This window comes from Coenobita brevimanus, chromosome 77, assembly GCF_032717465.1.
Source record: "Coenobita brevimanus isolate Jiangsu-jjx chromosome 77, ASM3271746v2, whole genome shotgun sequence".
In the NCBI taxonomy this organism is placed as follows: domain Eukaryota; kingdom Metazoa; phylum Arthropoda; class Malacostraca; order Decapoda; family Coenobitidae; genus Coenobita; species Coenobita brevimanus.
This window is the reverse complement of record NC_137030.1, coordinates 9,825,869-9,897,957: the sequence shown is the minus strand read 5'-3', so window position 1 is coordinate 9,897,957 and position 72,089 is coordinate 9,825,869.

Here is a 72,089-nt window from a genome sequence, read left to right as displayed (position 1 = left end):
ACTCCATACCAGTTTATACTGATGGATCCAAGTCTGAAGCGGGTGTGGGCTTTGGTGTGGTGTTTCCACCTTCTGTCGAGTGGAGCCTCCCCTATGACTGCTTCTGTTTTTACGGCTGAGCTGACTGCTATTTTATTTGCCCTTCAGATTCTCTTCACTCTCCCCCACACTGCTTTTACTGTTTTTAGTGACTCACAAGTGCCCTTTCTGCAATAGAGTCTTTTAATCCCTCTCATCCTTTGGTTTTATCCATTTTAGAGTGGCTTTTCCTTTTAGGGCGTCGTGGACGTCGTGTAGATTTCTGTTGGGTTCCAGCTCATGTAGGAGTGGCAGGGAATGAACAGAGCTGATCAGCTGGCCAAGGCGGCAGCGACTCGTCCCCCTCTTGCACAGTCTCCTCTGTATCGTCTGCCTGCTGCAGATATGCGCTCCTGTATTGCCTCCAGAGTTTGGTGCTGTTGGCAGGAGCATTGGGATGCTGTAGGTGCCAATAAGTTGCGCTCGATTTGCCAGAAGGTGGGCTCATTCAGTTACCAGGGCTTCCCTCGTCAATGGGAGACTGCTTTGTGCCGCCTCCGCATTGGCCACACCCGTTTCTCTCATGGCTTTTTAATGGAAAGGGCTCCTCCTCCATTCTGTGATGACTGTCTGGTTCCCTTGACTGTTCGGCACCTGTTGGTGGAGTGCCCTAGTCTTGAGGATTTGCGTCGTCGATTCCTCTCTGACCACCAAACGGATGGTGGTGTGTATCATCTTTCCTCTGTGCTTGGGGAGGATGCCTGTGCCTTGGGAGGGGCAACCCTCTCCTTTGTGAAGGAGGCAGGACTTTTTAAGGATATTTAGAATTTCTCCTTTTTGATTGTGTGGTTTATCCTCTGTTTTTTGTTTTTACTTTTTACTTCTTTGTTATATGGCGGCATATGACCCTGGCAGTTGCGCCGCCATGATTATTAGGAAAAAAAAAAAAAAAAAAATTTTGTGTGTGAAAGAATGGGTGAACCGGATCCACGTAATTGTCAGTGTGATTAATGACGTCGTGAGTGTACCCTTGCAGTGGTAGACGTGTGTACCCCCTCCAACTGTCACTGATGATTGTTGAGCCCTCCTTTATATAATTTTTAATGTAGTATGTAAGAGTAGCAGCACTGCGATCTTGAAAACCCTCACCAACCGGGGGAACAATGAAGAAATTCTTACTATCCCGCTCGTTACCCCAAACAGCCAAACTTCTCTGAGCGGGCGTCCACGTTCGTACCTAGCACGGACAAAAAATGTCTCGTCCACCTCCACAATGATGTCCTGGCCACCTATTTGTTGTTGGTTATCCAACCACGACAACGTTACCTCCGAACAAAAAGACCAGTCCACGCTTGTACAGGAACTCGAAGCACTCGAACACGGTTTCGTGAACCTACTTTTTTCTAAGCCAGTGATTAATAATGAGCACTACTTGCCACGGAGGTATGTGTGAATTGTCTAAATATGTGCCTTTATAATCGGAAACAGTGAATTAGCACTGGATCTTCCCATTATATTTCCGACTTTTCTTCCACCGCCCGCAGTAGCCTACCACTGATGTCTATCTTCCCGATATTTGCATGGCAAATAACACTCTTTACACTGTACTTCACTTGACAAAACCCCGTGTTTTCTTAGAAGTTCAATAGATTCTTCGTTAACTGTGGTAGTCCTTGATAATCTGCCAGCAATCTGTGCTACACCCTATACAAGCTTGGGACTCGGGAACATGTTCCTTACCAGCAGAAGCCTTGACCATGACTGACTTTCAAATCTTGAGCGTCCCTGCATCACCCACAAATACTTTAAGGTGATTACTGTAGCTACTGTAGTTTGACTTACGACTGTTGTGATTGGCTGGTTTCAAAAGTGCCTGTTGGTTGGGAACTCCTGATTGGCTGCTTTTAAAACTCACATACATACTAAAGTATACGCCAAGTACACTCGAGTCCAGCCGACATAGACCGAGTCCCCACGCCTGCACCAGCCAGTAATTATGGAGCGACATTTATCCACTACTACTCGATAGCCTAACCTATGCCACTTCATGACTACCCCTACCAAATTCGCTCTCCCAACTCAAACCAGGCTTAAAAGGTAAGTCTTAGACTAGTTCAGGGACGTAATATAATGAAAATCGGTAACGTTGGTTACTTATATATATATATATATATATATATATATATATATATATATATATATATATATATATATATATATATATATATATATATATATATATATATATATATATATATATATATATATATATATATATATATATTCCCAACGGCCATACCACTGAGTGCACCGCTTCTCGTCCAATAAGCGACGTTAGGCAACGTTGGGTATGGTTAGTACTTGGTTGACTGCCTGGGAACACCAGATGCTGTTGGATCTCCTTAGTGTAGTGGTACTCTGTTTTTAGGGTAGCTCTACACTGAGTGGCAAGCCAAATGATTTCCTGTAAACCAGGCAATCATTTACAACGCTGGGTGGTAACCTTATAACCAACACGTGTTCCCTACGTGACAGCAAGTGGGTTGGCAGAGGGTTAGTGCCCCTCCACGAACAAGAAGCCTCGGACCAGGACTGACCAACAGGTGACGAGTAAGGACAGAAAATAGGACATGGTACGGATTGCGATATGGAATGTATGGGGTGCAAATGATGAGGTGAAAGAGACTGTCCAGGTGCTTGAGGGTGCAGAAGTGGATGTATGTGGATTAACTGAAACTAAATTGAGAGGTGAGAAAGAATGGGAGTATGGATGGGGTATATGCCCGGGGGTAGGTGAGAATGAGTGGGCAAAAGGATTGTGTATTATTGTATGAGATGGAAGGAGAATATGAGAGTATGGCTCAGTTGGCTCAAGGGGTGTGTGGGTAGGTTCGACTACAAAATGTGGGCGATTGTGTGTGTGTGTGTATGCGCCAACGCAAAATCGTGCAAACAGAGTGAGAGAAGAGTTCTGGACAACTGTGGAAGCGTGCATGGAAAAGTGTGAAAGGAATGAGTGTTATTTATTGGAGATATGAAGGTTGATGGAGTAGGTGGAGGGTGGGGTGTGCCTGCAGAGATGGATGAGAATGACAGTGTTTTAGTGAACATTTGTGCCAGGAGGAGGTTTGTGATAGTCAATATCCTTTTCATGTACAAGATGATCCACTGGTATAGATAGTGAGTGATGAGAAGGCTGGGTGATGAACTGAAAGAATGGAAGGCAATTTGTGGATGATAAGATAAGGTGTGTAATGGATACAAGAGCATATAGAGGTTGGGGGAGTGGACTTTCTGACAACCACTTGGCGGTGGACAGAATCAATGTCCAAACGAAATGGAAGAAAAAAGGGAAGGACTGGAGGAAGTAGTTCATACAAGGAGGGTGGAAAGGTTACAAGAGGATGATAAAAAGGCAGAATATAAGACAGAAGTGGAGGAGCGACTGGGTAAATATGAATTGAAGCAGATGGGGGACCTGGAAGGTGTGTGCAAGATATTCACAGAGGAAATCTGTGCAGCATGTGAGGTGGTGTGTGGGGTGAAGACAAGACGAAAGGGGGTGCAAGGTACAGCATGGTGGAATGAAGAGGTAAGACAGGCTGTGGCACAAAAGAAAAAAGCATATAGTGAGTGGATGAGAAACATGGGTGTGGAAGAAGTTGAGAGACGGAAGACATATGTAGAGGAAGAGAGGTGAAAAGATTAGTAAGAGAGAGAATACGAAGAGTGGATGAGGAATTTGGAAGGGATTTGAGTGTAAAATGCATGGAATGTAGGAAAATGTCCTGGGAAAAGGTAAATAGAGTTAGACAGGGTGTCAAAGGAGTTAGTTGGGGAGTGAAAGATAAAAATGGTAGATTACTAGTAGACAAGGGAGAAAAGGTGAGCAGATGGAGAGAACACTTTAAGGAATTGTTGAACATTGAGAAAGTAATGCGAGTATAAGTGGCTGGGAAATGGCCGGGAGGAGGGATGTGAGAAGAGAGGAAGAAATCAGTAGGATGGAAGTTGTGGAAGCAATGAAAAAATCAAAATGGGGAAAGCCCCAAGAATTCATGAAGTGTGTGGTGAAATGCTGAAGCATCGGGGTGAGAAAGTATACTGTAGAATGGATGTGGAAGATGTGCAGATTGGCCTGGGAGGAAGATAGAATATTGGACGATTGGTATAATTATTCCCCTGTACAAAGGAAAAGGGGAAACAGAAGTGTGTGATAATCATAGGGGCATTTGTCTTCTTAGTGCAATAGAAAAAGTGGGCCTGTCACTCAAGCTCGTGCTTCTCACGTGCCTCACTTTCGGCACATTCATGCTCAGGCTCCATCTCATGTTCCTCATGCTGTTCACGCTCGTGTTTTGAATGAAGTTTATGCTCCTCAAGGACATCACTCTCACGCTGTAGGACGTATTGTCTAACACTTTCGTGGTCTTTGGACGCGGATCCACGTCCAACCTGAAAGTGTCCAACCAGCTCTTTGGACACGGATCTGCGTCCAAACGAAGAAATATTCACCATAAATCAGGAATTGCGTCTAGCGACCTGAAAGTTGGTCTGATATTAGTCTGATAGAATTTCCAGTTCAATGATACTATTTTTATTCATGGGAAAAACAGAAAACATGACCAAAAAACACTTAGAAAAAAAAGTGTCATCAACATTCTTACTGTATGTACTCTTTCAACTTACTGTATACTCGTCATAACTATTTTACTTTATGGAGTATCTTCTTCTTTTTCCCCCATCTTATTCTAAAACGTCTCAGCTTTCTAACTGTATAAAAACAAATCTGCTAATCCAAAAATTTCCGGGTGAAATAATGATCGGAAAAGTAAAAACTCAAGCTCATGGCAGGGAAGGAGGGAGAGAGGAAGTGCAGGAGGTGGGGAAAGCGGGAGGGTTCCGCTGGCTGCAGGGGAGTCGAACCAGGAAAGGTTTAATATCCTGGACATCAGTAAGCCCGATATCCTTGGCTTCCTGTATAAACAGGTTAGAAGCCATGGTGATAATTCAGACTGAATGAAGTTAAGAAAAGACTGAAGAAAAAATCGGGAAGCATAGCTAAAAAAAAAAAAAAAAAACGAAAAAAAAATCGTCGTGCGAACTGTGCTGTTTTTCAGGCGAATGCTAATACCTCAGAATTAAAAATATAGGCACAGGCTGGTAGTGGCCAGTTTAATCTAGTTACAGTAACAAACAAGAAAAAGAAATCCACAAAATAACTGGGGAAAGACTGTCACAATAATAATTAATGATGAGGAATAATGATCTGCTAAACAGTAACCACCAGTAAGTTAGTACCTATAAACCTTAATGGTTATGACTAGTAAGTAGCAAGGACGAGTGAGTTTGTTGCTATTTCGTTAATAACTTGTCAAAGCTAGGAGTTAATATCCTGGAAAGAAGTCGCCACTTGTCAAGGAGGAAAAGAGAATCACGGCTTGTCATAGGTGAAAATTGCCACTTCATCACAAGGGGGAATTTATGTAATTTTTTATTTATAAAATTAAAGCCTTAAATTTTAACTTTATTCCATCTTACGTTGCCGATTCACTGAAAGTGAGAGATTTATAAGCTTTCTCTTCCAACAGTACACAGCGAGAGATAATCACTCATGGGCACTGTCAGCCTCTAAGTGAAGGAATGAACCTTGCCCCATGACAATTAAAAATTTATCTTGAAACACAAATAGCTTTATTAAGAATTAATGTGAAGGAAGTGGCTTAACTACCAGTCGTGATTATCAAGGAAAGTTTGTGCAAGCTGGGAGCAATTAAATTAGGAACATTTTGGAAGAAAGAAAAGTGATATTACATTTGATCGAGCTCAAAAGAAGAGCTGTGAATTTATTAAATACAATAAAATGAATGCTTACGTTACAAAGAAACTTAATCAAGTAAATTCATTCATTCAGGCAATCAAGCTACCTAACACTCTTAAATGTAGAAAACAGAAAGAAAATACTGGTAAATGATGAGCTACGGAGTCTCGAGGATGCCGGCTGGAGAGATATGGAGTTGCGGAGCTGCAAAAAGTCTTGGTAATCTAGCTGTTAAGACGCGAGTAGTCTTTGGTGGTTTCTGCTGTCTTGCACTGCTCTTGGATGCATCCATCTCACGCAACTGCTCATCGACAACTGACTCCTTTTTTTTTTTTTTTTTTTTTAATGCACTGCAGAACTGAGCGTGAGAAATGGGTGGAGCTTCCTCTGTCCGCGGTTACGAGGAGATGTGAATGGTATATACATACTAATTTTGCTCAATGATACACTAATGTTTATGCATAAGGACAGTCACTCGTGAAACAATGTCAAGTATTTTGAAAATCTTTTCCAGTCGGAGTGCTGACAGAGGCAGTAAGAGCTGAGTGAAGTTTTCTGGGATATCACTAACGTTTGTAGACTCGCAAAATTATACAATGTCGCGAGTTCCCCTAATAATAAAACGTCGCAAATTCGTGACACTGATCATTTCAGCAGTCTTTTTATAATTATATCCTCGACGGCTAGATCTGAACCCAGACTCAAGCAAGGCACAGTTTGAAAGGAGAACTTGGTAACTACTCAGCAGCCTTGATTTATTCACTCCAAGGACATCTTGTGTGCTACGTTCTTGCCCCCTACAGTTTGTTCTTTTTGAGCATTGTTGAGACATTTGATGCAGTGCAGTAGCAGTAGTAGTAGCAACAGTAGTAGTAGTAATAGTAATTCCAAGTCCATGTTCATTTGAACGCGAAGCCACTGTGAAGCTTCCCTTTTCCCTGCAGAACATCCTCCTTCTTTCGGGGGACAGGGAGAGTTGATGGACATTTGTACAACCAGGCTATTGAGCTGCTCCAAAGTACACCTTGTGTGCCATACTCTCCAGGGCATGAGCAAGCTGCTGAAGGGATTCGTTTCGAGCCTGTACATGGGTCCGCAGTCTTGCTCTGTAAACCTCAGACTGGTACATAGTCCTGTATCTGCACTCCACCACTTCTACTAGGGACTGATACGTTCCTCCCCTCCACTGACATCTAGCTAAGAATCTCCATTACGGCACCCTTGAGGCTAGTAACAAGTTGCACTACCCTTTTCCTATCATCCCAACCATTCTGATCAGCCAGGAACTCAAACTGAACACGATAAGCTTCTCAAGATACTTTACCATCAAATTCCTGAGGTTTCTTTTTAATTGGACACCCATTATAGCCATGCACTTCACAGATTTGGGACCTAAAAACTGGGGCGTCATAATTAAGCCCAGGGCTCAACATTCCTACATTCTGATTATTCTACCCTGTAAAGCTGCCTTTAGATGCTTGGGATTCTTCAGGATTCACCATACACTGTCCATTTTTTTTTCATATGCTTCTTGTACATTAACCTGAGGCTCAGCAGCACAAGATTTTTCTACAGCCTCAGTTCTCTCACTTATCTTCAGCTGGTTGTCTACATGCTGTCTGCAGTCCACCACAATTCCCTTACTAATTATCTTCAACTGGCCATCCACATGCTGTCTGAATTCCATCACATTATTGCTCACCTCACGCTTCAGCTGCTGTAGCTTGGCGTATGATTTCTCCTTCAGCTGTTGCAATTCTTCCTTCCCCATGAAAGCGTCCAGCTGTCCCTGCATCCTCAGTTGCAACTCCTTCTCTTGCCCCTGTAAGGCCTCTTGAGGCCGTTTATATAGTTCATTCTGTTATTCACTTTGTGCTTGTAGTTGTTCATTTTGTGCTTGTTGTTCTCTAAATTCTTTCCATCCTTTGTGCTTGTTGTTCTCTAAATTCTTTCCATCCTTTGTGCTTGTTGTTCTCTAAATTCTTTCCATCCTTTGTGCTTGTAGTTGTTCACTGACTTCTTTCTGTCCAATTTGTGCTTGTAGTTCTTTCTGTCCTTCACTTTGTGCTTGCCATTGTTCACTGGGTTCTACCTCGTGCTCTTTCTGTCCTTCACTTTGTGCTTTTAGTAACTGCATGACTGCAACCAGAGACGCCTCCTCCTGCCTAGCTTGGCTTCTTGTCTGTACATCTTCTGGCTCCATGTCAGAGATTTGATTCACTGCAGCACTTTTCGATCCCACTCCAGACACCACTTGTTACATCCTCATCGCACATTGCCACAGGCTCCAACAGCAGTAGTTTAGTATAGGAAGGACGTCGCCCAGTGAATCGTTCTTTGTAGGGTCAGCCTTTCAATGCACACAAGATCAACTCAGGTGTCGTAATAACACAGGCTTCTCATATTCGTTGTCTTTATTTTCCAAGTAACTACACTGTTTGTTTCACTACTCCAGGGCTACATTAACTTCATAAGGCCACAAGTAAAACTGACTGAAACTCCTCTATTCTCTCCCACATCCTTTTATAACCTTGCTCGATACTTGAATGTTCTAGCATGTACTCCTAGCAACAACAGTTTTCTATGTTGGATATATCCAAAATAGTCCAGAGCTTTCTTAAATTACATAACAATTTAAATGCTTTATCATACAAACTGATATCAAATTATATAATTCAACAATCACCCAAATAAAACATTATAGAGATAAAGAGAATAAAAATTAATGCATAACTTTTCAAGTAAGATCGAGGAATAGAAGGGAAAGACGAGAGGAAGGAGTAGTTGCAAGGAGAGTGGAACGGTTACAAGAGGATGAGAAAAAGGCAGAGTATAAGAGAGAAGTGGAGGAACGATTGGGCAAATATGAATTGGAGCAGATGGGAGACGTGGAAGGTGTGTGTAGGATATTTACAAAAGAAATATGTGCAGCATGTGATGTGGTGTGTGGAAGGAAGAGAAGACGGAGGGGGGTGCAAGGAACAGTGTGGTGGACTGAAGAGGTGAGACAGGCTGTGGCACGAAAGAAGAAAGCATACAATGAATGGATGAGAAATATGGGCGTGGAAGAAGTTGAGAGGCAGAAGAGAGAGTTATATGTAGAAAGAAAGAGAGAGGTGAAAAGATTAGTAGTAAGAGTAAGAGGAGAGTGGATGAGGAATATGGAAGGAAATTGAGTGTATAGTGGAGACTGTAAGAAAATATTCTGGAAAGAGGTGAAAAGAGTAAGAAAGGGTGGAAGTGAAGTTAGCAGGGGAGTGAAAGATAAATATGGTAGATTACTGTGGAGAAGGGAGAAAAAGTGAGCAGGTGGAGAGAACACTTTAAGGAATTGTTGAACATAGAGGATGGAAGTAATGCGAGTATAAGTGGCTGGGGAATGGCTGGGAGAAGGAGGGAGGTGAGAAGACAGGAAGAAATCAGTAGGATAGAAGTTGTGGAAGCAATGAAGAAAGTTAAATCGGGGAAAGCCCCAGGAATTGATGGAGTGTGTGGTGAAATGCTGAACCATGGGGGAGAGATAGTAGTAGAATGGATGTGGAAGATGTGCAGATTGGCCTGGGAGGAAGGTAGAGTCCCGGAGGATTGGAAGTCAGGTATAATTATTCCCTTGTACAAAGGAAAAGGGGAAAAAGGAGTGTGTGGTAATCATAGGGGCATTTGTCTTCTTAGTATAATAGGAAAAGTGTATGGTAGGATACTTATTGACAGAGTTAGAGAAAGAACAGAGAAATTAGTGGGAGAAGAACAGGGACGCTTTAGGAAGGGAAGAGGTAGTGTAGATCAGATATTCATTCTTAGATCTTTAGTTGAAAAGTTTCTAGAGAAGGGAAAGAAGTTGTATGCGGCTTTCATGGATTTGGAGAAAGCATATGACAGGGTGGATAGACAAGGATTGTGGAAAGTATTAAGAATATATGGAGTAGATGGGAAATTGTTGAATGCTGTGAAGAGTATGTACGATGGTGCGAAGGCTGCAGTGCGTGTGGATGGTGAACTAAGTGAATTTTTCTCTTTGAAAGTCGGGTTGAAACAGGGATGTGTCATGTCGCCATGGTTATTCAATCCGTACGTGGATGGGGTAATAAAAGGGGTACAAGGTAGGGTAGTGGATGCTGGAGTGGCCCTGGTGAGAGAGGATAGTGTTTGGAAACTCCCTGTACTGTGGTTTGCAGATGATACTGTCTTGTTGAATGAAGACGAAGGGGAGCTGCATGGCTTGGTGGATGAGTTTGGGAGAGTGTGTAAGAAACGGAATCTAAAGGTGAATGTAGGGAAGAGTAAAGTGATGGTCTTTGAGAGAGGTGAAGTCAGTGAATGTACAGCGAGGTTGGATGGTGAGGCATTGGAAAATGTGAGTACGTTTAAGTACTTGGGTAGTGTGATGAGTAAGGATGGAGGTTTGGAGGGTGAAGTGATTGAAAGGGTACAGCAGGGAAGAAAGGTTCCTGGTTCTTTGAAAGCAGTGATAAGAAACAGGGAAGTGAGCGTGGAAGTGAAAAAGTTACTACATGGCAGTATTGTGATACCAACTGTAACGTATGGAAGTGAAGCTTGGACGTTGTTGGAAGGACACAAGTCAAGAGCGAGAGCAGTGGAAACGAGTTATTTAAGAGGAGCCTGTGGAGTCACATGGAGAGACAGAGAGGATATAAAGGAGCATTGTGGTGTGGATGTGGATGTGATAGGAAGCGTTATGAGGAACACACTAAGGTGGTTTGGCCATGTGGAGAGGATGGAGGGTGAAAGACTGACGAAGAAAGAGTATGTGAGTGAGGTGGGGGGGGGGAAGAGGGAGGGAGAGGCCGAGGATGAGATGGAGGGATGGGGTGGAGAGGTATATGAGAGAGAGGGGTGTGAGTTGGGAGCATTAAGCATTAAGAGTAATTATCTCGAAAAATAAAGACAGTGACCTTAAGAAGTCAGTGTTTATTTACGATGCTTGGGGTGATCTTGTGTACTGTACACTGAAAAGCTGCCTCTAGGAAGAACAACTCACCGGTCAACGTCCTTCCTATACTGTAACACAGCTGTTGGAGCCTGTGGGAGTGTGGGATGGGGATGTAACAGTGGAGCCAGGAGTGTGGATCATTAACTGCTGCATTGAGTCTCACCTTCAACATGGAGGCAGAAGGCGTACAGACACAAGGCCAAGCAAAGCAAAAGGAGGCATCGCTGGCTGCAATTATGAAGCTTTTGCAAGCACAAAGTGTGCAACTACAGGCACGAAATGAAGAAATCAAAGAACAATTACAGGCACAAAGTGAAGAACTGAAAGACTAATATGAACAGCTTCAAGAGGCATTACAGGAGCAACAGAGGGAATTACAAATGAGGATGCAAGGGGGAAATGCTTTCAAGGGGGAAATGAAGAACAGGAACAGTTTAAGGAGGAAGTATATAGATGCCAAGCTAGAGCAGCAGAAATATGAGGTAAGCAATGATGCGATGGAGTGTAGACAGCATGTAGAATTCCAGCTGAAGCATGTAGACGACCATTTGAAAATAATTTGTGAGAAACCGAGACTGTTGAGAAATACTGCACTGCCGAGCTTCAGGTTAGTGTACAGGGAGCATATATAAAAGAAAAATAGACAGTGTATGGTGGATCTTGATGAATCCCAAGCATCTAGAGGTAGCATTACAGGGTTGAATAGTCAGAATGCAGAAGTTTTAAGTCCTGGACTTAATTACGATGCCCCAGTTTTTAGGTCCCAAGCCAGTGAAGTGCATGGCTATAATGGGGGTCCAATTAAAATGAAACTTCAGTTTGGTGGTAGAGTATCTTGGGAAGCTTACCGTTTGCAGTCTGAGTTACTTGCTTATCAGACTGGTTGGGATGATAGGCAGAAGGCAGTGCAGCTTGCTACTGGCCTTCAGGATGCTGCAATGGAAGTTCTGGGCCAAATGTCAGTAGAGGAGATGAGCAGTTATCATTCCTTAGTGGAAGTACTGGAGTGCACATATGGAACCATGTATCAGACTGAAGTTTACAGAGCAAGATTCCAGACCCGTGTACGGGCTCGAATAGAATTCCTGCAGCAGCTTGCTTACGACCTGGAGAGTATGGCACACAAGGTGTACCCTGGAGCAGCACCTAACCTGTTGGCTATTCTTCTGAGGGACCAGTTCGTCAATGCTCTTGATTGTGCAGAGTTGAAAGTGCAAGCGAAGCAGCCGCAACCCAGAAGCATGCAAGAAGGGCTAGCCAGGGCTCTTGAATTTGAGTCAGGTCCAGTTCACTTTTCAGGCAGGTCGTAGTGCAAGATTCAAGGCAAGAAAGAGGCAGGTACGTGAAGTGTAAAAATTCGAAGGAAGTTGCTGGTACTTTGAAAAGCCAGGACTTAGGAGAGGAGACTGCTATAAGTGGAAGGGGGAACAGAAGACTGGAGGATGTTGCTGTTTCTGTGGGAAGCTGGGACACAAGAAGGAAGATTGTTACAAATGGAAGGAGGAGCAAGAACGGAACAGTGCAAGGAAACCCACGATTGCAACAAACAGGTGTTGGATATGTTGTGAGGTGGGACACTTCAGCTACCATTGTTCAAGTGAGAAGGACAGCAAGAAGAAGACTGCAGAAGACAAGAAGGATGAGGGTAAATTAGTAAAGGCTGGTGACAAGAGGCAACAACCAGCCAGTTTTTTCCCAATAAACCCCACCACTGAGGAAATGCAGGAGAACTTTAATTAATAATGCGCGAGAAGACGGAAGAACAGACGGCAAGCAGTGTAGTAGGAATGGGAATCGTAGAAAGAAATGCTGCCGTACTGCAGTGATAGTGCAGGCGTCAGATGCAGAAGACCTGAAGAGGATGCAGATGGAGGATGCAGATTTACAACCAGTGCTAGAGTGGCTGCAGCAGAGTACAGTACAACCATCTTGGGAAGAGGTTTCCAGGTTCAGCTCTGTGACTAAGGGCTATTGGAGTCAGTGGGACCTTCTTCGTCTGAACAATGGACTTCAGGAGCATCAGTGGGACACCCGATGGCCTCAGAAAGTACTGGCAACTGCTGATCTTGAAGAAAATTAGGTCAGGGATCTTGGATGAGTCACATAACCAGATCACTAGTAAGCAATTGGGAGTGAAAAAAAAAAAAATCTAAGTCGGCTGCAACAGAGGTTCTACTGTACTGGCATGTATCAGGACGTTGAAGAGTCGTGTCGGGCCTGTGATGTATGTTGCGTCAAGAAGGGACCCAAGAAACGTGGTTGCATCCCTCTTCAAATGTGTAGTCAGCCAAAAAAGTCGTGTCTTCTTTCCGAACCCAGCAAATATTCGAACAGATAAGTCGAAGCAGCAAGGATAGCTTCACAAGTCTGGCAACTGTGTCAGACCAGACGGTGGTGGGGGTGAGTGGTTTGGGAGTGGAGGTTGGGTAATGAAGGATGTGTGTACTGTAGTTGTTGTTGGCAGTGTACTGTAGTCTAGCATTACACCGCATAATAAAGGTGCTAAATGTGATATTACAAATGATTTAATACCTGTAAATAATGAAATGTATCGTCAACCAGAAATAATGCCTAGATCGTGTAGCCAACCAAACGTTAAATGAAACGACAAGGTGCAACCCCGCCCCCTTCCCACATTCCTGCCACACCCCCTCCGTCGGGTATCAACAAGCCACATGACATCGGAATAAAGGACAGAAAGCTCTGTTTTTACAGTATGTTTACCTTCTGAACATGGCAGGATATATTGTATATATACCATGTGTGGTGTGGCAGACGTATGCGGTGCCTTCACAGTAATAACTAGAAAAGCATTCCACAAGTGGTTAGTGTTTTGGTAAAGGGGTGAGGGAAACCCATAGATATAAATAAGTCTAGATGCCGCATGCGTCTGCCCGGCCGCCATCTTGGAACGGTCGAGGCAGACGATGTCGTGTTCCTGACAATGGGCAAAGTTGACCACCATTTACTTAGAAATGCTGCAACACTGCTGCTTTTGGGTGTAGAAAGCGTCAGAATATATCAAGAGTGACACCGATAGCATGAGCGGCTCAACTGTCTGGTTATGCAAACGTCCCTCAGCTGCTTCCCTATCCCCCGAAAGGAGGATGGGGGGGGTGCAGAAAGGAAGTTTAAACCTGCAGTTCACCGACTTCACGTTTCAGATGAGGTGGGGACCACAACCATTACTACCACAACAACAACAACCACCACCACCACCACCACAACAACAACAACAACGACAACCACCACCACCACCATAACAACAACCACCACCACCATCATCACAACAACAACAACTATCACCATCACCAACACCACCACAACAACAGCAACCACCATCACCACCACAACAACACATTACTACCACCACCACAACAACAAAAACCACCACCACCACAACAACAACCACCATAACAACCACCACCACTACAACCACAACAACAACCACCACCACCACAACAATCACCACCAACACAACAATCAACACCATCACAATTACCACCACCACCACAACAACAACAAAACCACCATCACCACCACCACCACAACAACAAAAATCACCATCATCACCACCACCGCAACAACAACAAAAACCACTATCACCACCACTACCAATACACCAGTCCTGTATGAGAAAGCCCTAGCATGTATTCATTATGGATGGTGGGTGTTAGCGCCGAAGTGGTGACATGTAGAGGTGTAGGATATGTAGGAAGACTACTGAGCCTTGGAAGCAGGCTGTGAAGCCTATGGCCAGAGTCGGACACTTAAAAAAAAACAAAAAACTACAATACAATAACCACCATCACCACCACCACAACAAAAACCACCAACACTACCACCACAACAATAACCACCATCACCACCACCACAACAAAAACCACCATCACCACCACCACAACAATAACCACCATCACCACCACCACAACAATAACCACCATCACCACCACCACAACAATAACCACCATCACCACCACCACAAAATAACCACCATCACCACCACCACAACAATAACCACCATCACCACCACCACGGCAGTAACCACCATCACCACCTCCACCACAACAACATTCATTCTCATAGTCTGAATTCACTCTAAAACAAGCCCCACTATTACATGCTTGACCGCTCCAAGATGGCGGCCGCACAGACGCACCGCTGCTGTACTGAAGAATGGGCGATGCGGCATCTAGTCTTATTTATGTCTATGGGGAAACCCAGTCACAGGTGTTACGCAAGGTGATGAAACCAAGATATACACCCACCGGCATATAGTCATATCTTCACAGTCATTCAGTTATCTATACTGGACGATGGGAAATAGAGGGGAGGTTCTATTCATCACCAATAAAAGATGTTTTATATCATAATCGTGACGTTTCATTAAATTCCAAACACTTGTTATGAAACGTATTCCACCGTTATTCCGTCTTCTGGAGTATTCCAAATATCAAAGATGAATTGGACATGACAACCCATGTATATGAAACTGCAGTATTTGATTACATATAAACTCATGATGATGCATATGTTGACATTTAGTGACATAATAGTGATAAAAGTTGACTATAACCCTATTACCCAGCATGTTATTCCCAACAATTTCCATCCGACAGTAATACATGGCACCCTAAACCACCCACCTCCACCATCGTCTGGTCTGACACAGTTGCCACACTTGTGAAGCTATCCCTGCTGCTTCGACTTATCTGTTCGAATATTTACGGGGTTCGGAACGAAGACACGACTTTATTGGCTGACTATACCAAGTGGATGCACCAATGTAAATAGTCGCGGTGAACATTGCTGGGCCTCTGTCACTCACTGGAAGAGGAAATCAATATATATGTGTCGTCGTGACTATTTCACAAAGAGGTCAGAAGTCTATGCCATCCCTGATCAAGAGGCTGCAACTGTTGCTCAGGTGTTGGTTAACCAGTTTTTCTGTTGTTTTGGTATGCCACAAAAGCTACACTCAGACAAGGGTAGAAATTTCACGTCTGCTGTGTTCCGTGAGTGCTGCAAGTTACTGGGGATCACGAAGACCAGGAAGACCCCACTAAAGCCAGAGTCAGGTGGGATGGAGAAATTCAACTGGAATCTGGGACAAGAACTGGCCAAGTACTGCACAGAGGGACAAAATTAATGGAATGGAACCAGAAATTACATGCATTGCTGATGGCATATCAGTCTGCATCCCACGAGTCTACCAGTTACACACCTGAAAAACTGATGTTAGGCCACGAGTTATGCTTACCCACTGACTTGTTAGTGGGAAGACTACCTGGTGAAGAGCTGCCTTCAGATACCTCCACCTGTGCAAAGCTTCTTCAGGAAAGGTTGGCTGAGGTACATCACCAGGTGCGAGAAGCTCTAAAGGTTTTGGCCAAAGTGATGAAGTGCAAGTATGATGATGCCAAGGCAAGTGAGGTAAGTCACCAAAGCGGCAGAGCCCAGGGGAGGGGCCTTATACTGTGTTGGACTGCCTATCAGCTGTAACGTACCAAATTTGGGGAGGCAGGAAATCTCGCCCAAAAGCGGTACACGTGAACCGTCTGTAGCAGTACCATGGGCCAGGATAGTACAGCCGGGACGTCTCCGAGGAATCGTGCTCACCCGCAACCGAGGATATTGAGGAGGACCAAGGAGCTGAAGTACAACAGGATTATGACAGTTTCCCAATGGAAGAAGTGCATCAGGAAGAGGATCAAGACATTCCAGAATTTCAGGAGCAGGGACGTCGTTGGAAGCAGCATAGAAGACCTGAAAAGCTGAAGGATTATTTTATGTATAGATGTTTCCTTAGGATTAAGGATTATGTTTGTATATATTGTGTAGTTTTGTCGGGACGACAAAGGACTAGGGAGTGGGTGGTATTGAGAAACTGAGATGCTAGTTAGGTTGTGCTGGAGAAATCCCGATGTTTCTCGTAGTTATGTTATGAGTCAGAGTTGCCAGTTAGCCTGCTGTTTGTGAGCATAGTTATTTTGTAAGTTGTACATTAAGTTTTGTGCTCATTTTGTCTATAATGTTTTATATGTGTGAACGTTTGATAAATTATGTAATTTTATCTCAGTTTGTAAGGAAAATAATTTAGAGTGTTATGTAGTGTAAGCAAACTCTGGCATACTTTGGATGTCTCCGAGATGGTAACTCTTGTAACTGTTGCTCCCTCGGGAATACATGAGAACTTTGGAGAAATAGTTGATCACTGTAGAATATAGGAAACTTATATAAGGATGGGGAAGAGACTAGAGCAGTGTCAGTCAGTCAGTTTTCAGTTCAGGTTGACTGTAGTTCAATGTCAGTTCAGTTAGTGAAGTTTGTATATCTTCGGTACTTGTAAAAACAGTGAAGTTGGCATTAAGTGTAATTATTTGGAAAAATACAGACAGTGAACTTAAGAAACCAGTGTATATTTACGACGCCTGGGGTGATCTTGTTTTCTGTACACCAAAAGGCTGCCTCTTGGAAGAACAGCTCATTGGGGAACGTCTTTCCTATACTGTACTACTGCTGCTGGAGCCTGTGGCAGTGTGGGACGGAGACGTAGCAGTACTTTAATTGAAATTTGGTCTGCATCTTGGCTTGGCCTGTGCGGCTAATTATATACAACATCCTTCTGGGAAGGGGGGAAAGGATTTTGTTTCCCTGGGCAGGTGTGGGTGAAGAAAGAGGGGTGAGATGGGGAAAGGTCTGGGTATGTACGACCTGGGTGATATAGGCTTAGGGGAGGGTAAGGTGAAGCCTCAGGGTACCTGAGATGTCCTTGTGAATTTTGTACCTTGCTGCTTTCAATAATTTGCTAATTTCGGTTATTCCTTTGTCTGATACATGGATGACATCTTGTCAAAAGATTCTTGGTTTGCCCACAATTTTTCCTGGTGTTAGTGGACAATGTTATGTTTTCACGGATTTCTTTAAGATCTCCATAATACTCTGCATTTACAGCAGGGGTTGGAAGGTAACCTAGGCAGTATTCTATTTAAAATATATCTATTAGACTTAGTTTTCATTACTTTAAGGAAAGCTTTATATTTTATCAGGATATCTTTAATCCTCCACCAACCCCACTTGACACGTAGGGAAACAATTAACTCTAAGCCCTTGGCCACCCCATTTGGGATACATGGCGTCTGGCAATGAATGAATAAAAAAAAAAATATCTTTCATGACAACTTTCCCACCGTCATGACCTTCGTTATTACCTACATTTACAAGAAATGTATCTTTACTGACAGATGTACTTTCAGTGTCTTTAGTAATCATGTCTATCATACTACCATGTTCAACATTTACTGATCTTTTCTTCCCTCTCTTGTTTGATGCAAAGGCAAAGCCTTGACCCCTCAACAGGATCACTCATCACTAGTGTCGTATTTTCTCTTGCACTGAATTTTGTAAACTGGCGAAGCTTGTCTGCTCAATCCTTAATACATCTACCAGCTTTGTTAACATACTTACACACAGCCTGAGGGCCTGCAAATTTTTCCCCTTCTTCTTCAAGAATGGAAACCTGTTTGTTATAGGAATTCAGGGCATTTTCTTAGACGTTTGTTTAGATTGATTTTTTTAAATGCAAAGAAGAAGAAACAAAAGGCCAGGAGGCCGCAGGATAGATCCAAGAAAATAAAAACAGAGAGCCAAATTCAAGATCCAGTCATTTCGAGATGCCCGGACACACTGCGTTCAGAAGACTAGAGATCATAGCCAGCAGGAAATACAAACAGAGGAAGACAGTTCTAGGGCCGATCTGTTATATATATGATGGTTAACTTTTGCATTATGGAGATGGACAGAAAATGGATGAGAGTTTGTTGTTAAATGGGTACTAAGTGCCTGCCATAATGGTAGAAGGATGCAAGCAGAGTTCAGAGGAGCAAAGACCACTGAAGTGTGATAGAAAAGAGATAAAGATGCAACAGCGCAAAGAAGAGACAGAGGTTGAAGGGAGCCTGTAAGGAGAGGAAAGTTAACGAGATGAAAAGACTCCACGTTCTTGAGAAGAGCTGTGTATGAGGAATCTCTCTGTACAGGGATGAATAAATCCCTATATAAAGTCAACAACTGTGCAAGACTAAAGAAGACACAGAGTCGGCTTAGCACACCTAATCTCTTGGAAGCAGATTTTACAGGAGAGGTAATATGATCTTTCCAAATAAGTCCCGAGAGAATGAAACCCCAAGTCTGTTCAGTGATGATGCAAGATTTAGTTGGATATTGTTAATAATTAGAGGATACTCCTGTGGAATATTTTGAAGGGTTAAAAGGCGAAAGAACTGAGTTTTTGATGCATTAAAAGCAGCAAGATAACTTTTACTACAGTCAGATATATGAGCAAAGTCAGAAATAAAGTGTGCCATAGCCCCATTCCTTGTTTGGTAAAATAACTGCTGAGATGGACGCTGTAAGAAGCGAACGGAAAGGTTAAGGGTGGAATCATCAATGTATGAGTTGATAGTATTAGATGTACTTGCGATCCAAAGAAAGTATCCAGGCCTTGCCGATGCCGTGGCCAGGAAATCAAGAATGGTCTGGCGTTCGGACGCAGCTTCAAACCCCCTCCTCTCCTCCTTCCTCCTTCCACTATCAACTACCACCACCTCCCTTGATCGAGAGGTAGCGCACTCATTTGCTTCACGGTTTGAGGCTCGCGCGAACACACACACACACACACACACACACACACACACACACACACACATCAGTGGTAACGTTCTCGCTTGCCATCTGGTAGACGGGAGTTCGCGCCTCGCTCAGGTTGCGAAATGTTTCACTGACGAAGTGTGTGGTTACTGTCCCCCTTGAGCAAGGGGACGGGTGTGTGGGTGTGTGAAGGTCACAGCCTTGCCCTTAGATCGGACTATATGAGCTCTCAGCTTCCTTCCGGGAGGGTAAAAGCTGACGATCACGACCATCAAGTGATCCTGATCGACCCGGTGAATTACACACACACACACACACACACACACACACACACACACACACACACACACACACACACACACACACACACACACACACACACAGATGTATGATAAAACAAGGAAAGAAGTCTGGTCATTACGAGCTTGACTCAATCCTGCTAAAAAAATAACACGCACTCTGTCTTCCAGAGAGTCAGTGTAGTTACTGTAATTCAGTAAGTGGAAATGAATTACCTGAGAGGAGCATGTGAAGTAACATGGAGGGACAGTTTGACGAATAAAGAAGTGAAAGAACGTTGTGGGGTGGATGTGGATATGACTGAGAAAATTAGGAGAAATACACTGAGTTGGTTTGGACATGTGGAGAGAATGAAGAATGAAAGACTAACTAAGAGGGTGTATGTAGAAGGGAAGGGAGGGAAAGGGAGGGGAAGACCCAGGATGAGGTGGAGGGATGGAGTTGAGAGGTATATGAGGGAGGGGGGAGTGAGCTAAGGGGAGGTCAGTCAAATGGTGGGTGACAGAGAGACTTGGAGGCGTTTTGTCTGCGGCCACCCTTTGCGGGATTAAGGCGTCTGGCTATAGATAGATAGAAACATATCTGTCACGGGCGAAGCGTGTTCCACCCTAAGGTAAATAAAACTGTCTGCCAGTAGCAGGAATGAAATAGCAGTTTACTTCATGAAAGAATTACTGTTTTTGGAGAGCGTCTGTCTGTTATTCAGTATCTCCGCTTATGTTTATGTCTTCCTAATCAGGAGAATAGTATTTTCATTAAGTTAAATAAACTCATCTGGCAGTTACAATAATGCATTACCAGTTAATATGAATTAATAATTCCAGTTAATGTGAAAATAATATTTCGGAAACTGCCTGCCTCACTTTCATTCTATTAATTGTCTTTCACGTCTTCATCTACAGAAAGAGTTTATTCTCATTTATCCTGAATAAAATCGTCTGCCTTTAACAGGAATCTATCTATCTATCTATTGCCACACGTCTCAATCCCGTTTGGGGTGGCCACAAACAAATCGCCTCCACGTCGCCCTGCCCCCGCCATTCACGACCTTGCTCCCAACTCACACCCCCCTCTCTCATATACCTCTCCACCCCATCCCTCCATCTCATCCTCGGCCTCCCCTTCCCTCTTGCCCCCTCCACCTCACTCACACTCTCTTCGTCAGTCTCTCACCCTCCATCCTCTCCACATGGCCAAACCACCTCAGTGTGTTCCTCACAACGCTTCCTATCATATCCACATCCACACCACAACGCTCCTTTATATCCTCATTCGTCAGCCTGTCTCTCCATGTGACTTCACAGGCTCCTCTTAAATAACTCATTTCCACTGCTCTCACTGTTGACTTGTGTCCTTCTAACAACGTCCAAGCTTCACTTCCATACGCTAGAGTTGGTATCACAATACTGTCATGTAGTAACTTTTTCACTTCCATGCTCACTTCCCTGTTTCTTATCACGGCTTTCAAAGAACCAGGGACCTTTCTTCCCTGCTGTACCCTTTCAAGCACTTTCACCCTCCAAACCTCCATCCTTACTCATCACACTACCCAAGTACTTAAACGTACTCACATTTTCCAATGCCTCACCATCCAACCTCGCTGTACATTCACTGACTTCACCTCTCTGAAAGACCATCACTTTACTCTTCCCTACATTCACCTTTAGATTCCGTTTCTTACACGCTCTCCCAAACTCATCCACCAAGCCTTGCAGCTCCCCTTCGTCTTCACTCAACAACACAGTATCATCTGCAAACAACAGCACAGGGAGTTTCCAAACACTATCCTCTCTCACCAGGGCCACTCCGACATCCACTACCCTACCTTGTACCTCTTTTAATACCCCATCCATGTACAAATTGAACAACCATGGAGACATGACACATCCCTGTTTCAACCCAACCTTCAAAGAGAAAAATTCACTTAGTTCACCATCCACACGCACTGCAGCCTTAGCACCATCATACATACTCTTCACAGCATTCAACAACTTCCCATCTACCCCATATAATCTTAATACTTTCCACAATCCTTGTCTATCCACCCTGTCATATGCTTTCTCCAAATCCATGAAAGCCTCATACAACTTCTTTCCCTTCTCTAGAAACTTTTCCACTAAAGATCTAAGAATGAATATCTGATTTACACAACCTCTTCCCTTACTAAAGCGTCCCTGTTCTTCTCCCACTAATTCCTCTGTTCTTTCTCTAACTTTGTCAATAAGTATCCTACCATACACTTTTCCTATTATACTAAGAAGACAAATACCCCTATGATTACCACACACTTCTTTTTCCCCTTTTCCTTTGTACAAGGGAATAATTATACCTGACTTCCAATCCTCCGGGACTCTACCTTCCTCCCAGGCCAATCTGCACATCTTCCACATCCATTGTACTGCTATCTCTCCCCCATGCTTCAGCATTTCACCATACACTCCATCAATTCCTGGGGCTTTCCCCAATTTAACTTTCTTCATTGCTTCCACAACTTCTATCCTACTGATTTCTTCCTGTCTTCTCACCTCCCTCCTTCTCCCAGCCATTCCCCAGCCACTTGTACTCGCATTACTTCCATCCTCTATGTTCAACAATTCCTTAAAGTGTTCTCTCCATCTGCCCACTTTTTCTCCCTTCTCCACTAGTAAGCTACCATTTTTATCTTTCACTCCCCTGCTAACCTCACTTTCACCCTGTCTTACTCTCGTCACCTCTTTCCAGAACATTTTCTTACAGTCCCTCCACTTTACACTCAAATTCCTTCCAAATTCCTCATCCACTCTCTTCTTACTCTCTCTTACTGATCTTTTCACCTCTCTCTTTCTACATATAACTCTCTCTTCCGCCTCTCAACTTCTTCCACGCCCCTATTTCTCATCCATTCATTGTATGCTTTTTTCTTTTGTGCCACAGCCTGTCTCACCTCTTCAGTCCACCACGCTGTTCCTTGCACCCCCCTCCGTCTTCTCTTCCTCCCACACACCACATCACATGCTGCACATATTTCTTCTGTAAATATCCTGCACACACCTTCCACGTCCCCCATCTGCTCCAATTCATATTTGCCCAATAGTTCCTCCAGTTCTCTCTTATACTCTGCCTTTTTCCCATCCTCTTGTAACCTTTCCACTCTCTTTGCAATTACTCCTTCCTCTCGTCTTTCACTTCTTCTATTCCTCCATCTTACTTGGATCCTAATTCTGGCCACCACCAAGTAGTGGTCAGAAAGTTCACTCTCCCAACCTCTATAAGCTCTTTCATCCATGACACATCTTCGCATCCTTTCATCCACACACACATAATCAAGCATTGCCTTCCTTTCACTCAGTTCAGGAATGATATAGCAATAAATATGAAATGACAACTGAGAAACTGTTTGTCTTTTCCTCTGTCCGTCTATCCTAGCGTCTATCACATCTTCCTCTAAGAGAGGGGTCTATTAGAACATAATCTGAATCATGTCATCTAGTGGAGCCAAAAATGATATAAGTCAGCATGAATTAATAATCCAGAGTCTGTCTCTGTCTGTTTGTCTGTTTATCTTACTTAGGAGACAATTTCACTCCGAAGATGAATGTAATCGTATGTCTTTAGGAAGAATAAAATGAAACACATCTTAAATCTCATATTGCGTGTGTCTCTCTCTGTGTTTCCTTTTCTTTGTAGGAATAGTTTATACTGTGCTCGTATTCATCTTGGCGTACTAAATGTGTTTGTTGATACTGAGAATAAAATAATGTCGAATTTCTCCAAGGCATATGCCTGTCTTTCCGTCAGTTTCTCTGTCTCCCTGTCTCTCTCTCTGTAAAGATGACTTCAGTCCAGGAACATGGTTCTCTGTCGGACATATTTCCAAGCAAGCTCGAATGTTAAGGAAAATATTACAATAGTTTACATTTGAAGCCAATGTAACGCTCTTTCCTTTTTGCATTAAGCTCGTTTATTATGTTACTGTGCAGTCGGAATTTTTTCATACATATAGCACTCACGAGCACTAATTTCTGCTAAGGGGTGCCCACTTCCTAACCCTGTATGTCGACGGAAGAGGGGGGGGGGGAGACAAAACGAGTTCCATCAGCCCCTTCCCCAGCTCCCAACCCTCTGCCATGCTCCTTACCAACGTAATCCCCACCAGTTATTCTTAACTGGCAGTTACATCTCAAGGTGACCTCATGCTTAACACTCGTGGTCACATTACTAATACGCAAATGTAAACACTAGAGTATGTAAAAGGTATATAATACTTAACTATCAACATGCTGCGGCAAGATATTAATGCTTATAAAGCTGACAGTAAAACAACAACGTTAACAACGGCCATCCCAGGTCTCGTGCGTTGAGCACACTGCTTTGAACACACACACACACACACACACACACACACACACACACACACACACACACACACACACACTGGTGGTTGGAAAGAAGGTTATGATAAAAATTTGCTGTAAGAAATTTGTTAAGTTTAAACTTTAAAACATTCGAAATACAGGATGTTAAAGCAACTGGTTGACAGAGGGCTGGGAATGGTCACCCTTCTTTGGGACAGGCTGAATGTGAGCCAACTTCTTGCAAGGAAGAAAGGTATAAATCGACAGGCACAGGTGAAAGTTTTCCTAGGCACAGTGTAGGCACAGAATCGCCGTTCTTGACAACAGGAGGAACTCCATCAGGCCCGTATGTCTTGTTAGTACTGAGGTCAGTGATGGCTGAAAGTACATCACTTGAAGAAATTTGATATCAATCATCAGGAAATCAAAGGGGAGAAGTGATGGCGAGCATCGGAATCATCTAAGATAGAATTGGAGGATGAAATCTGAGTAGAGTTCTGCCTTTGCAGTAGGGGAAAAAAAAAAACTAGCTATTGAGATATCAGAGCAGAAAAGAGAAGGGACGGATGATGAAGTTGTTAGAGAGTTTTTTGGCAAGGTGCCAGAAGGAGAGGGAAGTATTTGAGCCGGAGAGTTCAGAGCATGTAATATGAATGAAATTATTTTTAGCAGAACAGAGAACAAACTTAGTATGGTTCCAGGTGGAGGTACTCGTATATTAGAGATGACAGTCAGGAGTGGGTTGGTTCCAGCCCTTTTTGTTGGCCTTTTCCTACTGTAGTTGTAAGCAGCATTAGAAAAAGCGTGATAAACCCTTTTTTTTCTTTTTTTGCATTAGTCACAGGATAAGAGAATGGAATGTATTCTTCCATGCCCGAGAGAATAAGCTCTGTAATGTGCACGACACACTCAGATGGCTCTCAGGCATGGAAGCAATATTCATTTCAACGAAAATCAAGGAAGTACTGCCTGAAGGCCTCCCAATCAGCAGCTTCAAAGTGCCAAAGCCGCTGCTTCTTGGTAGGGTCCACAGGACTTACTGGAGCAATAGGACAGGTTAAGGTGATAAAGTTGTGATTGGAGGAGCCACACGGAGAGAAAAGATTAACAGCATAAGCAGAAAGATTAGTTGTGAGGAAATGGTAAAGAATGTTGGAAATCTCTCCAAGGTGGTCAGGGATAAGGGTAGGGTGCTGCATGAACTGCTGTAGGTCAACCCTTTACCGGGCACTCATAGGCCCTGTTCACACGAGGCGTCTTTAAACATGGCGTTTCCCTGGCAGAAACAGTTAACCACGTGAAAACAAAGCACTGAACAAACGGGCAGAAGGGAAATGTTGGATCGCGCTTTTGGACCAGCGGTTGAGAAAAACGCACGGTAATGTGTGTACAGTCCAGTGCACTACCATTGTCTTCGCTAAACCGCGTTAGGAAATGTGCGTTTGAAAACGCCTCCTGTGAACAGGGCCATAGAAATACTCGGAAATTCATTATTTTGACCCTAGACCATGATAGCTGACCCAGTTCTAAAGTATTTTTACTTCCATGTATGTTGCAAATCAAGGTTGATGAGGTGATCACATATGGGGCCTCGCCAGTCTATGGTATAAAAATCTCCAAAAGTATCAGTACTGAAAATGTCAATTAATGGATAATAAACACACAGAATAAAAGTTTAATCTTTGCTTCATTAAAAAAATAACATTTAAATACATTATAGAAATGGATTTTATATATTTGTTGAAGAGGTACTTTTTACAACCATCTTAGGCACTTCACACAACAGTTTCAAGAAGAATTGACTATGCCACAGGTTCATGGTATTTCAAAAAAGTTTCTTTCAGCTTTGAGGCACAGATGGACCTTACAGACCTGCCCAAGCACATTAGACAGAATGATGTGCCCCTTCTGGCTGCAGTGTTACAGGTCTGCCGGGCCATGTAGCCTACACCAGGGTGTGGAACAGCGTGTGGTCAAAGCAAACTGAGGTATCTGGAGTGTGGCTGCAGTGACCTTGAATGGGCTTGGGAAGCTCTACACTGGTGCTGGTGGTTCGAGATGACACAGAGCTCCTTAGGGGCTGAGGTACCACAGGTTTCCTGTTGCTGGCAAATCTGAACACTTGCACACCGAAGTCCTTCAGGCACAGCCCATTTTCATTCAATGCCTTGCAGCCATGCCTGTAGCAGAGCCATGCATTGGTTATGCAGACGTCCAAGCAATAGGCAAACAGCCTTATATACCACCTCTTGGATTTCATGGGTGTACAGTAAAGGTGGACTAGAATGTCACTCTTGTCAATGCCCCCCATGCTGGAGTTGTAGCTTTTGATGACACTAGGGCAGTCGACTTCCTCCTTCTTCTTGGTGTCCCTGGTGTACCGCAGGCACTTCAACACAGGCTCCAAGCCCAGGTCTGTGGACACCATAGTGACAACCTTACTGTCTTTCCAACGAAGAGCCAGGATATCATCGTTGGTGGACAGGTAGTCATATTATCCCCTAGGGACCGATTGCTTTTCCATCTCCTTGGCAGACTTGAGAGGAGGCTTGCAGATCCTGTTGTCCCTGGCCCTCCCCGTGTACCTGCAGTCTCTTCCCTGTAGATACTGCACAAGTTCTGGGCAGGTGAAGTTGTGTGCAAAGATGACAGTGTTGGATGAGGAGCTCATGGTGCTGGCCAGGCCTGAGACAGTCTTGCTGGTGGCTCCAAGGGCTTCCTGTTCTGGGGTCAGGGGGATGCCGTGGACCTCTAGTGTTGTTTTCTCATGGTGGAGTACCATATCGTGAATGAAACCGTCCTCAGAGGCTCTAGAGAACAGCTTGAATCCTCACTTGTCTGGTTTGTTTTTGATATACTGCCTCAGACTACCTCCAGTTTTTCCCTTGTAGCTCACCATGATCTAGTCGACGGACTGCTTGTGGGTTCGAGGCTCACTTCGGAAGGCTGCATTGAGGAAGCTGAAGAGGGGACTGACCTTGGAGAAGCAGTCTACTGTTCTGGGAATTTAGGAGTTATCATTGAAATGGATTGTCCTCCTCAGGAGTCTGAACCTCTTGTAGGACATGAGGTCAGCCACCTGAGGTACCCTGGTGTTCATGGCCTAGTAGTCGTCCAGTGAAGGACACTCTACGACGCCCATGCCCATGTGAGGATGCCCACAAACTTGAGGATCTCATTGTCCACGGTGGAAAAGTTGGTGTCAATGTCTTTTGGGGTGACATACAGGTTCGTCTGGTATGTTATGTGCTTGATGAGCTGAGGCCTGAAGACGCATTCTCGTCCTCCTCCTCCTCCTCCTCCTCGTCCGCATTCTCCTCCTCCTCCAACTCCTCAAATACAGACCTGAGACATTTCTGCTTGGTGGCGGGCTCATTGCTGGGGCCTGGAGTTTCTGGGTCATGTGGGTCGGGCACAGAGTCGGGGTTAGCAACGTCATCGTCATCCAGAGACTCATCGTCACTGACGCTGGGGTCGGCTGGCACAACTGTTGCCTGGCAGTGGGTCTTCCAGTAGAATATGCTGGTTGGCAACTGAAAAGAAAAGAGAATGACTTTAGAATATAATCTATGAATTGCAATAGACTATAGTTATAGTAATCTAAAAAAAAAGGAAACCTTCAGGTAAGTACTAATCATGCTTTGAGGTACGAATTGTAACTTGAAATAAAATAATTATTCAGGTAAGTACTAATCATGCATTGAGTTACTTGTGAAATATCACATTATAAATAATAAAATAACTGATTTTTCATCATAGAACAATCATAATGCCAAGATAGAAAAAATTGCAACATAAAATCATGATTAAAAAATATTTTTGCAATAGCAACACTCACATTACAGCTAAACACCAGTATATGCCATAGAAATATAATAATAAAAGTTGTAATCACTAAAAACTTACCAAAATCACGTATATTTCATTATTTACTAATGAGGAAATTATATAAATAGGCCATTGTTGTCACTGGAACACTTAGCAATGCTCACCCAGCATTTGCCCACAAGCCATGCTGGCTTGGGTAACTTTCATCAACTTATGTAGGTTTATGTAAAGTATCACTATATAAGTAGTTTGCACCACATACTGGGCGAAGTGTTTATACAAGGACACACGAACTAGTGTGAGTCTACAGGTTACCAGTCGCATGTCCAAATATGGCGTCCCCTATTTTCACACAATAATTTAATCCATTTCTATATCTCCAACGTAAATGGGACCTATATCACTGCATACTCCAGTTATTCAATTGTATGATATATGAGTTTCATCAACTTAACGACATTACGTAGGAAGCTATGGCCGTGGGCATTGGAACAATTTGCACAGACACCCATTCCCTCTGGAGTCGGAGCTGCAACTGATCTTTGCCGAGCTCTGAGCCTCTGAACAGTGTTGTCACACTTTTAGATGGGAATTATTGTACCGGCCCCTCAAATTTTACCTATTTTTCGGTGTAATTATTATACATTATTTTTTTTAAGTATTTAAGAATGTGATGTATTTTAAAACTGTCTTCGATGCCTTGGTAATATGAAAACTTAGCCATTACAAATATCTTCAGCAGGACCGTCATTTTGTAAGGTACTGACGTATAGTCATGCGTATATTTATCACTTTATTTTGTGTTAGAATTAGAGCATACCCTGGAAATCTCATAATGATAATAATACGATAGTATAATCATATCCTTTATTACAAAAATAATATTACAAAGAAAAGAAATAGCCTTAGCTCTACCCTAGAAAATCACTGATTAGCAGCAGAATACACTCCATAGAACAAATAATTCATAGAAATGTGCTTACTCTGGCAGATAATAACTCAGTAAGTCCCCCCCCTCAAAAAAAAAAAAAAAATCAGTGATGACCATCACATTAGCCCTTAAGATCCTCATCTGTCAAACTGTGAAACAACTGTGCATGATTAGCAATGCATGCCACAAAATTTACTGGCATGCTAGCATTCAATCCAAAATTATCGTAGAAATTGTACGATAATAGACAATTGTATCGTACTAGCACGAGTCAATATTATCGTATGTGTGGGAACACTGGCTCTGAACCAATCCTGGGCAGGGGATGCCACTGACGTCATAGCTTGGGATGTAGCATGATCATTGGTGTCTGGCTGGGAGCTGCTGACGTGGTGGTACACACCCTGGGCGGCTTGAGGGATCCATTTTGGCCGCCCGCTCATGTGATCATATATGGTTCTTTGCCCGATAAAGGGGTAGAGAAAAGATGTACTATTGTTCACCAGGTGGATCAGTGAAAGGAGAGATGAGCCAAACGTGATGGTGAACAATAAAATAACCAAGAATGGAGATTTAAAAAATGGAGAAAATGATAGAATGTGTTGGATCTTCGATGTAAGATGGTAAAAAAAAATTTCAGTTAGTAGAATTAGGCGATAAGTACACAACATAGAATTATTTGGTCAGTGAATGACACGATAGCCGCAACCAGGCAGTAGAGAATTCAGAAAATTCAAGTTCAGGAACACAATAGCAAGATTATGTTGTTGCATGGATATACTCGACAGTCACCTTTGACTTTGAAGTGAGAATAGAGAATGTAGGAGGTTACAAAGAAGGGTTTGCTATCAGTCGCCTCAGACAGCTGCATCTTAGTGAGGAGAAGGTGAGGTTTAGAGGAAGAGAGCTGATCTTCAACAAAGAAAAAAATATCGGAAAGGCAACCAATGTTGTAGAAATGAACATAAAGTGAGGCATACAGTGATTCCATGCATCTCACTTGACCGTTATCAGGAGAGGGGCAGATGGTACCCCCCCCTCTTCCTTTGGACTCCAAGGCTGGATGAACCATCTGAAATGCCTGGTGTACTGGGGTCATATTCGGTGGGTTTTCCTTCAGCCTGTTCACTTCGCTTTAAGTTCTGCATTCTCCTGTTTTAAGTCTTCCAGGCCGTACTGATGACGCCTCATTACACTTTCTAGATACTGTTTTCATTGGCCAGACACAAGACGCATATGGCATCTTGTTAACATAATTTTGGAAACTGTCCCAAGTTGGCGCGATTCTGAATCTAAACAAATTTGTGACACTGAACTTTAGTGGAAAACCACTAATTCTAGTGGAATTTCCACTGTTTATCACTCAGTTTAACCATCCCCGTATTCACCCGATCGGGAGTGTTTTAAGAACATTTTTCACTATTTTATAAGTGATTGTCCTTGTGCGCGACATTAGCACCTCCGCTGAGTGATTTATTGTGGGTGTGAATCGCTCACACTAATTCCGTTGGCCGTTAGCAAGTGCGGCCTGCACTCGCCCATCTCTCATAATTTGAAAACAGTCAGGATTAGAGCGTCGTGGAAGCAGGTTCGCTCAGGCCCAGTGTGGAGCAGTGCCGCCATTGTCCAGTGAGTTCCTGAATTCCCACCTAAAGTCGTTCTATTTTATGAAGGCAGTTTGGGTGGGACGCTATGGGACCTAACACTGTTAGCTCTGTTGTCACATCGCCGCCGACACACATGTAATTATTTGTGTTCACCTCTCTCTCTCTCTCTCTCACTCTCCTATTTTAAGCTAGTAACGACTTATAAATGAGTTTTAAACACTCTGTATAGATGTAATTCAATAAAAAAGTTGTAGTATAGTATACATCTCATAAGACTTGTCACCGTTGCCTTTGAGACGTTGTCAGGTGGTGACACGAGGGACAGCCCTGCGTGAGTGGGTCATACTCGGTCAGTCTCCCGCCATGGAAGCTATTAAAAAAAAAAAAAAAAAAACGCACCTACAGAATTTTACCTCAGGGGTGGTGTGGAAAAAAAGTCGAAAACAAGAGAAAAAATTAAGAAAATACAATTAGTAGTAGTTAATATATAATATCAGAGAGAGAGAGAGAGAGAGCACACGTGTGTGGCGACGATGTGGCAACAGAGCTAACAGGGTGAGGTCCCAAAGGGCCCGACCCAAACTGCCTTGATAAAATAGAACGACTTTAGCGTGAATCGAGGAAAGGTTTAGCGTGTGCAGCGTCCGTCCAGAGCACCGACATCCAGTTTCCGCTTAGCCCCCTCTACTGATCAGTATTTCTTTTCGTTTTTTCCTAGACTTAAGAGTTTCGCTTTTGAGTGAGCGATTGAGTGTGTTCTTATTTTGAATTCATCTGAGACTCATGTAACGTAAATTTATTTCATTGTAATTAATAAATTTACTGTTGTTTTTCTTGAGCTTAATGTAATGCAAACTCGTGTTTTATTTCCCCACATTAAGCTTATTCTAGTTGCAGCTCCTAGTTTGCATAAATGCTTTGCATTATTCATAACTGGTACTTAGGCCAATCCTTTTATATTAAGCTTAAAATCCGTTGTGCAACCAGGAGTTAATGCACCGGCAAGAACCTGCTTATTACTATTAGTATTAGTTATTGATTGTCAGGGGTGAAGGCACTTTCTCGAGAGGCTAACAGTACTACAAACAGCATTCGTGAGTAATTAGTCTCTGCTGTGTACTGTTGAGAAAGTTTATAAATTCTCATCCTTAGAGAATCGGCGAATTAAGCCGGCATAAAGTATCATTTATTGCTTGATTTTCACAAGTCAGTTCATTGTCCATATTTACAAGCAACATTCCAAAGTATTTTTTAATACAAAAATTCACAAAACCCCGTGACAGAAACCAATCACTGTAGAAATTATTTTCCACAAGAGGGACAAGGAACTCTTGGGAGGCGTATTGAAGTCAATGAGTTACGGAAGGGACACGAAATAAGCAAGTGAATAATAAAGTGAGAGAGAAAAATATATGGAGGTTAGAAATAAGGGTGCTATTTATTTGTAAAAAAAAAATAATGACCATCCTTTGGTTGTTGGTTCTAACGGAAGAGTTGATTTCGGGTGAGGTAAGAGGGTGGGCACATATCAAGGCCTCAGGAGAGATATTGACTACACAGTCGTGAAACCACAACTGAGAAAGAGAGAGAGAGAGAGAGAGAGAGAGGGAGGATATCATCTCGTATTGGTGTAATCTTGATTTTGTTGTTGCTGCTGTTGATATAGTTAGTATTACTGCTGTTGTTGTTGCTTTATTTTTGATAATGGAATTTGTATTGTATTTGCACACACACACACACACACACACACACACACACACACACAGGATATTATTCCATACTAGCAGGGGTGCCCGGCGTTTCCCGGGCCAAAAAGACGAACGCTCAAATCCTATTTGTTCTAGTTCAATCTTTCTTTCTACTCCAGAAAGGCCATATACTTCTTATGCTTTTGAAGAGGGATTATAAGAGGGCAAGGAACTTTCTATCTCAGCTTTTGCCCAGTATGACATGTAGGAGGACTACTGGGCCTTGGGACCAGGCTGTGAAGCCTATGCCCAGAGTCAAGCACATAAAAAAAGAATGTTTACTACTACCGGTGACCTCAGATGACCTCCTACCAGTGACCTCAAATGACCTCGGAGGCCAACCTCACATAGCTTATGTCCGAACTGGAGCTCATGTGAGTCTCCATGCCAAAAATTGGGTTGATGGGCCCAGTCGTTCGAGCGTGTATTACGGTGACCTCAAATTACCTCCTACCAGTGACCTCAAACGACCTCGGAGGTCAACCTCACATAGCTTATGTCCGAACTGGAGGTCATGTAAGTCTCCATGCCAAAAATTGGGCTGCAGGTGTACCCGGCGTTGCCTGGGCCAAAAAGATGAACAATTCTGGTGGCCTCGAATGACCCAGATCTGAATATTGACCCTCCTAAAAGCATCCTTGGGTCACCCCGATTCAGAATATATATGGGTCTGGGGGTTTCTGGCCCATGGTTTGGGCGTGATTGAAGGAAAGCAAACAAACAAACATACAAACATCGCGGTTCTTTTATATAATATAGATTAGTGTACTCTTGTTGTTGCAGTTGCTGCTGTTGATGTCGTTGGAATTGTTACTGTTGTTATTACTTAATTTTGGACAATGGAATTTGTATTGTTTGCACACACACACACACACATATTTATATATCATCATCATCATCAGTCGTTTGAGTATCCATTGCAGGACCGGCCTATCCCGACCGAAATCGGGACGATACAGCCAATGTATCTCTACCAAGTGGCTTAGGCTGTCTGGTAGAGATTGTATGTAGGGTGAGAAGTGCTTGTAAGTGTAATTGTAGTGTTGGAGTGGCTTTGGATGTGTGTATAGTCTGTGAACCAAGTGTAATCGGCCCGTGCAAGCCGACTGGGTGCAAGCATACTTTATAGTAAGCGACACTGGTTCAACCACAGCACCCCTTGTGTCCGCCAATGCAGTACATGGCCGGGTGAACACTCCCAAAGTTTATGACCCTGGCGGGGCGCGAACCCTGGCTCACCCGTGTACGAATCGCACACTCTACCACTGTACCACGGAGGCTCCATATATATATATATATATATATATATATATATACAGTGGAGAGATAGATAGACAGAGAGAGAGAGAGAGAGAGAGAGAGAGAGAACAAACACCACACGTGCAACAATCACAGCTACCAGAACTACCACAAATAACAACACATACCACAACTCCCGTACCATGCACAAACGCCATGGCTTCCAAATCTCAAATAATTGCCACGGGCTCCACATCAGTCACAGCGGCCATAACTAACGCAATCATCAACTCTGTCATAACTATCAAACCAACCACAGCTATCATATTTACATGAATTATAGCAGCCATTACAACTACCTTAACTTCGACACGTACTACCATATTGAAGAATGCACCATTAATCTTCCACAGTATACAACTAGTACTCCTACCACATCTACCAGTGATTATTATATTCATTCATTTTTACGATATTATTTGTATTTCTCAACCCTCTTCTCTCTCTCTCTCTCTCTCTCTCTCTCTCTCTCTCTCTCTCTCTCTCTCTCTCATGAGATTCGTTTTCTTTGTCTCTCCAAAATATTGCCGTTTCTTCTTTTTTTTCTCTCGTAGGTGGGAAATATTGCTACTGTGGTGGATGAGGTGCTCGAAGTAGTGGAGATAGCTGGGGTATTTGTGGTGGTTAAAGTAAGTTGTGTAGTTTGGTAATAGTGGTGCGTAGAGTAACTGATTTTTTTTTTTTTTTTTTGTAGATTGGGTAATTCAGGAAGTCTTAAGTGTGATGATTGTTTCAGATCTGCTTGATTTGGTCACTGTTGGAAGTGAGGTATTTGTGATCGTTGTGGTAGCTGCAGTCGGTCTGGAGGTTGTACTAAGAATGGTAGGTTTGAAAAAAATGTTGTAACTGTGATATTTGTAGTCATGGCGGTAGAATGGGATATTTGCGATGATAGGCTGATTATTGTGGAAGTTGTGGAAACGGCACCGAATTGATGATGATTGCGAATGACTAACGATTTATGACAGAATGAGAGAGAGAGAGAGAGAGAGAGAGATGGGGAAGATGAGGAGGTCCCCAGCCAATCAACGTCGTGGGTACTTCACCTCTTGAATATTCATAGAGGGAGGCAGGGAGGGAGAACTGTCGGGGTGAAGGAAGGGAGGAAGATAAGGAATGAGGGGGGAAGGATAGAAGGGAGAAAGATAATGAGGACGGGAGAAGGGTAGAGAAGACATCTGAGAGAAATGGGAAGATAAAAGATAGGAAGGATGGATATAAAGAGGGAAGGATATAGAGAAGACGGAAAAACGAGAGAGAATGAAACAACCAAGGAGGGTAAGTGAGAATGAGGGAGTGAAGGAGGAAGGATAAGTTGATTCACATAGAAGGAAGGAGGTAGTCATGGGTAGGTGAATAGAAAGCTGGTGACATGAAGAGATGGAACTTCCGTTTCATCAGTCCTCGGGACAAGCTTCTGACCATCCCTCTCTGCTGATCTTTTTCAGTGTTCAGTTGCGTGAGGTAAAGTTGTTAGAAACATATTCGGTAAGGTGCCAGAAGGAGTGGGAAGAATTTGAGATGGAGATCAGAGCATTTAATATAAATGAAATAATTTTTAGCAGAGTGAAGAACAGACTTAGCATGATTCCAGGCAAAACATAAAAGAGATGAGAATCGGGGGGGGGGGGTGACTCCGGTACCTTTTGTAGGCCTTCTCCTTGTGGTTAGCATTAGAACAAGCGTGATTAAATCAAAGGTTCCTTTGGAATAGTCAAAGGATATTAGAATGGAATGTATGCTTCCCTGACTGAGAGGATAACCACCATAATGTGCAAGGCACACCCAGATGGCTCCCGGCCATGGAAGCAATAATCATTCCAGGGAAAATAAAAGAAGTACTGCCTGAGGGCCTCATAATCGGCAGCTCCAAAGTGCCGCAACTGACGCTTTTTGGTGGGATCTATAGGCCTTACTGGAGCAATAGACAAGTTAAGGTGATAAGGTTGTGGTCGGAGGAACCCTATGGAGAGACAAGATTAACAGCGTAAGCAGAAGGTTTAGGTGTAAGGAAGAGGTCAAGTATATTGGAACTCTCTTCAAGGAGGTCAGGGATACGGAAAGGGTGCTGTACAAGCTGCTGTAGCTTATTAAGGATAAAAAAGAAAACGATGTAGGCTTGTTCAGGTGGATCAGTGAAAGGAGAGGAAAGCCAAGGGTGATGGTGAAGATTGAAATCTTGTAAAATGGCAATTTCAGAGAAAGAAGAAATTGATAGGATTGTTCCGTCTTAGAAGTAAGATGGTCAGAGAATAATTCATAGTAGTAGAATTTGGGGATTAGTAAACAACACAGATATATTTAGTCACAGAATGACCGGGCAGCTGAAGCCAGAGAGTAGAGAATTCAGAAGAGTCAAGTTCAGGAACACGAGAGCAAGATATGTTGTTACATACATAAACACAACAGCCACCTTTGGCTTTGAAATGAGTATAGGGAAAGTAGGACGATACAGAGAAGAATTTGCTGTCTGTCGCTTCAGACAGCTGAGTCTCAGTTAGGAAGAGAAGGTGAGATTTAAAGGAGGAGAGGTGGTGTTCAACGGAGAGAAAGTTAGAGGAAAGACAGTGAATGTTGCAGAAATGAAGAAATGAGTCAGACAGTGGTTCCACTTGGTCGTCACTAGGAGAGAGACAGACGGTGTGGGCTTTGATGGTCCTCCCCCTGAGGACTCCGAGGCTATGTATTGGGGTGACAGTTTTTTTTTTTTTTTTTTTTTAATTTTTGGACAGGAAGTGCAGTGTGTAATGTGCATGTAGTTTGGTGTTGACAGTTAGAGGAACATTTACTTGAGAACATGGTGGCCTGCTCTCTAAGTGAAACACTGAAAAAGTTCAGCAAAGGGGGATGGCCAGAAGCTGGTCCCGAGGGCTGATTAAACGGGAGCTCCAGCTCTCCCTAACATCAGCTTTCCATCCATCTTGAGAGTACCGCCTGGTGCTACAGTCTACTCCCTGCTAACTGAAGTAACTAAGAGCATAGCGAGGTTGGATGGTGAGGATGTGGATAATGTGTGTGCATTTAAGCAGTTGGGTAGTGTGATAAGTATGATGGTTGGGTAGTGTGATAAGTATGATGGAAGTTTAGAGAGTGAAGTGTTTGAAAGAGTACAGTGGGGGAAGAAAGGTTACTGGTTCTTTGAAAGCAGTGATAAGAAATAGCGAAGTGAGCATGGAAGCAAAATTGTCGCTGCATGCTAGTATCTTGATACCACCTGTAACGTATGACAGCAGAGGCAGAACCTTGTTGGAAGGACTCAAGTCAACACTGAGAGCAGTATAAATGAAACATTTGAGAGTAGCATGAGGACTTACATAGAGAGACAAGCTGGCAAATGGGGAAGTGAAGGAGCATTCTGGTGCGGATGTGGATGTGATAGAAAGTGTTACGAAAAATACAGTGAGATGGTTTGGCCATGAGAAAAGGATGAAGAGTGAGAGACTAACGAGGAGAGTGTGTGTTAGTGAGGTGAAGGGGGAAAGGAAGGGGGAGACCAAGGATGTGATGGAGGGATGGAGTGGAGAGGTATATGAGAGAAGAGGTGTGTAATCTGGGTTAAGGGCAGCGAAATGGCATGCGACAGGGCGACATGGAGGCGATTTGCTTGCGGCCACATCTTACGGGATATAGGCGTCTGGCTATAGACAGACAGATAGACAGTGGTTTCCTACATGAGAACTCTGTAATACCTTCCTCCTGGCAACTATAATAAGTTCTTTTCTACTGAAGATCCAGTAAAGAAGAGACTTGCTTTTAGCCACTTTTCCAATAAATAAAAACAAAGTTTCAAAACTACCCTTCATTTTCGGCGATTGTTAACTTTATTAGGTAAAACACATTTTAAAAATTAATAAGCAATATTTGACACACATCTGTTTCTATGCATATTGTGGGGCTAATCCCAAGATTTCCTTTAAATATATATATATATATATATATATATATATATATATATATATATATATATATATATATATATATATATATCTTATGTCTGTCTATCTATCTATCTATCTCTATATTATAAATACTTTATATATATATATATATATATATATATATATATATATATATATATATATATATATATATATATATATATATATAGTTACATAGCCTATGATTTCATCATCCTTTGTACAATTCTAACGTACAGTATGCTGCATGTTTGATCACGATTCGCCTCGTGGCTTCCATAGTGACCAGGCTTGCGTGTTCTACCTCACTCCCCCCCTTCTCCCCCTTATAGTAAAGTAAGTTGTTCTTTCTGTTGTTCAGAGCAGGATTGTCAACTCTTTGTCCCCTATGGCTTCATTTGCGCGTCCTTCTTACAAGTTGTATCGAGCTCTGCCGGCCCCTATATAATGAGCTCAGTCTCTGCATTAGTTGCCACTTAGATCTACTCCTCATTTTGTTCACATCTCTGTCCTCCCCTGTATAGTGTATTTTTGTGAGTGCTCAGGAAGTCTCCAGCCTTCTAGCTGCTGTATAATTTGAGTATAAGTGTTGTTACCATTTTTCTTGTACTGTATGGCCTAAGGCACTGGTTCGTGGGCCTGGTGAGGTTTTTGTGATTTATGTAGAGTTTTTAATGTCAGCCATTATTAATAATATTTTGTATCTGTAATAATATATCTTGCTTTAACTGAGCATTATCCGGTTTTCTCATTTATCAGGGGTGACTTAGATAAATTTGCTCTTGCTAAATTCATGTTAATAGAGGCTATTGCAGTTAACCGTATATGTAACCTGTTTTGCCATTACATTATCCTTATGAGTCCTGAATGTTTAGTTGTTAGTTTGAGCATTAAACTTTAACTTGTAATTTTACCTAACTCTTTTGTTTTGAACCTGGAACTTTGCGGGACAGTAGTGATTTTAGTATTCTCATTTGAAGTGTTCATTATCTCTCTCTGTTCCGTAACAATATATATATATATATATATATATATACAGTAATCCCTGTAAAACGCAGACACCCAAGTCCCGGACACCTCAAGTCCTGGACATTTTGGGCTTGGGTCCTCGAACACCAAAAATGGCCAAAGAACTGTAAAAATGCAAAAAAAAAAAAAAAAAAACATGTCTTCAACCTTACTTTGAATTTGCTGCACTGTGACAAACAGCTGTGTTTTGGTGCATACTTCCTCCGACGTCCGCTAGAGCGCCCCTGCATCCTCCCCATTTGCTGCCTACCTACCGTCGTGACTGCACCCTCGTCGTTATGGCTGCCCCGTGGTTGCTTTTGTGATGGTGCCTTACCTGCTGCAGGCCCTGCTGTTCCTCTGTTGCCTCTTACTTGTGTGTGTGACGATGGCCCCGCCACCCAAGAGGAAACGAGTGGTTCTGACTCTGGAGAAGAAGAGGGAGATATTGGAGAAGGTGGACGCAGGATGGTCGACTTCACGCATCCTCCAAGAATTCAACCTGGCCCGCTCTACCTTGACTGATATCAAGAAATCCCGGGACAAACTCACCCAGCACACTGCAGACTTCACATCGAAGGCCAAACAACGTGCAGAGGAAGATTATGTTGTCACAGAGGGTTTTAAGGTATTGGAAAAGTAACCAATTGAATGGTATGGATGACTATTTTATGGCATAAATTACTAATATATATAGCCAATAGATTCCCACTGAACACGAGGGCTATCGACTTTTCAAATCAAGTTGTAAATTTTACTTTATTCCGGCTTACTTTGCCAGTTCTCTAAAGACGAGAATTTCATAAACTTTCTCAACAGTACACAGGGGAGACTAATCACTCACGAATGCTGTATTGTTAGTACTGTTGGCCTCTGAGAAAGTGTCCTTACCCCTGACACTCAATAATAATACTAATGATAATGAACAGGTTCTTGCTGATGCTTACCCCTAGTTGGCGCAAGCGGATTTAAGAATTAATTTGTAGGAACTGGCTTACATACCATTCGTGATAAATATAAGAAATTTGTGCAAACTGGAAGTAACAAACAAAAGTAAGCACAATTTGGAGAAATCAAACACCAGTAATATATTTAATCGAGCTCAAAGAGAACTGTAAATTTATTAATTTCAGCAAAATTAATTTACATTACAAGAATCTCAAAGCAAATTCACACACTCAATCAGTCAATCATGCTAGCTAATAATCTTAAGCCCAGAAAACAGAAACAAGATGCTGTTAATTGGAGTTCTGGAGTCACAGGGCTATAGACTGGAGTCGTCGCTAAGACACCTCAAGACGATCTTCCTTTCTGCTCCTCTGTAGCTATGACCACACTCTGGGCTGCCAACGGAGAGACGGGCAATCTCCGGGAGTCATGGACGACCCACAGCTTGAGACACATGCTATCCATCTCACCTTTGGCCGGTCACTAGTGGCTACTAACTATGGTGAGTGGAGGGGAATAGTGTCACCGAGCTAAGGCCCACAGCTCGGGAGTAGTCGAATCCCCAGGAATCCTTGCTGCGGCACACATCTATCCTTAATGAAGTTCCTCTCCAACTGAGAAATGTTCTCATGCTTGGCACAGAGGCATGAGAAATGGGCATGGTCACCGGAAGTGGGCGTAGCCTAACTTCAACAATTAACAGAGGCAGGGCAAACGATATACACACGTAATAAAATCACTCAGTGAAGCACTAATGTAGTGCATAAGAACAGTCCCTTTTTAAGCAGTGACGAATGTTCTGAAAAACCATCCCAATCAAAGTGCATACTAGGACGGTTAAACTGAGTGATACACAGTGGGTCTTCCACTAGAGTTCGTGGCTTCCCATCAAAGTACAATGTCATGAACTTGTATACATACACAATCTCGCGAATTCGTGACATATGTACCCTCCCAGGTTTGCAGAAGTCAACCGCTCCATGCTGATTTGGTATCGTCAACAAAGTGCTGCTGGTGTGTTGGTGCGTGGTATGGAGCTGAAGGCTGCTGCTGAGAAGTTCAGCTGGTTACACGACATCCCAGACTTCAAGATATCCGAAGGGTGGCTCTTCGCTTTCAAGCTATGACATGGACTTACCAACCATAAGGCCCAAGGTAAAGATTTGGACGCCAACGAGGATGGAGTTGAAGTGTTTTGGCAGAAGGTGAAGGGCTTGATCGACAGGGAGGGCCTCACTCTCGGTCAAGTCTACAATGCTGACGAAACTGGTCTATTCTATAGCTCGCTGCCCATGAGCACCCTAGCAGAGGAGACGGAGAAGTGTGTACCTGGACACAAGCTCTCCAAGCAATGGATATCTGCTTTGTGTTGTGCCAATGCTCAAGGCAAGCACCGGCTCAAGCCCGTTATTGTTGGCCGTGCAAAGCAGCCTCAGTGCCTTCATTGGTTGATGGATGTCCTTCCTGTTGTTTGGTATCATTCTTTGAAGGCTTGGTTCACAGCCAATATCTTCAAAAACTGGTTTCACCAGCACTTCATCAAGGAGGTCATCCATTACTCAGACAAACACACTTGGAATCCCATGCAACCACGTAAAGGCTCTCCTTCTTCTGGACAGTGCACCTGCACATCCGTCCGACAAGGAGTTGGTGGTTGGGAATGGCCGCATTAGGTGCTTGTTTTTGCCACCTAATACTACTGCTATCATCCAACCAATGGACCAAGGAGTGATTGGGGTTACGAAGAGGCTGTACTGTTGGAAGTTCCTGGACGAGGTGATGGTTGTTCTCGAGGACGAGGATGAGTGCAGGGAGGGACAGGACACACAAGGCCAGCAGAATGTGGAAAACCTTCGCCTCTACAACCTCAAGTCAGCCATCTACAACTGGGCCAGTGCATGGAGGGAAGTCTCTGTCAAGACTCTGGAAAGTGGTTGGTCTCATCTGTTTCTCGGAGCCGATATGGTGCACGACTTTCCAGGTTTTGATGTGGATGACTTCCATGCATGCCTTCATGCAGCTGGCAATGAGGTGGATGTGGATGAAATGTGTGAGTGGTGGGATGATGATGAGGGAGATCCTGGGTATCAGATCATGTCTAATATCAAGATCGCATCTTGAGATGCAGGTACAAGTACCCAGCTGGAAGATTCTTATTAGGACAGTGAGGATGATGCAGACTCCTCTCAGCACGCCACTACTCCAGCCATCCAGAAGCTGAGTGCACTCTGGGAGCACGTCAAGTTCTTTCTGGACTACCTTGAACACCCGGACTGCAACCGGGAGATGGGCCCCTGGGACTTGTGGAGGAAGCATGTGCTTTTAGGCAGCGCCTCATCAATCGCCAGAATCGCCGTTCCTTACATTAATCAGCCATTAACACCATCTTCAGGCCTGTGATCCCGTCCAAGCCTAGCCCTGGCTGCACACCACTGCCTCGGCAAGACATGCCTTCCACCTCCGAGCCATAGCCCAGCACATCAGCAACGGTTGAGTCTCCACTGGACGAGAGTTTGTGGCTATCTTCAGAGTCTTCTGTTGTGGATAGCCAATCACCACGTCCCACTGACGTGCCCCTCGGCCACCTGCAACAACTACTCTCTGGCTCTGACAGAAAATAAACAGCAAAAACTAGCCACTAGACCACATGGGAATTTATAGTGTTGTGCAGTGTTAAGAACAAAATGTGCAGTGTTACGAAATTAGAATTCAGTGTGCAAATGATTAAGTGCAGAGTGACACACTGGCATGTTGAAACTGGCGTGGCTCAAGTACGAAAAAAAATGTGCAGGGTTAAGAAATTAGAATTCAGAGTGCAAAGGATTAAGTGAAGAGTGCAACACTGGCGTGTTTCAAGTGCAGCACAAGTAAGTAAAGAATGTGCAGTGTTAAGAAATCAGAATTCAGAGTGCAAAGGATTAAGTGCAGAGTGCAAAAGAACAGAATGTGCAGTGTTAAGAAATTAGAATTCAAAGTGCAAAGGATTAAGTGCAGCACAACACTGGATTACTGTACGTGCTTCAAGTGCACCTTCACCACTGTCAGAGCCTGAGAGGAGGCAGGTTAATCTTCAGCAACGGCCACAGACGTGTCACAAGTACCTTGTACACTGCTAAATATTTTCCATGATCACTTCTAATTTCTCATTCTCTTGTTCCTTTTCAATTATTTCATGGTTTCTGTCCCTTATTTTCTGTGCATAGGGTCTTAAATAGGTGATGCGCATGTCTGGTAGGGAGGTATTTAGGTTGCTTTCAAAGTTAGGCTGGGTTGGGGTTCATAAGTACCTGTCCAGGAGTATTTTTCACAAGTCCCGGACAAGACCGAGTTCCAGACATGCCTTTGGCCCTATTACGTCGGATCTTGGAGAGATTACTGTATATTTATATAACTATCTATCTATCTATCTATATCTATCTATCTATATCTATATATATCTATATCTATCTATCTATCTACTGTATATGTGTGTGTGTGTGTCTGTGTATAATTCGTTTTGTTTCGTTTATAAATGCTCCTATATGCTTGCTTTCGTTGGTCTTGGTCACCTAATGGCGGTTCTTCATGCCGCTCGATCTCTGGTAGCCTCCCTGTCCAGTCTCTTATCCCCGAGGCCTCAACTCTGTGACCACGACCCAGGTTTTTTTTTTGGTCTGCCTCTCGCAACCTTACACCCAACGTTCATACTTCTCACTTTCTGTACCCAGTGTCATTGTCTGTATTCTCAACATTCCCAAACCATCTCAATCTACCCTTCCTCATCAGAACACCAATACATTCCAGTCTCATCCTTCCTCTCAACACACCCATCATAAACCTACCCCCTCCCCCCTGCTGGCCTCGTATTCAAGGATACACTTCACATCTGCCTGATCATTATTACATCTGTACTGTACATTTGAGCCTATGAATATCTTCTTTTGTATTGCCCAGGTGTCACTATCATACGGTATTACGCTCTTAACACATGCCACATACAAAGATACCTTAGTACGGAGTGAAAGCCCTCTCAGTGTCAGGAGAGGCAACAGGTCCTTGAACTTCTTCCAGCCACTCATCACTGCAGCAACAGAGCTAGCTCCAGCCCCATCTCCAGTACATAACGTGTCTCCCAAGTCAAAAAAAAAAAAAAAAAACTCTTCCACACACTGAAGAGACTCGCCAGCAAGATCAATCCTTTCACTCCTGACAATCTCCACGTGCTGTCTGTGACACACCGCACATATGAAATCAGCATTATCTCGCAGTCTACCTTTAATACCACCACATCCGTTATATGTTCACTTGTCACAAATACTGTACAAGATGGAATTACTTCCTAAGCCCTTGTGGTAAACCTCACAAGGCCACTACCTCTTCGTCACCAGCCCTAGATACCATCACTTTTGCTTCACCTGCAATTACTCTCAAGCCCTTGTACCCCATACCATCTCTCGTCATCCTACATCTTTTCTCTGCCTTCCGTTCTTTCTTTGTAATCAACACGAAATCATCAGGATACACGATCTCCCACGGGAGTGCATTTCTTAAATCACGTGAGAGGGCTTCAAGCACTATAATAAACAATCAGGGACTCAAAACTGACCCCACTGACCCCTGATTTACACCAACATTCACAGAAAACGCATAAATCAAATATGCATTCAACCTCACCTGGGTGCGGGCAGCCAATTACATAGTCAGAATCACTTTAACCAACCACTCCTCGATCCCAAGCTTATATATGTTTATGTATAAATATATATATATATATATATATATATATATATATATATATATATTGTGTAGCCACAGTAAGGAAGCTTTACCATAACTATTCATGGTATATGAGGTATGAAATTTTGGCATCACAGACAAATCTGTGACCTTTAAAAGTAGTTCAAGGTCATTCCAATTTGGCACATGTAGTTAGATTAACCTAAGGTAGCTTTATGTGTAATATCAACAAAATCTGAAGATAATGGTGTGGAAGAATACATGGGTACATTTTGCATTTTTATCAACGACTGCCTAACTATACAGTATGGTTAACTGTAACCATATTCCATTCACAGTTATATTTCTGTAAAGTTACAGCTTTACAGCTTTTGTGGTTTTCTGTGCAACAAAGAAAACACAGCAGATTTGAATTTGTTACTTTCCACTAGGCTAAATGGCAAAGTATTCAGCCAAAATTCTCAACAAACTTTTATTAAAATAAGATTTTCAACCAACTAGCTTTATCTCAATTAATTTTTGAGATATTTCAATTTCAAATATGCAATTTTTGCACAAAAAAGTGAGTGTGTGACCTTCAGAAATAGGCCAAGGTCATTTATATTTGGCACAAGTACTTGGGTTGCCCTAGGGCACCCTCCAGTATAATATCATCAAGATCTAAGAAAAATTCAAAAGGAAAACAAAAATAATACGAAAACTATAAGCTTCGCCATTTATATGGCGAAGTGTAATCACAGATTCCAACAGACTGATTGCAGAAATCAACATCTTCAGAAAATTTTTGCAGTACACTGAGGCTATAACGGAGGCGCATTATAGTCACGGCGCACGACTATGATGTCATTATCGTACCCTGGCAATCTACCTGTCAACAATGCTTCCTATTTCATATCATGATATACACGAATCATATTATACACGGATATATCACACACGAATATTAATACATCAACATATTATACACCAATCTCAAGCGTATCATATTATACACGAATTCGGACGCACAGTTTTTTTTTTTTTTTTTAATGCGAGGAAGAAGGAACCAAAGGCCATGAGCCCGCAGTAACAGTTCCCTCCAAGAGAAAAACAAAATACAATATAGAGCCAAATTCAAGATCCGATCATTTTAAGATGCCTGGACACACTGCGTTTGAAAGACTGGAGATCATAGGCAGCAGGAAATACAGACAGAGGGAGACAGTTCCAGAGTTGACCTGTTGCATACATGAAAGACTGGGAGTAACGGTTAATTCTTGCATTAGAGAGTTGGACAGAAAAAGGATGAGAGTCTGCTGCCAGACGGGTGCTACGCGCCCGTCGTAGACGTGGAGGAATGCAAGCAGACAGTTCAGAGGAGCAGTGACCATTAAAGTAGCGATAGAAAAGAGATAAAGATGCAACAGTGCGGCGAAGAGACAGAGGTTGAAGGGAGTCAGTAAGAGGAGGAGAGTTAATGAGACGAAAAGCCTTTGACTCCACCCTATTGAGAAGAGCTGTATGAGGGGAGCCTCCCCACACATGAGAGTTGTACTCCACACAGGGGCGGATAAAACCCCTGTATAGAGTCAACAATTGCGCAGGGGTAAAGAAAGAGCGGAGTCGGCTTAGCACACCCAATCTCTTGGAAGCAGATTTTACAAGAGATGTAATATGATCTTTCCAAGATAAGTCCCGAGTAAATGAAACCCCAAGCATGTTCAAGGATGATGCAGGATTAAGCTGAATATTATTAAACATTAGTGGGTATTCCTGTGGAAGATTTTGTCGGGTTGAAAGGTGTAAGAACTGAGTCTTAGATCCATTAAAGACAACCATATTATTTTTACCCCAGTCAGAGATACGAGCCAAGTCAGACATTAGGTGTGCCATAGCCTCATCCCTTGTTTCTTGAAGTAACTGTTGAGATGGGCGTTGCGGGAACCGAATGGAAAGGTGAAGGGTGGAGTCATCAGCGTATGAGTGGATAGGGTTAGATGTACAGCTTAGAAGATCATTGATGAATAAAAGGAAGAGAGTCGGTGATAGGACAGAGCCCTGAGGAACACCACTGTTGATAGATCTAGGAGAAGAACGATGGCCGTCTATAACAGCGGCTATAGAACGACCAGAAAGGAAGCTAGCGATGAAGGCACAGATAGAAGGATAGAAACCGTAGGAGGGCAGTTTGGAAATTAAAGATTTATGTCAGACTCGATCGAAAGCCTTTGAGATGTCAAGTGCAATGGCAAAGCTTTCGCCAAAGTCCCGAAAGGAGGATGACCAGGAGTCTGAAAGGTAGGTGAGAAGATCGCCAGTGGAGCGTCCCTGACGGAACCCATACTGACGATCGGAAAGAAGGTTGTGATAGGAAAGATGCCTTAAAATTTTTCTATTAAGAATTGACTCGAAAACTTTTGAAATACAGGACGTCAAAGCAATTGGACGATAGTTGGAGGGTTGGGAGTGGTCACCCTTCTTTGGGACTGGCTGAATGAGAGCAAACTTCCAGCAAGAAGGAAAGGTACAAGTTGACAGACAAAGACGAAAGAGTTTGCCTAGCAGGGTGTAAGCACAGAAGCACAGTTCTTGAGAACAACAGGAGGGACCCCATCAGGCCCATATGCCTTGTTAGTACTGAGGCCAGTGATGGCAGAAAATACATCAACTGAAGAAATTTTAATGTCAGCCATGAGGAAGTCAGAGGGGGGAAGTGATGGAGGAACAGCACCGGAATCGTCTAAGGTAGAATTGGAGGAGAAAGTCTGTGCGAAAAGATCTGCTTTATCAGTAGAAGAAATAGCTACAGAACCATCAGAGTAGAAAAGAGGAGGGAAGGAGCATGAGGTAAAGTTGTTAGAAAGATTTTTGGCAAGATGCCAGAAGGAGCGGGAAGAATTCGAGTTGGAGAGTTGAGAGCATTTAGTATGGATGAAATTATTTTTAGTAGAGCGAAGAACAGACTTAGCACGATTCCGGGCAGAAACGTAAAGATGATGTGATTCAGGGGTGGGTTGGCTCCGGTACCTTTTGTAGGCCCTCTCCTTGTTGCGGACAGCATTAGAACAAGCGTGATTAAACCAAGGCTTTCTTGTATTAGTCAAAGGATATGAGAAAGGAATGTATGCTTCCATGCCCGAGAGAATAACCTCCGTAATGCGCAAGGCACACTCAGATGGCTCACGGCCATGGAAGCAATAATCATTCCAGGGAAAATCAAAGAAGTACTGCCTGAGGGCCTCCCAGTCTGCGGCTCCAAAATGCCACAGATGACGTTTCCCTGGAGGGTCCACAGGCCATACCGGAGTGATAGGACAGGTTAAGGTAATAAGGTTGTGATCGAAGGAGCCCAACGGAGAGAAAAGATTAACAGAGTAAGCAGAAGGATTAGTTGTGAGGAAGAGGTCAAGTATGTTGGAGCTCTCTCCAAGGCGGTCAGGGATACGGGTAGGGTGCTGTACAAGCTGCTCTAGGTCATTAAGGATAGAAAAGATGTAAGCTTGTTCACCAGGTGGATCTGTGAAAGGAGAGGAGAGCCAAAGGTGGTGGTGAACATTGAAATCTCCAAGAATGGAGATTTCAGAGAAAGGAGAAATGGATAGAATGTGTTCCATCGTAGAAGTAAAATAGTCGAAGAATTTTTGATAGTCAGTAGAATTAGGGGATAAGTAAACAGCACAGATATATTTAGTCAGAGAATGACAGGAAAGCCGAAGCCAGAGTGTGGAGTTGACGGGTAAGTTGCCAGGACATGATAATGAAAACCTCAGAGCCATGCGCCATGACTATAGTGTGCCAACGCATCCAGTTTGGGAATCACTGACCTACACTCACCTCGCACGCGATAGTCTATCTATCTATTGCCAGAAGCCTTAATCCCATAAGGGGTGGCCACAAACAAAGCGCCTCCACGTCGCCCTGTCCCCAGCCATTTCACTGCCCTGCTCCCAATTCACACCCTCCTCTCTCATATATCTCTCCACTCCATCCCTCCATCTCATCCTTGGCTTCCCCCTTCCTCTCTCCCCCTCCACCTCACTCACATACACTCTCCTCGTCAGTCTCTCTCTCCTCATCCACTCCACATGGCCAAACCACCTCACTGTGTTTCTCCTAACGCTTCCTATCACATCCACATCCACACCACAATGCTCCTTCACATCCTCATTTGTCAGTCTGTCTCTCCATGTGACTCCACATGCTCCTCTCAGATAACTCATTTCCACTGCTCTCACTCTTGACTTGTGTCCCTCAAACAACGTCCAAGCTTCACTTCCATACGTTAGAGTTGGTATCACAATACTGTCATGTAGTAGCTTTTTCACTTCCATACTCACTTCCCTGTTTCTTGTCACTGCTTTCAAGGAACCAGCAACCTTTCTTCCTCGTTGTACCCTGCAAGCACTTCGCCCTCCACACTTCCATCTTTATTCATCACACTACCCAAGTACTTAACGTACTCACATTTTCCATTTCCTCTCATCCAACCTCACTGTACTGTAGACCTTCGGACAGAAATTCGTGATACAGGGTAATCTGCCAACAGAGGTCAGGTTAATCGCACACGTCTACCTCCCTAACTCCCTCTCCTTACCATCACCAAAACACTGATTTGTTTGGCGGATGGATCGGAGATATGAAGCTTCGCTCACTCTCACGTCTTGCCGCATGTAATGTTACTTTCATTTATCATACTGTTAGGTGTATTACCAAGTGCATAGATCCATCTTCAGTTCCATGAGAAGTGATTATATCGAAGTTTTAGCAGACTTCAATACAATGACAATGTATAGAGTTTGGTTTCCAAAGAATTATCCAACGTGTTCTAAGCGACAGACTAAAATCCAAGTAACAGTTAAAAGTTATATGGCCAGATAAATCCCTCTCTTGCCTTGTCATGTGGACAGCCACATATACACCCACCTACTTATCCACCTACCCACTCAACCCATCCAACACAACCCACCGGCCTCACCTCTGCCACCCACCCAGCCCATTGATCCCTGCTATCCACCTTGCTAACCCACGAATGCCACACACGAAGTTCACCCAACTCATTTACTCATTCACTTCTCCACCCTGAACCCATCCAGCCACCCAACCCAACCACCCACTAGGATCATTCCGACCACACAATCGTCTCAGCCACCCTGGCGACCAGCGGTGCCCACTCACCCTGGCAACTCACTTTGCCCACACAACCCGAAGATCTATCTTGCCCACCGACCCCTACCACCCACCCTTCCCACTCACGAATTCCACCCACCTTGGTCACCCAACAATGCCATCCATCTCATCCATCCACACAACCCTCTCAACTCTCCCTGAACATTCCCCACCCACCTCACACTGCCCATCCTGTCCACTCACTCATCCCACCGACCCACCCGCCCATCCACCTTTCTTACCCAACCTCATTCACTCCGCCACTCCATTCACTCATTTGAACCCGATTTATTCATCAAACTCATCTTATCCAAACCTAACTTACCGACCCCTCCCCGACCACCCACATATCCAGCCACCTACCCACCCAGCCCACCAAACGCATCCACTCACTAACCCCTACAACCCACCCAAAACCACTCCACACACCACACCCAACAACTGCCCCCCCATCCCTCTCCACCATTACCACTGTCCACCCACCCCGGCGATGCACCGAACTACCACACCCACCAACTCAACCTCAACAACTCCACCCACCCAGCCAACTGACACACACACACACAGAAACAAAACATGCATAAATAGACAGAAACACACCACACACACACACACACACACACACACACACATACACGCACACACACATACACACACACACACACACACACACACACACACACAGAAAAAACAAAACACACATATATAGACAGACAGACAGACAGAAACACACACACACACACACACAGGGAGAGAGAGAGAGAGAAACAAAACACGCATAATCAGACCTGCAGACAGACAGACAGAAACACACACACACATACACACACACACACACACACACACGCACACACACACACACACACACACACACAGATAGATAGATAGAGAGAAAGAGAGAGAGAGAGAGAGACTCAGTAAGACACACACACACACACACACACACACACACACACACACACACAGAAACATGCACACACAAACACTGTTCCCCTATTCAAGAAAGGAAATAAACAGGATCCACTCGACTATAGACCAGTATCTCTGACAAGTGTTGTATGCAAGGTACTAGGAAAGCTAATGAGGAAAATTTAGCTAAACCAACTCCAATAATACAATATGATAACAGAAAAACAGTTCGGTTTTAGAAAAGGAAAGTTATGTTTTACAAATCTATTAAGCTACTATGATACAGTTGCAGAAACACTACGGAAAAAAGAAGGATGGGTGGACGGTATCTATTTTGATATTAACCCGCCCCGTCCCATCGACGTATGGGTATGTTGCAACATTTTGCATTTTCCAGTCCCGAAGACGTACTGGTACGTCAGGCAACTGCAATGTCCCTAATTTGCACAATTTTCAATTTTCGCTTGTGATTTTTCGTACGTATACACGGGACACCTTCTTCTATTCCTCTACAAGATACCAAGCAGGTACAATGCCTTACACCACATAACCTCACCCCCCATTGTCTCGGCAATTCACCTGTTACCAGTGACCTGGCCAATAAAGACATTCAGGGCCAGAGTGATTCCTCAATTGAAGACAATGTGGAGGACAAAGATTACCTAGCATTAGACGAAGAAACAGTCAGAAATGATGATCAGGTAATGTGGCAAAAGAAGGTCAGGAATGGTGATGAGTTAGTGAGTGAGACAATGCTTATAATGCCCATATTACTGTTTGAAAACCAATATACTCTCGTACTACATATAAATTCGTACCAAATAAATAAATAAATACCGTTTATGAGTGGTGTTGAATAGTTATCCTCCCATAGAACTCGTTTTCTTTGCAGCCAGTCTGATAGAAAACCCTGTAAAGTAAGGAGGTACTCCTACCTGTATCGAGTATTTTAAACCTCAGGTGAGCAATTTCTCCATGAATTTTCGATGTTTCTCACCAAAAGCGGAGGTTTTAGCCAAAAAAAAAAAAATTCCAAAAATGCTCACGACTGGGGGGTGTCGAAGGTGCGAAAGTGCTCAGGACGTGACAGAAGCATTTGACAGCATACCTCATCAAAGACTTTTATGGAAGCTGTACCATCAAGGACGAACCTAGGTAATCTGTTTTGTTGGATGCAGGATTTTCTCACAAAAGGGAAATGAGAACAGTACTAAGGAGTAATTACTTATCATGGAGGGAAGTGACTAGGAGAGTTCCATAGGGCTCAGTGATGGCACCAATTATGTTTTTTGTATATAATAATCATATAGGCTAAACAGGAACATTTGAATGGGATGCTATCTAAATATGTTTGCTGATGACGCAAAAATACAAAGGAGAATTACAGACTCGTGTAGAGAGCTACAAGAAGAATTAAACAGATTTCATAAATAGAGCCATAGATGGCAAATGGAAGTCAATGTGGACAAATGCCATGTAATTAAGTTTGGTAAAAGTGGAAAAGGACCAGATTGGGATTATAAGATAGGAAGTTCAACCCTACACATATCAGAAAAGAAGAAGGACCTAAGGGTGATTATCAATAATAGACTTTTTCTCCGGCAGACCACATAAATGAGAAGGTACAAAACATGCACACACTACTTGTTAATATGAGAATAGCATTAACGTATATAAATGAAGACATGCCGAGAAAGATAATTACCTCATTCATTAGACCAAATTCAGAACAAAGCTGTTAGAATCATTAACAACCCTGCCATTACATATAAACTACCTTCCCTGCAAGTAAGAAGGAATGTTGCCTCCCTTGCATTGTTTTACAGATATTTTTTTGGCAAATGCTCAGACGAAGTTGCGTCCATGGTGCCACCTCTCCATGCCTTCCCTCGTGCTACACGGGCATCTGGTAGCGCTCATGACTGGAATGTCACTTCACTCAGCCATGTTGCAGAACTTCTGCCTATTTAGAATTCTTTCATTCCCCAAACTGCATCTCTCTGGAACTCGCTTCCCCAGAGTTCTTTCCCTCCAAATTTCAACCCACAACTGTTCAAGTCTAACTGTTACAGATATTTTATGAACAGAGGACACCAGTAATCTTGTGTATGGATTATTTTTTTTTTACTCATATGTTTTTTCTTCCTCCGTTCTGTTATTTAAAAAAAAAATTGCATCAGTGGTCTGGAATCCTCATCTCAAAAAACACATAGATAAAATTAAAAAAGTACAATGGGCTGCTACAAAATGGGTACAAATCTTAAAGGATCTAAGCTATGAAGAAAGACTAGAAAAACTGAACCTACAATACTAAAAGAAAGAAGGAAGAGGAAACATGATGACGCTATATAAATATATCTAAGGGAAAGATAGAATAGACATCAGTGAGTATACTGTATAACCTATTGAGAAGCATCAGCAAGAGGACACTGAAAAAAAAAAAAAAAAGCATAAAAAGAGAGGTGAGAAAGACGTAAGGAAATTCAGTTTCCCAAATAGGGCAATTGATCATTGGAATGCGCTACCGAATGAAATAACGTGTGCCAAAACTATTCATAAATTTAAGGACATGTATGATAAAAATGGTTTAATACACGGGACAGTACGACCTTGACTCATTCCTGTAAAGCTACAATTAGGTAAGAACAATTAGATAAGAACACACACACACACACACACACACACACACACACACACACACACACATGCGGAAGAGTGGGAAAGGAGGGAGGGAGGATTTGGGGACGGTGAAGGGGACGTATGAGATGTGTTCTAATAGCAGCTTGCACAGAACATTGACTCGTATCTCCGACATAAACCCTTTAATTCAGCTTTATTATGCATGAATTTCCATTAGGATTTCATGATATGCCATCCAATTGGCAATAGTTTTAATTAGCGAATACTTTGGTAAAATATTAACTATCATTACTATGCTAGTTTCAGTACGGTATCACAGGCTGTTCATACTGTTCAGTGATTATTCAGTCAACAATCAAACAGTAATTCGTAAGGCATGAGGCCAATCTTCCTCGGGGATAAACAGCCACTGAGGATGATTAGTGAGTGAAGTTGTTGTGAACTACTCCCTGTGTGTGTGTGTGTGTGTGTGTGTGTGTGTGTGTGTGTGTGTGTGTGTGTGTGCGTGTGTGCGCGCGCGCGCGCGCGTGCGTGTTTCTGCGTGTTTTATCTCTCTTAGGGCGAGTCCACACATGCTCTCGAACATATATTGGTAACACGGCAGGCAACATGTTCGAAAACATGTTTGCAGCAGTATTTGGATAGATGTATGCAAACATGTTTCAGTGCAGCTTCGAAGACTTGCAGGAGAGGCGATGGGATAAGTGTATCCATACCAGGCAGCTGAGACTTCATCATGATGTTGCCAACATGATCTGGACGCTGCTGTTCCCAACATGTTTGCAGCGTGGTCATTACTGTGTTGCTTACATGTTGCCAGCACTTGCTCGAGCACACGTATGGACGTGCCCTTACTGTGTCAGTTTCTCTCTCTCTCTCTCTCTCTCTCTCTCTCTCTCTCTCTCTCTCACTGTGTGTGTGTGTGTGTGTGTGTGTGTGTGTGTGTGTGTGTTCTTACCTAATTGTTCTTACCTAATTGTATCTTTACAGGAATGAGTCAAGCTCGTACTGTCCCGTGTCTTAAACCATATTTATCGTACATATCCTTAAATTTGTGAATTGTTTTGGCACACACTATTTCATTCGGTAGTGCATTCCATTAATCAATGGCTCTGTTTGGGAAACTGAATTTCCTTACGTCTTTATCACCTCTCTTCTTATGCAGTTTTTTGCAGTTCTTGCTGATGCTTCGCCATATGTTAAGTAATCATTTATGTCTATTTTCTCCTTCCCTGATATGCACTTATATAGCATTATCATGTCATCTCTTTTCCTTCTCTCCTGTAGTGTTGGTAGATTCAGTTTATTTAGTCTTTCTTCGTAGCTTAGGTCCCTTAAGCTTGGTATCCATCTTGTAGCAGCCCTTTGAACTTTTTCAATCGTGTCTACGTGCTTTTTGAGATGAGGACTCCAGACTACTGATGCATATTCCAGGGTTGGTCTAATGAATGATGTTATTATCCTTCTTAGCATGTCTTCGTTTATGTATGGGAATGCTATTCTCATATTTGCAAGCAGTGTATACATGTTTAGTACCTTCTCGCTGATGTGGTCAGCCGGAGATAGTCTGTTATTGATAATCACACCTAGGTCTTTCTCTCTTTCTGATGTGTATAGGGTTTTATTTCCTAACTTATAATCCCAATCAGGTCTTTTTTCACTTTTACCAAATTTGATTACATGACACTTGTCCACATTGAATTCCATTTGCCATGTACTACTCTATTCATGAAGTTTATTTAATTCTTCTTGTAGCTCTTTACAAGAGTCTGTGTTAGTATTTCTCCTTTGTATTTTTGCATCATCTGCAAACATATTCAGATAGCTCTCATTTCCAGTGTTACTGTTTATATCATTTATATAGGCTACACTAAAAACATGATTGGTGCCAGCACTGAACCCTGTGGTGCTCCACTAGTCACTTCTTTCCATAATGAGTAGTTTCCTCTTAGTACTGTTCTCATTTCTCCTTTTATGAGAAAGTCTTGCATCCAACAAAACAGTTTGCCTCGAATTCCTCCTTGATGGTACAGTTTCCATAAAAGTCTTTGGTGTGGTACTGTGTCAAAAGCTTTCTTGAAATCTAAATAGATACTGTCCACACATCCTTCCCTTTCCTGTATTGTGTTTGTTACTCTGTCATAGTAGCTCAACAGATTAGTAACACATGATTTTCCTTTTCTGAAACCAAACTGTCTTTCTGTTATCATACTGTGTTCTTCTAGATGATTTACCCAAGCTTTTCTTATAAGCTTTTCTAATACCTTGCTTACAAAACTGGTCAGTGATACTGGTCGGTAGTTGAGTGGATTTTGTCTATTTCCTTTCTTGAATAAGGGGACAATATTTGCTTTTTTCCAAATATCAGGTAGTTTACCTTGACTCAAGGATTTCTTGAAAATTAAAAATAATGGTTTACTTAACTCCTTTGCACATTCTCATAGTACCCAACATGAAATTTCATCAGGATCACTTGCTTTTCCTCTGTCTAATCTACTTAACTCCTCCTGTATTACTATTTCTGCTATTTGTTTATCTGGTAGTATGTGTGGACATGCATGTTCCACATAGTCCCTCTCAAAATTTTTTTCTTCTGTAAAAACTAATTGGAAATTCTTATTTAGTGCTTCACAAATATCTTTCTCTTATGTATAAGTGAGTCTCTCGTCCGTAATTGATTGTATTATATCTTTTACTTAGGTTTTGCTTAAACGTACTCACATTTTCCAATTCCTCACCATCCAACCTTGCTGTACATTCACTGACTTCACCCCTCTCAAAGACCATCACTTTACTCTTCACTACATTCACCTTTAGATTCTGTTTCTTACACACTCTCCCAAACTCATCCACCAAGCCTTGCAGCTCCCCTTCGTCTTCACTCAACAAGACAGTATCATCTGCAAACAACAGTACAGGGAGTTTCCAAACACTATCCTCTCTCACCAGGGCCTTTAGTTATCGATTGGCTTTATTCATTATTTATTTCATATATCATGATGGAATTCGAAGAAATTTACTTATTTAGGATATATGCAACGATGTTTTAATGTGAAATGGTAGAGCAACATGGTTGAAGACTGTACTTTTTAACCATAAACAATAACAAGTGCTCCTCTCGCCATCTGATTTAAGTGAACGTGTGCTGTCTCCTCTCTCGCCAGCTGATTCACTGAACGCATTTCTCTCCGCCTAAGATAGTTTCTTCTTGGGAAGACACACCATCCTTTCACATCATCGTCTTTTTTTCGGGTAGAAGAAGTACAGTCAGTAACTGTACACGTATATACATTATGTCACGATGGAGCTTCCTGGAGAAGGCTTGGCGGCTGACACGTTGTGTTTTCTTCTGTGGAGGTTTCGCCACGCCACATTTCGGATAACGCACATTCGTCTTCAGGCGATGTTGGTATTAATTATATACTACATTTTTCGATATGTAATATGTTGTACACTCTTTTCAGCATTTAGCACATGACTAATTAATAGTTTTTAAGGCTAAATAATAATGGCTTCACACCATTGGTGCACCAAGATATCTATAAATATGTGATGAGTAGGGTCAGACCCGACTCGCATTAATGGGTGTTAGTGATTATTGTACTCAATTGACTCTCCCGTAAAACAAATAACTCAAAGTCAAATGGCCACCCCTTATGGGATTATGGCGTCTGGCAATAGATAGATAGATAGATCTCAGTAAAACATATCTATAAAATTACTGTAGTATGTGAAGGATGATTTCGTCGAGAAATAACGTAACGTGCATCCGTAACCATGATGAAAGGGATTTTAGAACTCCTGTGACGATTTCGATTCCACAGGGTAGACCAACTTGTGGTGCTGAAGTAGCTGGCGATCACCGGCAACGATGATTTAGTGACAGCAGGAATTCATGTTTACCCAATCTTTCCTCTACTTCTCTCTTATATTCTGTCTTTCTCTCATCCTTTTGTAACCTTTCCACTCTCCTTGCATCTACTTCTTCCTCCCGTCCTTCCCTTCTTCTATTTCTCCATTTTAATTGGACCTTGATTCTGACCACCACCAAGTGGTGGTCAGAATGTCCACTCCCCCAACCTCTATATGCTCTTGCATCCATTAGGCCTACACATCTTCGCATCCTTTCATCCACAAATACATAATCAATCATTGCTTTCTTTTCATTCAGTTCACCATTCACCATTTTCATCACTCGCCATGTATACCTGTGGATCATATTGTGCCTGAAGAGGGTATTGGCTATCACCAACCCCCTCCCGGCACAAATGTCCACTAAAGCACTGCCATTCTCATCTATTTCAGTAGGCACACCCTACTCACCGACTACTCCATCCACCTTCACAATCAAAAACACTCTCATTCCTTTCAAACTTTTCCATGCACACTTCCACATTAATTCAGAACTCTTCTCTCACTCTGGTTGTATGATCTTGCATTGGCGCATACACACACACTCGCCCACATTTGTAGCCCAACTTTCAGTCTTACCCACACAATCCTTGAGCCAACTGATCCATAGTCTCATATTCTCCTTCCATCTGTTACTCACAACAATACATACTCCTTTTGCCCTCTCATTCTCACCTACTCCTGCACGGCGGTGGCTGAATCGGTAGAGAGGCGGCTTGCAGTCCTAATGGACCCAGGATCGAATCTCGGCTGGGGCAGGGAACAGTTTAAGGATTTGAATTTCCTAATAAAAAGCAGACTTTCCTGATCTACCAGATGACCCGCCGACATGTCGTAAAAGTACCCCCGCTAATACCAATACACCAGTCCTGTATGAGACAGCCCTAGCATGTATTCAGTATGGACGGTGGGTGTTAGCGCCGAAGTGGTGACATGTGGAGGTGTAGGAGGACTACTGGGCCTTGGGATAGGCAACTGCCCCCAAGAAATAGGCCCTGAGCCTTTGCCCAGAGTCGGACACATAAAAAAATATATATATATATATATATATATATATATATATATATATATATATATATATATATATATATATATATATACCCCATCCATACTCCCATTCTCTCACGCTCTCACCTCGCCATTTAGTTTCAGTTAATCCACATTCATCCACTTTCACACCCTCAAGCACCTGGATAATCTCTCTGTCTTTCACCTCATTATTTGCACCCCTTACATTCCACGTCGTCATCCGTATCATGTCCTTTGTTCGGTCCTTAGTCGTCATATTTTGGTCAGTCCTGGTCCGAGGCTTCTTGTTCGTATTTTTAGTTAGTTGTTTTCCGGGGAGGGGCACTAACCCTCCGCCAACCCACTTGCTGTCACGTAGGGAACACGTGTCGGTTGGTTATAAGGTTACCACTCAGCGTTGTAAATGCTTTCCTGGTTTCCAGGAAATCATCTGGCTTGCTACTCGGTGTGGAGCTACCTTAAAACAGAGTAGCACTACACTAAATGGGTGGATGATGGGCGCCCCCACCTACCATCTACCACCTACCGCACGATGGGTGCCAGACGATAGCCATTGTAATAAAATGACGTAATTGATGGCCTGCAGAAATGGAGAGAGAGAGAGAGAGAGAGAGAGAGAGAGAGAGAGAGAAACTAAGCTGTGTGTGTGTGTGTGTGTGTGTGTGTGTGTGTGTGTGTGTGTGTGTGTATGTGTGTGTGTGTGTGTGTTAACAAAATAGCTAAAAGAAAAATATATAACCGATTTCGACTAAAATCGATGGAAAACTGAAGGGTTAGCCCCTGATTAAATCTTATTGTAAGAACACTAGCTCAAAGGTCAAAGTGACAGGGCTAAGTTAAAGAATTACCTATCTAACTCAACTTTTAAAAATTAAAATTAAGGAAAAATTTAATTCTAAAGAAAGAATTACGTGATTCAGTTTTGAGAACAGTCAATCAAAAACCAGGGTCATAGGACAATGTCATGTTTCGAAAGGTGCCTGTGTTTGATTTTAAAAAATCATACAGTTTATATCCGATTTTAACCAATGGAGGAATGATCAACGTTAGTGAAAGAGGATACTTTTTTTTTTTAATAGATCAAAGGTCAGCGTGGCAGGGCAAGGTCAACTTTAAAAATATTTATCAAATTCAAATCAAAGTATGTGGAGGGCTTGGTAAAAAGTCATGAATAAAAAGATTCAAATATTTAGAACAGCCATTTGAAAGTTAATGTTGCAAGAGAATGTTAAAGGCCTTATATGCAGGGAAAGGTCAATTTAATTTTCATTTGATTTAACCCAAGCTTGATGGAAGGGTTTAGGTATAAGCAATAACATAGGTATTTAATATTGAGACCAGTCAATCAAAGGTCAAGCTCAAGAGGCAAGGTCAGAATTCGAGTCGTTTGTCTGTGTAAAAAGACAAGCAAAATGAAATGAAGAGTTTTCATCTTACTTCGGTCCAACGTGGTGGATAAGTTGATGATGATCCAAAAGGTTGACCTATTCTTATTCTTACTGAGAGCGATAGATAATTAGTCATCGCCATATGGCAGTCAACTTAAACAGCTTTTAAGCGATGTACATTAAACTTTCTGAACTGTTCAGGTTAAAGGAAAAATAGATTCAGTTTTGAAAACAGTCAGGAAAAGGCCAAGGTCACAGGGCAAAGTCAAATGAAACGGATTTTATCTGATATGGACGAAAGTCGGTGGTAGGATTAAGTGTTAAGCAAAAAATAACTATATTCCTAATCCTTCGATGATTAAGATCACAGGATAAAGTCAAAAATTCGGTCAAGACGAACCGGTATTTGCAAGTATTGCGCACTCTGTGAGCGCATAATGCTCAGTTAAAGCAAGATATATTATTACAGATACAAAATATTATTAATACTGGCTGACAGCAAAAACTTCACCATGCCCATGAACCAACGTCCTATGCTACACAGCACAAGAAAAATGGTAATAACACTTATACTCAAATTATACAGCAGCTAGATGGCTGGAGACTTCCTGAGCACTCACAAAAATAATAATACACTATACAGGGGAGGACAGAGATGTGAACAAAATGAGGAGTAGATCTAAGTGCCAATTAACGCAGAGACTGAGCTCATTATATAGTGGCCGGCAGAGCTTGATACAACTTGTAAGAAGGACGCGCAAATGAAGCCATAGGGGACAAAGAGTTGTCAATCCTGCTCTGAACAACAGAAAGAACGACTTACTCTACTATAAGGGGAAGAAGGGGGGAGTGAGGTAGAACACGCAAGCCTGGTCACTATGGAAGCCACGAGGCGAATCGTGATCAAACATGCAGCATACTGTACGTTAGAATTTTACAAAGGATGATGAAATCATAGGCTATGTAACTATATATATATATATTGTTACATAGCCTATGATTTCATCATCCTTTGTGTAATTTTAACGCACAGTATGCTGCATGTTTGATCACGAGCGTGTTCTGCCTCAGTCCCCCCCTTCTACCGTTATAGTAGAGTAAGTCGTTCTTTCTGTTGTTCAGAGCGGGATTGTCAACTCTTTGTCCCCATGGCTTCATTTGCGCGTCCTTCTTACAAGTTGTATCAAGCTCTGCTGGCCCCTATATAATGAGCTCAGTCTCTGCATTATTGCCACTTAGATCTGCTCCTCATTTTGTTCACATCTCTGTCCTCCCCTGTACAGTTATTGTTGTGAGTGCTCCGGAAGTCTCCAACCATCTAGCAGCTGTGTTTTTTGAGTATAACTGTTATTGCATTTTTTCCTTGTACTGTATAGCATAAGGTGTTGATTTGTAGGCCTAGTGAGTTTTTTTTTTTATTCATGTACGATTTATTTTGTCAGCCAGTTTTAATATTATTTTGTATCTGTAATAATTTATCTTGCATTAACTGAGCATTACCCAGTGTATTTTCATTTTATCAGGGCTGACTTAGGTAAATTTACTCTTGCTAATTTCGTGTTAATAGAGGCTATTTGCAGTTAACCATATATTTAATTGTTTTTTGCCATTACATTATCCTTATGAGTCCTGAATGTTTTGGTGTTAGTTTGAGCATTAAACTTTAACTTGTAATTTTACCTAACTCTTTTGTTTTGAACCTGGAACTTTACGGGACAGTAGTGATTTTTAGTATTCTCACTTAAAGTGTACATCATCTTTCTCTGTTCCGTAACATAAATTTGGCGACCTCTCATCAGGATATTCAGGATATTATCATAAGGATATTGCTTGATATTTTGTGACTGTTACTTATTCATGATGTCTACTATTACTACACTTGATGAAGCCAAAGATTTTTTGTCAAATGTGCAAACAGTGTGTGATGTAAAAAACAGAACAAAGAATGAACTTAAGCTTGTTGCTCAACAATTGGGAATTGCAGTTCACTCTCATCATTCTAAAGATCAAATTGTTGACATGATTAATGAAAGCTTGTTTAATGTAACTCCTCCAAATGAGCAAACGCAGATTGAATTAGCTAAGTTACAGCTAGCCCTGCAGGAGGCAAAAGCTAAGGAGGCTGAATTTCAGGCAAATGCTCGTATTCAGGAGGCACAGATACAGGCACAAATTGAACTTGCCAGGATTCAGGCAGACCATGAGTATCGCATGAAACAAGGTGGAACTGGATCATCTAGCTCTGATGATTTTGATGTGGCTAAAAATGTTAAACTTGTCCCTCCTTTTAATGAATCTGATTTAACAAAGTATTTTCAGTTGTTTGAGAGGGTAGCTACAGGTTTTAATTGGCCCAAGGAGTATTGGCCAGTACTCCTACAAACTGTTCTCACCGGTAAGGCTCAAGTAACTTATGTATCTTTGCCTTAGGATCAATCTCATAATTATGATGTAGTTAAGAGCTTGATTCTTAAGGCCTATGAGCTTGTTCCTGAAGCTTATAGAGCAAAATTTAGGACAACTTACAAGCAAGATAAGCAATCCCATGTTGAGTATGCAAAAATCAAAGATCTGTTAGAGCAGTGGTTAAATTCTAAAAATGTGGATTCTGATTTTGGTAAATTTAAGCAGATGATTTTGCTGGAGGACTTCAAAAGGTGTATTTATAAAGATGTAAGCCTATATCTTGATGAGAAAAGAATTGATAATTTGTCTGATGCTGCTGTTTTAGCCGATGAATATGTTCTCACTCACAAGAGATATTCTAAAGAAAAAGGGAAAGCTGAGATTAAGTACGTTGCCTCTACCCAGAGTACAGGTAACAGGAAAGAGAATAAAGATGATGTTTCTCAGGAAGTAAATACCAGCTTCACCTCTAGATTTCAGAAAAGTAAATGTACTTATTGTAGTAAGCTTGGTCATACTACGGAGAGATGTTTCAGGAGACAGCGTGATGTGAACAAAAAGGAGTCTTTAAATATTCAGTCAGTTGGTCTAGTGTCCACTCTTGAGAGTTCCCAGAATTCTTTAACTGAGTTAACTGAACCTGCTTTGAGAGGTAACTTAAACTCTCATGATGGAGCTCCTCTTTTGAGCAGTAACGTGGGTGACACTCTCAAGAGTTCATGTGCTAATTTCCTGTCTGATGGTTTTGTCAGTCCTCTGGACAGTAATGACAGGAAATCAGTTAAAATATATCGTGATACAGGTGCTTGCCAATCCCTTATGCTGACCAGTGTTCTAGGCTCTAATGTTAATTCCTCTGATGAAACTGTAATCTTACAAGGTGTAGGGAATAATTACTTCTCTGTCCCTCGGTGCAGAGTGAATTTAGAGTCTGGTTTTGTTAATGGTTCCGTTATGGTTGGGTTGGTTGAGACACTCCCAATATCAGGTGTAACTTTCTAACTTGGAAATGATATTGGTGGAAGTCAAGTGTGTCCAGCTCCTCAGCTGTCTAGTGAGCAGGTGGCTGCGGCCCAGGATTGTGATGTCCCTGATGTGTTTCCTGCATGTGCTGTCACTAGGCCTAAGTCTAAAGTTACTGGTGATTTAGAGGATAATGATGATGATGATGTTATCCTAGCTGACACTTTTCTTGCTAATTTGAACCACTCACCAGATGAGGCAGTACCCCGTAGTGTTGATAATTTGTCTAGTCAAGAGTTGGTTGAGTTGCAGGTTGCTGACCCTGAGTTGAAAGGTCTAGCTAACTCTGCTTACAGTGAAGAAGAGTCAGCCGGTGCTTCTACTTGTTATTATGTAAAGTCAGGAGTACTTACGAGGAAGTGGAGACCCCCAACAGCATCAGCCGACTGTGAATGGGAGGTTGTACATCAAGTTGTCATCCCTCGTGTTTGTAGGCAGGATATCATTAGAGTGGCTCATGATTCCAGTTTCGCAGGACACCTTGGAGTGAGGAAGACTGTGGCACGCATTTTGAAACACTTCTACTGCCCAGGTATCTTCAGGGATGTTTCCTGGCATTGTAAGTCTTGTCACACCTGTCAAGTTGTGAGGAAGTGTAATCAGACCGAAAAGGTTGCACCTCTAGTTCCCATTCCTCCTTTTGAAGCGCCTTTCACCCGTGTGTTGGTGGATATTGTGGGCCCTCTTCCTAAGACTTCTTCAGGATTTTCTTATGTGTTGACCCTGATTGATATGGCTACTCGTTATCCTGAAGCTATTCCACTTAGAAATATCTCAGCAAAGAACGTGGTTAAGGAAATGCAAGGGTTCTTCACAAAGTTTGGTCTGCCCAAGGAGGTACAGTCAGACCGAGGAAGTAATTTCATGTCAAATGTTTTCAAGCAGTCTCTGAAAGAGTTGGGCATCACCCAGATCACGTCTTCAGCTTACCATCCCCAGACCCAAGGAGCGTTGGAGAGATATCATCAAACACTCAAATCGATGCTCAAGAAATACTGCTTGGAACATCAGAAAGACTGGGATAAAGGTCTTCCATTTGTTGTGTTTGCTGCAAGAGAATCTCCAAATGAATCACTGGGCTTCTCACCTTTTGAACTACTGTTTGGCCATGAAGTAAGAGGACCCCTTAAGTTACTCAAGGAATGCTGGCTGTCGGAGGAAGATGACGTCAACCTGCTGGAGTATGTGATGAAGTTCAAAGAACGGCTGTCCACTGCTTTACAACTGGCGAGAGAGAATTTAGGAGCTGCTCAGGAGAAGATGAAGACTTGGTATGATAAGAAGTCCAGGTTACGCCACTTTCAGCCAGGAGATCAGGTTTTGATTCTGCTACCGGTTCATGGGCAACCTCTTCAAGCCAAGTTTAGTGGTCCTTATTTCGTGGAGAAGAAACTCAGTGATGTCAACTATGTCATCGCCACACCAGATCATAGAAAGAACAAGCAACTTTGTCACATCAACATGCTAAAGTTATATCACAGGCGGGACGAAAATAATCCAGTCTGCACTGTAGCTGTTCCACCCGGGTCTGCAAGTGATGTTCTCCCATGCAGTATGAGCCTGAGTGATAGTTTGGGGAAGAATCCTGATATCATGAATGATCTCCAGACTAAGCTTTCTCATCTACCTCTTGAGGAGGGGCAGGAGTTTTCGGCATTGCTGCAGGAGTGCCCTCAAGTGTTCCGTGCCACTCCAGGAAGAACCACTGTGTTGATGCATGATGTCGATGTTGGAGACGCAAAGCCAATTAAATTGCCTCCTTACCGTGTGAACCCAGTGAAAGTTCCTCTCATCCAGAAGGAGCTTGGCTACCTGTTGGACCACAAGATGATTGAGCCCTGTCAGAGCGAGTGGAGTTCTCCCGTCACTCTAGTCCCTAAGCCAGGTGGGTCACAGCGGCTTTGCATCGACTACAGACGTGTTAATCAGATAACCAAAACAGACACCCTCTCCCTCGCGTGGAAGATTGCATAGACAAGATCGGAAAGGCTAGGTACATAAGTAAGTTTGATTTGTTAAAGGGATACTGGCAAGTACCTATGACTGAACGTGCTAGGGAGATCTCATGTTTTGTAACACTAGGAAAGACTTTTCCATGTTCAGTAATGCCATATGGTATGAAGAATGCACCAGCCACTTTTCAGAAGCTCATGAATGTTGTAACAGAGGGTTTGGCAGGGTGTGTTGTTTATATTGATGATGTATTAATCTTCAGTGACAACTGGAAAGATCACCTATGCCATGTCAGTAAATTTCTTGAGCGTTTGGTTGAGGCTAATCTTGTAGCTAATTTCTCAAAGTGTGAGTTTGGTCAAGCTAAAGTTCAGTACCTTGGGTATGTAATTGGTGATGGACATGTTGCACCACCAGGAGCTAAGGTTCAACTTATAAGTGATCTTCCCAGACCTAAAAGTAGGAAAGAGCTACAAAGATTTTTGGGAATGGTAGGTTATTACAGGAGATTTGTTCTTAACTTTTCTATTCTTGTATCACCACTTACAGACCTACTGAAAAAGGGAGTTAAATTTGTCTGGACCGATAACTGTGAATCCTCTTTCAACAAACTTAAAGCTATTCTATTAAGTCAGCCAGTGCTCGCTACTCCAAATTTTGCTAAGCCTTTTAAGATGGCTGTTGATGCAAGTGATACAGGAGCTGGGGCTGTTTTGCTGCAAGAGGATGATCAGGGTATTGAACTCCCTGTATCTTACTACAGTAAGAAGTTCACTCCACCTCAAAAGAACTACTCAACTATTGAGAAAGAGCTTTTGGCCTTGATTTTGGGTTTACAGCATTTTTCATTTTATTTGTGTTCTTGTTTTGACCCCATAGTCATTTATACCGATCATAACCCCCTGAAATTCCTTAGTAAGTTTAAAGATAAAAATCAGAGATTGACAAGATGGCGTCTACTTCTTCAGGAGTATTCATTAGACATACAACATGTCAAGGGGAAAGAAAATGTTATTGCAGATTGCTTATCTAGACTTTAGACAGATTGTTTTAGAGTAATAAGAAATTTCCTTTGTAAATTTCTTTTTCTTTGTGGGGAGGTGTTACATAGCCTATGATTTCATCATCCTTTGTGTAATTTTAACGCACAGTATGCTGCATGTTTGATCACGAGCGTGTTCTGCCTCAGTCCCCCCCTTCTACCGTTATAGTAGAGTAAGTCGTTTTTTCTGTTGTTCAGAGCGGGATTGTCAACTCTTTGTCCCCATGGCTTCATTTGCGCGTCCTTCTTACAAGTTGTATCAAGCTCTGCTGGCCCCTATATAATGAGCTCAGTCTCTGCATTATTGCCACTTAGATCTGCTCCTCATTTTGTTCACATCTCTGTCCTCCCCTGTACAGTTATTGTTGTGAGTGCTCCGGAAGTCTCCAACCATCTAGCAGCTGTGTTTTTTGAGTATAACTGTTATTGCATTTTTTCCTTGCACTGTATAGCATAAGGTGTTGATTTGTAGGCCTAGTGAGTTTTTTTTTTTTTTTTGTAATTTATGTAGGATTCATTTTGTCAGCCAGTTTTAATATTATTTTGTATCTGTAATAATTTATCTTGCATTAACTGAGCATTACCCAGTGTATTTTCATTTTATCAGGGCTGACTTAGGTAAATTTACTCTTGCTAATTTCGTGTTAATAGAGGCTATTTGCAGTTAACCATATATTTAATTGTTTTTTGCCATTACATTATCCTTATGAGTCCTGAATGTTTTGTTGTTAGTTTGAGCATTAAACTTTAACTTGTAATTTTACCTAACTCTTTTGTTTTGAACCTGGAACTTTACGGGACAGTAGTGATTTTTAGTATTCTCACTTAAAGTGTACATCATCTTTCTCTGTTCCGTAACAATATATATATATATATATATATATATATATATATATATATATATATATATATATATATATATATATATATGGCATTCATGGATCTGGATCTGGACAAAGTATACGACAAAGTAAACAGAGAAGGATTGAGGAAAGTTTTGCGCATGTATAGTTGAGCAAGTAGAAAGTGCGAAAAAACATTGGGGCATATGGAGACATCTGGCAATTCCATGTAGAGAGTCCACGTATATTTATGAATGAATCGCTCAGAGCCTAGAGCCTGTGTAATATGGACCGTGATTGGCTGAACTTTTGAGTGGTGGTGAAGCAAATATTCTCACCACATCAACAACTACCAGCATTATCAACACCACAACAACTACCAACATTACCAACATCCCCACAATTACCAACTTAAACACCATCACCACCACCAGAACTACCAATAAAACCGCTACCACCATCACCACAACACCAACCGCCACCACAACAACTAACAACACCATCAACATCACCACTACACATACCAACATTTACACGATCACCACAACTACCAATATTTACACCATCACCAAAACAACCAACATTACTACCACCACCACAACTACCAGCATTACCACCAACACTACAGCCACCTACTTTCCCACCACGACCACAATACTAACATTCCCACCATCAGCACAGCTACTAACTTTACCACCACCACTACAACTACTAACATTACCACCACAACCACAACAACTAAAATTACCATCTTCACAACTACCACCATTACCACCACCACCACGACTACCAGCTTAACCACCACCGCAATTACATACATTACCATCACCACTACCACACCTAGCATTACCACAATCACTACGACTGTAAACATTACCGTCACCATAACTGCCACAACTACCAGTATTGCCACCTGCAAAACAAATAATATTACCACCATTACCTTAATTAATAATACTTCCCTCTTTCTCTTCTTATTTCTAATTGTTATGTTTTTCATTTTATTATTTCTTGTTGGCTAAAGGAATAAAAGTATTTTAAAACAAGAAGCGGTGACAAGGCACAGCAAACCCGTCCGCGGCATTCATTTTAGTGCTGACGTATAAACACAACAGGATATCTACTCAGAGATGTCACATATCAAATTTGGAGTAAATCTGGTGAAAACTGACGAATTTATGCCCATTTGAAATTTTAGACCCCACCCACCTGACACTGACCCCCCTCCCGCTAACTGGGGGGTGACCCCCCTGATGTAATAAGGTATGTTATTAGATGCATATTTGAAAGATGCACCTGTAGGTTTTGGTTTCATGTCGGTTTAACGAATATGATAGGAGTTATGGTGTAAAAACTTTTTTTTTTTTTTTTTTTACATTTTTGGGGCCTACAGCCTAGGCCTTGGCCCAATTTGGCTCAAAATTTAATAAGATGATCAGAAGGTTATAGCCCTGTAATTTTAGTCAAAACCGCACAAGTAGTTTTCCCGTAAAGTTGTTGGCAGACAGGCAAACAAACAAACAAACAAACATACAAACCGAGTGAAAACAATACCCCTCCCCGAACCCCTCCGGGGCGGGCACGGGTAATAAACCAATTTTCCTCTCTCTCTCTCTCTCTCTCTCTCTCTCTCTCTCTCTCTCTCTCTCTCTCTCTCTCTCTCGTTCGACTTTTCCTTCTCACCTACGCCTGGAGTCGCGAACAGAGAGCGGCTGTTATTCGATATGTGTGTGTTCTTACCTAACCTAAATGTCTTACCTAATTATATCTTTATAGGAATGAGTCAAGTTCGTACTGTCCCGTGTATTAAACCATTTTTATCATACATGTCCTTAAATTTGTAAATAGTTTTGGTACACGCAATTTCATTCGATAGTGCATTCCACTGATCAATTGCCCTATTTGGGAAACTGAATTTCCTTACGTCTTTATCGCCTCTCTTTTTATGTGGTTGTTTGCAGTGTCCTGTTGCCGATGCTTCCCCATAGGTTATATATTCATTTATGTCTATTTTCTCTTTCCTTGAGATTCCTTTATGTAGTATAATCATGTCTCCTGTAGTGTTGGTAGATTCAGGTTTTCTAGTCTTTCTTCATAGCTTAGATCCCTTAAGCTTGGTACCCATCTTGTAGCTGCATGCCCTTTGTACTTTTTCAATTTTATCCATGTGCCTTTTGAGATGAGGATTCCAGACTACTGATGCATTCTTCAGGGTTGGTCTGATGAATGATATTATTTTTCTTCATTTATATAAGTGAATGCTATTCTCATATTAGAAAACAATGTATACATATTACGTACTTTCTCACTGATGTGGTTATCTGGAGATAGTCTGTTATTGATAATCACTCCTAGGTCCTTCTCCATTTCTAGTATGTGTAGGGTTGATCTGCCTAACTTACACTCCCAATCTGGTCTTTTCTCACTTTTACCAAGCTTAATTACATGACACTTGTCAACATTAAATTCCATCTACCATTTATTGATCCATTCATGAAGGTTATTTAATTCCTCTTGCAGTTCTTTGCAAGAATCTGTGTTGGTAATTTTCCTTTGTATTTTTGCATCATCCATAAACATATTTAGATAGCATCCATATCTAGTGTTACTGTGTGTGTCATTTATATATACTGAAAACATAATTGGTGCCAGCACTGAGCCCTGTGGAACTCCGCTAGTCACTTCCCTCCATGATGAGTAAATTCCCCCCTAATTCTTTTCTCATGTCTCTTTTTCTGAGAAATTCCTGCATCCAGCAGTACAGATTACCTTGGATGCCTCCTTGATGGTACAATTTCCATGAAAGTCTTCAGTGCGGTACTTTCTCGAATGTTTTCTTGAAATCTAGATACTGCCCATCCATCCTTCTCTTTTCTGTAATGTTTCTGGAACTATCATAATAGCTTAATAGATTAGTAATACATGATTTTCCCTTTCTAAAACCGAACTGCCTCTATATTATTATATTGTGTTCTTCTAGATGTTTTACCCAAACTTTTCTTATCAGCTTTTCTAGTATCTTACAACACTGGACAGTGATACTGGTCGGTAGTTGAGTGGATTCAGTCTATTCCCTTTCTTGAACAGGGGAACAATGTTTGCTTTCTTCCAAATATCAGGTAGTTTACCTTGACCTAAGGATTCCCTGAATATTAATACAATTGTCTGCTTAACTCTTCTGCACATTCATGTAGCACCGAACCTGAAAATTCGTCAGGACCATTTGCTTTCCCTTTGTCTAATTTACTTAACTATTCCTGTAATTTTTTTTTTATGATATTTGTATGTCTGGTAATATGTGTGGGCATGCATGTTCCATATCATCTCTTTCAAAATTACTTTGTTTTGTAAATACTGATTTTAAGTTTTTAGTTGGTGCTTTACAAGTATCTTTCTTACGTGTATAGATGATCCCCTCATCCTTAATGGACTGTATTTTATCTTTAACTTTCGTTTTCCTTTGGATGTAGTTGCAAAAAAGCTTAGGTTGATCACTACTTTTATTTATAATGTCTTCCTCACTCTGTCTCTGAGCCTTCCATCGTATCTTCGTATAATCATTTCTTGCCTGTTTATAGTTGTTATATGCCCTTTCACTATTGTGTCTTCTGTATCATTTCCACAGCAAGTCGCTTTAATTACATTTCTGTTGCTTTGTGCTGAGGGATGTAATTTTGGACTCGTATTTCACAATGACCATAGCATTTTCTATATATAATATTTAAATCTTGTCCTCTAAGTTCCTTTTCCCAATCTATTTCTGCTAAGTACTTCTTCAGGTCATGATAGTTGCCCTTTTTGTAGTTTAGACTCTTTTTGTAACTCTCATTACTGGTAACGTCAGATGCAATCCTGAAGTTACAATGTAATACCGCATGGTCGCTTTTGCCAAATGGGGGGTAATACATTATATTGTCAATTTCATTTTCTTGCCAGGTAAATATATGACCTAGTTCTGATGGATCATCAAATCCTCTTTTTCTGGTGTTTTCCTTTACATGCTTTGTTAGGAAAAACTCCTGCACAAGTTCTAGGAGCTTTTGATCCCATCAGCTTTCATGGCTTTTTACATCTAGAGTATTCCATTTTATATTTAAATTGAAGTCTTCAGTTAATATAATTCTTTCAGATTTTTCTTCCATTCTATGTAGTAATGTTCATAAACTCTGAATTGTACTTTCTGCCAGGTCTTCATATTGGCCTCTTTCCCAAGTGTTTGTTTTAGGTGGCATGTATAAAGTTGCCACAGTTAATTTCCCATTAGATGCGTTCATTTCCATTGCAGTCAGTTCTACTTTTAAGGGTATATCTAGTTTCATTTCTTTGACTTGTAGATTTATTTTCTTTGTTAAGATTACAATTTCTCCTCCCTGTCTTAAATTTCTGTCTCTTCTCCATATATTGTGTTCCTCTGAGTTAAGAGTATCGTTTGATATCTTTGTGGTTAATTTTGTTAGGTAAATAATATGTGGTTCCTTTTCGTTGGTATAGTCTTCTATCTCTAATAGTTTAGACACCATTCCATCTACATTTGAGTACATCAACCTAATCATCTTGTTTACATACTTGCCATAACTTGAGTCTACTACCTTCCTCCTTTTTGTTCCCTGTTGAATTTCTATCCCTCGTTCTTTGTTTTTGCTTCCTCCCTCTTCTCTTTTACTATTCCCAGTTCCCCTTGAGTTAGGCTTCTTTTTATCCAAACTTTTTTAAATTACTCTTTTTCCATGAGTTTGTTTGCATTTTTTAGTATTTCCTCCAGTGTTCGCACTCTGGAAGGTTACTTTCAGGGCCCTTGACTTATTTCTCTCATATTTCCCTAGCCTTTTGTGTTCCTATATCTTTATTACATTGATACTTCCTTCAATGTGCTCATTATATTTGTCATCTCCTTTTTGTCTCTCGAAAATTTGTTTATTTCTTTCTCCTCCATATCAATGATTACTATAGATTTGTTTATATTGCTGAATCTTTGACCAATTTGGGATTGTTTGGATTTTTTTTTTTTTTCACTTCCTTTGAAATGCTTTTTACTTCAACTCTTGTTTCCAAGTCTTTCTTTACTTTCATCATTTCAACATAAGTAGTTTCCACATCAACTTTGTAACTTTGCATCACTTCGTTCACCTGGGTTATCTTCTCTCCAGCATCACTGCTTTGGTCTATCAGACTACTTGCCTGCCTAATTGTCTTTGAATGATTCTGAACTCCTTCATAATACTCTCATGTTTGACAACGTACTTGACATTTCAACAATCTTCCTTTTCAGTGAATTTGCCTCAACTGACAGCTCATCTATTGTTGTGTCTTTCTTGTTTAATTCCTTTACTAATTTTTCATTTTCCTCCTTCTGCATGCGCAATTGCTTAATAATTTCATCCATTTCACTCTGATATGCCCTTTCCAGTTTGTTCACCCTCTCTACTAATTTGTTGTATGTTTCCATTTCAACCAGATCCTAGTAGAAATCATCATCCTGTTTTCTACCTTTATCCCTCTTCTTAATTCCTTCCATATTCGTTTTACTAAATATGGTGGTCCTCTTTGTTATTCCTGAGAAGAAAAAAAATTACAAGTATGCATCTCCTTACTTGCCTGTGGTACTGTAGTCGAAACAGTTGGGAGCTTCATCAGCACATTCCTGCACTAATTGGCTGTATTCTGTTGTTTGAGCAACACTTTTGCTTTGCTCTATTATATTAGAAAACCATTTAGTTAAACCTAG